A 72,089-nucleotide genomic window follows, 5' to 3' on the forward strand; every position below is an offset into this window, starting at 1 on the left:
ACGTAATATCAACAAATGACGTTCTGACATCCATCATTAAGCATATCAGGAATCTGAAAAATTTGAAGTATGACCATCTTAGACAATTTACACCGTAGACTGACGTTCTTAGGTATATGAGATAATTATCCAGACATAGGATGGAACATTCTGTCTTGGTGTATCCTTTATTGAGTTAAAAATCGGTGGCTTGTTACCGTTTTAACACGACAGTGTGATGTCATATCTGAGTGGTATGCTGTTCGTGAAAACTACGAAGTATAAAATATTTGGTAAGATTTTCTACTAATTTTGAGGCCGTATCCACTAACATTGATAAGTAATTTACCTTCTTCCGTGATACAGGAGGTAATCGCCTTGTGCTGCACCGGCGCATGCTGATCAAGTAGGCGAAGTTTATCTGTTAATATGTGCCGAAGTTGCACGTAACATTTAATGTTTACCTTCCAGAATGTACGAGTACTGATCATTAACTCAAAGTGAATACACGTAGTGTACATTTATTTGCGACCAAATTTAAAATTTCCACTATTGACCGTTAATCGTTAAATATTGTTAATGCGTTTCATTAACGAGTAAGAAAATTTAATGAGTTCGCACACCTAATCACCTTAAACATCGATGCATCGAACCACAACCGTAGCAGGCAGTAAGCTTGAGTGTGCCAGAAAATCATAATATATCACAGCTATTATAGTCTCTTCAACACGGACTGTGGATGGAAGTACGTGTAAATGCACTAAAAACAAAGTGATTACTGTCTTTGTCACCGATAACTGGTAATGAGAGAGTATTATTTATTATTTTAGGGTTTCGGTTATTGTTTGTTCTGCTTTCCCTACAACATTGTAAGTCTTATTGCATAATTATCGTTATTTCTACAGAGATGAAACAATCTTCTTGAATGTAACCTCCGCAACAATTAACTTTATATAAAACATAAGTGATCTTATAACTTAGCTGTATATTTGGAGCAAGAGACGAAATTAAGTTGGGAAAGAGTTTTTCATAAAATTTCCTCTTGAATTACCGATTAATAATTACTAGAGGGTGTAAATATTATTATAATTAATACCATATTCTGCTCTATTTGGCCGTGGCCGGGTGGTTCTCCACAGTAAAACCGAAAGTTCGGTCCCCATCTACGGGGGAAATTTTCAAGGTTGATCCAGCTACTTTGAGTGTGCGATTCATATCCTGGCTCGCTAGTAACTCCAGCAAAATCCCGTTTATGCGTGCCCCCGTGCGGTGGCTGACGTCACATGTTTTGAATATCCGAGCGCAGTTGGCCGTTGTCGGTCGCCGTCGTCCATTGTTGCTGTCACCCTATGGTGGAAAACTGGTACGTATCTTCTCCGGCGCCAGGATTCAGATGTCGTACAAGTCCACGTCATCCCGTTCCTACTGAAATCGTTTGAGAGTTTAGCAATCTCTATGGCCTCTCTATTTCATGGTATCCGCTTGCGGTTGCTAGTACTTGAGTCCTACGGAAGCGAATGTGATTGTCTCCTCGTTCCAAAGCGTATTCCTCAAAAGGTGATCTGTTAACCTTTCTTCTTTTAAAGTTTCTCTCGAGCTCTTCTAGCCGTTCTTCATCTTTCTTACAAAATTCTCGTTATAATTGTGCTGCAGTCAGTAGCAAGCCAGGGTGTGAATCGGACTCTATAAGAAGCTGCGATGCCCCTGAAAATCTCCTCCACAGATAAGGACGACACGTTGGGTTTTAAAGCGAAATCCACCTGACCACGGCATAGTGGCCCTCAGTATTTTATTAATTGTAACATTTCCGCCCATACATTTCGCTTTCCACGTCATTCGGTTCTTTTTTCGCTTATTGTAAACACATCAAAAATAAGATTTTTTTTTCTACTTGCTTGAGGTATTTCTCTTCATCTTTCACGTTAACCTCTTCTCTTTCGTAGATTATTCGTTTAACCGACACAAGTCAGTTTCAGCAGGAAGATCATGAATAATTCGTGGCAAATTAAAAGATGTTTCGACATCTATGTGTCATCTAGGGTGGGTTTCTATCGATTTCCGCATAAAATATGGCGTAAAGTTCACGTTTTTTTTCTATTTTAAACCTAATAACTATAAGGTGTGCTTTCTTTTAAATTTTCTTTCGGTTGTTCACCTGAAACTACTTTAGTTATGAAACTGAATTTGGACAAGCTGGTTTCCATTTATGCCTTTTTTATTGTTCTACTGCATGTCATCCTCAAAGCAGTCGAAAGAGAGTTTTAACGTGTTCCAAGTCTTACAGAATCTCCCCTGAATACATTCATCAATTCATAAATTCTTTCGCGTGGAGTTTAATACCAACAAACAGCGCCAAAATTATTTGGCTTTATGGTTTGTGTTTGATCTTTGCTTTAGAAAGATGATGCACTACTTTCGTATTCGAGGTTTTACATTCTCGCTGTCTGCAGCGTGTGTTGGGGTTTCAGTAACTGATCTTTAGCGGTGTCAACCTATGTGGCGTAAATTATTCGTGATAAGAGTGATGTGTAATGCGCATTTTTCAGTTGGAGTAATAATAAGATACTCTTCCGGTCATTTTCTTCCTTACTTAATAACTCACTGCTGGCGTACCAATAAATATAATTGTGTGCGTTATTACTTTGCACTGATCGCGCTATGTACATTTTTTACATCTTCTTAGGGATACATGAAACATAAAGTACCTTAGGAATACGTGATGCAACGTTCCTCCTCACGTATAGTGCGTTACTGTTTGGCTGAATGTAATCTCTTGGTTCAGACTTCTGAGACGACTGCGTAATCACAGACTGCTTCAGTCTAACAGGTTTCTCTTGCTGTCTGTAAAATATAGTGGAAACAGTGAGGAAACGAGAGCCAAACCTATTACTCCACAAATATTTATTGGACCATGTCTTGGTGGCTCCAACTTTTGCTAAGTCGTATTGGGCATAAGTATCTTGTACATTAAGTCCTTACGAGAACTGGCTATTGTATTTTATGCACCTAACAGTGTTTAGTCTGTCTCTTCCCCTTTTGGTTTTCGCTTCTGAGGCCAGTTGTTCCATTGTGATAAAAGAGAAGACCTATCACTTCTTATTCGCTTGGTGACTAGCAGTACGTGTAAATAGAGAAGTTAAAGTGCAATGCATGCTGAAGCAATGAAAGTACTTCACACTGAAAAATAATGTTCCGCAAGTGTATGTTGTACATCAATTTAACTACATCCGATAAAATATTCATCCGACGATATTTGTTTCTTATCTTCATACTCTATGAGTGTCTTATAGCCACGTTGAAGTACTTTGATTGAAATTAACAATGCAGGTGTAAAAAATCATTAATGAAGAGAAATCTGTAATGTCCTAAATAGAGTTATTCCTTTAGGAGAATGTCTCTTACCACTTTAAATGCTCACTCAACGCAAATAAGAATGACAGTTGTGTGATGCACATTGCCGTTTGCTGTGCCTGAGATATCAACACGACAACGTAAATAATCGCAGTGGTCGTTTTGTGCTTTACGACTGCCCTTTTCTTGAGTAAAGTTTTCCCCAACTCGAACAAAATTACACAATACACGTGTACAAGAACTAGTACAAAATGCTGTTGCTTCCGCTTTCTTTATCGAATGAGAGTGACCTATAATGCAGTTAAGCTTATAACTACCGAGGTGGCAGCACCGTTCGTAGAAATTATTTATCAGCTCCGCGTAGTGCCGATAAACATCAAATGGTGCTAGTGTTCGTACTCCAAACACGAACGCCTGTTGTAACCTACCCGAATGACGTGGCCGCAGCCGCGTTCGTTGTTTCCAGAGGTAGTGGTGGCCGGAGCTGCTGTTGTTACACTGCGCTACGCGTGTCAGCTTGTTGTCCTGCTGTGCGGATGATAATGGATTGGGCAAGGCGCGTGGTGATACATCAGCCTGCTCCGGCATGCCATGACACTGCCTGCCACTGATTCGTGGCTGAGCGCTCTGTCCCACCAGCAACACAAATGGCTAGCTGTTCTGATGTACACGCGTGTCGCCCTGCTTTAGTCACACGCAGATTTCGCACAGTATTTGGCGCCGCTTCGGCCACGTTCTGTTACAGTCGGTAATCTATAAATACACACCTGAGAAACAATGGAACGTCTGTTGATCAAATTTCTGAATAGCTGCAGTATACAGGTTAGACAGAAGCAATTTGATAATAAGATCAGAGAAGGCTGAGAGACATGGAATCGAGTAAAATTCCCTAGGTAATCCTAAGTCGGATATGCACCGTCCTGGAGCTGCGGCCATAAAACGACAGACAATAAGCTACGAGGGCGCTTAAGTATGAGCAGCTAAACTGACTCCCCTTTTCTGCTAAAGAGCGCATTTATTTATTAATTTTGCCGACGATAACGTTCTCAGATGAACAGTCGAAGCTGACAAACTTTAAATCCTATCCATGGCTTATTACGTTAGGCTCGCAATTTCTGTGGCGTTCACTGGTTAAAGCTAGACTACTAAATAAAAAACGCTCAAAGTACCGTAACACCTTTAATTTGTTAAGACAATAAGTTTTAGTGCAAAAGCGATGAGCGTTGAAATGGTCGACCTGTAGGATTGTGAAGTTCCATATTTTAATTTTTGCGGATGTATAGAGAGCACGAATGAACTTCTGTTGGCTCAAGTAGAGTAGGTCGGTAAGTGTGAACAAAGCCAAAGGCGGAAAAGGAAAGAGAAACTTATTTTAAATACCCTTTTTCTCTCACAACTTTTACAGCATATTCCTCCTCCCAGAATTACTACAAGTTGACATTTTCAGTGAAATGAGGGACTGCATCCATTGGACACAACCAGACACGTGCGTTAGCACGACGTACGTCAATGTCCTCGCTGTAGGTTGGTTGTCGTTTTACTCTCGTAACTCCGCAACGGTTCAGTTTTGACCTATTGATAACGTAACACCATTCACGTATTATACCTTACGCCTGTTCCGATATTCCGAATGTTGCCTATGATCTTGCAGTTATTGCCACCGGATGAATCCTGATGATGCCGCTGCTTCTTTATTCATGCAACTCTCGTCTGGCCTCACAAGCGCTGAGTGGACTCCCCACCACACCTCTCTACTTCAGAAAAAATCTGAGGAGGTATCGGTAATCAAAACCTACTACATTACTGTATTATTTATGGTAATAACAAACCAAAAATTTCGATCAATGATAAAGAAATGTTTAGTCGTACACTCATTTTAATTCTCGTTGAGAAATGCTGACAGATACAAGCTCCTTAATATCATTGATAGAAGGTTTCATTGTTTTAATATTTTCTTCTGTTCAAATTTAGTTAACAATCAGTTAAGCAGTTCGGCCTTAGACTGATACATTTTTCAGGTGTTTACTTGTAGGCACATGCAGACATTCTAGTATCAGACAAGAAGATCGATTACGTTCATAGACAGTCCTGCGTAATAGGCAGCTCTAAGATGAAATGTTTTTATTTTTAACAAAACAAGTGATGATGAAGTGGTCGAAGACATAATTAAGGAAAGTGTGTGTGCTATTACCATACCTTTCGATTCCCCGGCCTTCTGCCGGCATCATTGAGAAGTACTCATACTGTAACGGTTCTGCGTTTGCAACAGCTGGAATTTACGACGGAAAAATAACACAGAATCAGATACAATGGCATTGTTGGGTCTCTACTCACTTAAAGTTGTGAAAGCTGATAAGTAAATCGAGGCGATGTATAATATCGGGGAGGCCTATCAGTTTATAATGACCTTTACCAACGAGGATGTGTTCGAAGCGTTCATACTCACGGTATACTAGTCGTACCCCACATGCCGTCGCGCCAGTACGATAGTTCCTAGGATTCGTATATACAGCTTTTGTAATAGTAAGAGAGAAGTACATTTGGCTGTTGTCTTTCCATGCAACTGGCCGTTCATCAGTACTAGGTGTGATCCCAGAAAAGGTGTGATATCCTTCTGACAGTGTCTATGATCAATGTGTGAAATTTCTTTGTGATCGATGATGGTGACACGTAATTCAACGTTCACTCCATGGAGATGCAGGTCAAGAGGTGCACTCATGATCATGGATCAATACTACTAACAAAATGAGAAGTACTTTTTGTAGCATTATTAAAAACAAGTACCAACTCAGGTGCTCGTGCCCTCACTTTTTATTATGCAAAAATAGCACCTAAGAAAATGGCTACTCGAAAGTAGTTATGTATTTGCGGTTACGTTACAGCATAATATCGAAGTGAAACAGAATTACATTTCCTTGTTTGAAATTTAAGGGAAAGTCTATGTCAGCATAACCACTCTTCCAAAAATTACTTCAAACAATAACAGAAATTTCTTTTCCTGTAAAATTCTTTGACATTTTAGGGAGTATAGACTCCTGATGTACAGATATCATTTAACGCGAAGCACGGACGAGTTAGTCTTCTACCTTTTTGCAGAAACGTTTTACCTATTCCTACTATGACATTGAGCATTACGTAAACATTACCATTTCGTCAACTTTAAAACTTTATACAGGTCCAGTTACTTCCGTGGTTTTACATTAACACTTATTAATTTCTCAAGTTTGACGTTTCGTCTAAATATCCTGAGAATCAAGATATAATGGAAGAACTGATGAATATGAACTTAGAGAAGTTAGAGAAATTTTGTGGGTCAGCAGCGTGCAACTTAGTTTCGTGTGGTTCGATAATTAAATCACTATTTTAATATGACGTTTCATTCCTACCCCCTATGTTACCTCAGAAATATTGGTTCATTGTCATTCTTTCAGATTGTGGGGATAGCGTACAATAAGCCATCTGATGGAAGATACGGGGAATATTATTGCCATCATAATTTGCACTACTTTCAAGCAACTTACTGAATACGATGTCCAATTTTACACTCATTCATTTCATTACTTTAAGCAATTCAAACCTTTTTGTATATAATACTTTGACATTGCAGAGCTGGGTATAAAAACAATAATGAAATTATTCGTCTTACATGCTGTCTTTTGTATCATCACACGGTGGTACGTGCCGAAAATTACTTGTTCATGGTATTTGAAACGTCAATACTAATCTTGCAGATGTAGTTAATTTCAAACCCAGTCGATGGATGAATAATGATCACATTTTCACTGTGTAATAACTGATGACAGTTATTTGTGGCTATTTTGACAAGAATATAGGAAGTTGTGTAAGGTAAAATATTCTCCATTTGCTTCAGTTACCGTATTAGATTCAACTATTCTTTTTAGAAAGCAACGAGTAATTTATGTCTGGGTACTAACAGAGTAACAACCCTAACGTACTGCATCTTAATGAACAAGAATTTTTAGACAAAACAAATGGTTCACCCTAAGTAATAAAACTTACATGTTATTCAGATTAACAAATAAATTAATGTCACTCTGATCTGTACTGACGTTAGTTTGCTGTTGTTTTAATTTTGTCGTACGCAAATATTCAGTTATTAATGAAGAAACTGACAAAAATATGTATAAAACTCCGTTACATTTCGCATATTTTCACATTGTGAAATTTTCCTTAAAAGTAGTCATAAACCTGTAGGCATAATAAAGCCTGAACTCATTCCACAATCGCTTCAATCGCCTTCGTGCTCTTCATTTCAGTATTAAGTATGACATTTTCATGCACTTAATGGAGTAACGTTAACATTTCTCCGGCGGCTAAAAGGATCTAGGATTTCTTGCTGCCACAGAACCAGGTACGACTGTCATTTCCTGATAACAATAATGGAGAAGGTCCGAAGCATGTAAGCGTAACCTGGTATGAAAACCAAAAGAATTTAAAGGAATATTGTTTTTGGTTTTCCCTGGTCCTTCACTGTTAATGGTAGACATAGGCATTCATTGAGGCCGGAACATGCGTAACTTGTTTCCTTCAGGTGAACACCTGAAGAAGTGACGCTAGTTTAGTTTCAATGGAATTATGAATAACCTTCCTTATCTTCTGCCGCATGGTGTTGCTTCAAAATAATTCCACATCCCGTAAAAAGTGGTTAAATTACAAACGGTACTGAAAATCTCCCCAATACACAAACTAGATAAAGTATTCTAGCAGGCGTTCATTAAAACCACTACCCAACTCATTTTGCAGAATAAATTATTTTTAACTTCTGGCTCCCTTACTTTGTGAAATCAGAGCTGACTCCAGCAGAAAGGGCTACGTTCCTTTTTGGTATTCGTCAGTACGACACAATGAAGAAATACGCTTAGCCTAAGAGCAAATAAGAAGAACACGCATGCTGACATCGTCAGTGGCCTCATCAGTATGCATGTTAGTAGTATCTGCAGTCAGTTGGAGCAAATGGTTTCTAGAACCAGCTTTCTACCAGCACTGACTGATGTAAGTAACAAGCTGCAACTGTTGGTGAAAGGAATTGTTTTTGTGGCAAGAAGAGAAATAAACTGTTTGATTAAAACCTAAATATGAATTCTATTAAGCAGACACAAGTTGTAAATTGTAATGACTCAAAAGGGAAGAAATTTCACTTACTATAAGTCAGCCTTATAAATACACCAATATTTATAAATAAAATTTGATACGTGAATTCCTTCTCGTGATAAAATTTTCTGTCTGTTCTGTTGCCTTGTGATGAATTGTATGTGTGAATGATGTTTTGATACTTTAACTATGGGAAGTTTGATTCGTTGTTATTAAAATGAGACATGCAAAACTAATTTCTGACAGAATTTATTAAGGATGATAATTAAAGAGTTCCACGAAACATTTCACCATAAATTTATTCACGTAGTACCTAAAACATTATTCCAAGTATTGTTTAAGCAATACCATTCACCACGTGAGTTTCTCCTCACAAAAGCGATGGATGTAAAAAGATCTTCAGTTTATGTGCAAACATCCATTCCGCACCTATAGGAAGAATCGTATGTAGGAGATTCCTTTTACTTAAGAGATTTATATTAGCGTCTGTAATATTTTTGACATAAAACGAAGCATATACGAGCTGCCAGCTGGTATAGCTCGAACAATAGCAATAAAATAAAGTTAAATAAAAATTGTAATATCGTCAGAAACAATTTCATACAAATTATTCTTATTATATAAATAACGACATTATCATCTATGAATTCCAATTATTAATTGTATATATTAACTACTTCACAGATTGTTAATTTGACGGCTCCAGAGCAATGTTGAGAGATATCTGATGACGTGATGTAATAGCAAAAAGTGTACATAATTATGTTACAAACATGTTGTAAAACCAAAGTATGGCTTCAAGTAACCCAGTGGTGTACTCATTTATATATAAATGCATATATCTATATTAGTGTAGTAACCTGTAATGTGTTACTTATGATCAAAGAGGCCGGGAGAATGGCAATACAGTTTATTGGGCCTCCTGTGGCAATGCATTTGTTTAAAGGTTTGGAGACACAGTAAGGTACTTAAGACCTGCTTAAATTATGATCAGTATATATTCACGATTAGCTCATGAAAGCAATAAAGCATATTTTTAATCTGATTTGTTCTTGATTTTTTAGTCTCCAATGGAGAATAAAAGTTTTACCCAATTTTTAAAGTCAACTCCCAATCAGTGAATTTGGTTTCAGCTCCTTAAAACTTTCCAGAGTCGTCTTCATAATTTATACAACAAAAATGGTTCAGCTTGCCTTATCCTCCTTCCGGAAACGTTTCAGACACTTCATCATTTATTGTACAGAATTTAGTGCACTTACGCATATGCACAATTCCTGTAATACAACGTGTCGATCAGTACTAGAAAGAAGTCGAAACTGAAAGTTAGTTGAGATATTCTGCTTCGAATGATGACGGAAAGGCCGGAAATTTTCTGTGATAAAGTCAGGAGCATTTATCATATATTTCAAAAACATTTCCACGTAAGTAAGACACGTATCCACAATTGATGTTTCAGCGATAGCAAATCCAGAGCACATTTTCTGGCAGGCCTTGGTACCAGATGAACGCACTGTCTACATGCATACCGTTAGAGAGGGTGAATGAGGCAGGCTATACAGGACTGGGGGAGAAAATGGATGCGTCCTTGCAGAATTACTTTCCGCGCTAATACTAAAATGAGAAAAGAAAACGATTTTGGAACTCTACTTTCCTTCATTTGAATATGAATCTTCATTTCCTAACACCCGCGCTACCACGCTGTATATGTTAGTACCAAAGGGAAATGTAATGCGTCACAATATACCGCATAATCTCTTTAATCCTCCTGGCTTTCTAAAAACTGTTATGAAGTAGGTAATGCAACTCCTTCGGATGTAATTTTTGTGCAGGCTGAAAGAGTTGAACGTAGACTTCTCTCCTATCTCCCTAACTTGCCAAAATACGTCAGTAGTATCTGCAGTAGCAGCTTCTTTCGTATAGAAAAAGGTCAATTGCAGTGATATTCTCATATACATCCTTTAGAGTTGATTATGGTGGACGTCATGTCGCACACCGATTTTCGAGAAATAGTATTTTCCCAGATTTGTTCTCTTAAGCGGAAGCCTATTATAAACTGAAGGGCCAAAAGAACTGTCACAGCTGCCTAATATCGGGTAGGGCCCCAGCGAGCATGTAGAAGCGTCCAACTCGACGTGGCATGAACTTGACCAATGTCTGAAGTTGTGCTGGAAGGAACTGACACCATGAATCCTGCAGGGTTGTCTGATATGTTCAATAATGTTAATGTCTGTAGATTTTGGTGGCCAGCGGAAGTGTTTAAACTCAGAAGAGTGCTTACGTACGTGTCAACTATCAGAGTCGTATCTACACGTAACAGGGGTCCCGTATCTCTCCAACTGCACACGCCCCACACAGGTACAGAGCCTCCAACAGCTTGAACAGTCCCCTGCTGACATGCAGGGTCCATGGATTGATGAAATTGTCTCAATATCGGTACACGTCCATCCCCTCAATACAGTTTTAAACGACACTCTTACGACCACGCAACATGTTTCCAGTCACCAACAGTCCAATGTAGGTGTTGACGAGCCCAGGCGAGGCTGAAAGCTTTGTGTCGTGCAGTGATTAAGGGTACACGAGTTGATCTTCGGCTCCGAAAGCCAACATTGATGATGTTTCGTTGAGTGGTTCGCATGCTGACACTTGTTGATGGCCCAGCACTGAAATCTGCAACAATTTGCGGAATGGTTGCACTTCTGTTACCTTGAACGATTCTCTTCAATCATCGCTGGTCCCGCTCTTGCAGGATCTTTCTCTGGCCGCAGCGATTTCGGAAATTTGATGTTTTACCGGATTCATGATATTCACGGTATACTCTTGAAATGGCCGTGTGGGAAAAATCTCCACTTCATCACTACCTCGGAGACGCTGTGTCATATCGCTCGTGCGTCGACTATAACAGCACGTTCAAACTCACTTAAAACTAGATAACCTGCCATTGTAACAGCAGTAACCGATCTAAAAACTGTGACAGACACTTGTTGTCTTATATAGGCTTTGCCGATCGCCGCGCCGTATTCTGCCTGTTTACATATCTCTGTATTTAAATACGCATGCCTATACCAGTTTCTCTGGCGCTTCAGTGTATAAAACCAACGTATGGTACGATCCACGTCACCGACGATCGTGCACTCTTATGACCCATAAATTGTTTATTGTGATCCCTCAGGCTATCATTTATAAAACAGTTTAGTAATCAGAACGCTCACGATGTGCGTTTTCACTTAGTCCCTTAAATGTTTGGGTTCAGCGGCGTTTATCTGCCCATAGGGTACATTTGTCACTCCATAGCTCACATTTGACGATACGTCTCGTTCGCTACCAGTTCTTTTGCCCATATAATACATAAAGTACACAGTGGTTTCCTACATTCGTCTAGCAGATACAAACCTTTCAATTGCCTCTCAGTGATCAAGCATCAGTTGAACGTAAATAAGTAGCTCTGTCTTTCTTTGACCATAATCTCTCCGTATACTGGTCATATACGACGAGCAGAATATTCGGTGCAGACTCTATGTAACCGATCATAATTGGAGACTAGTAATTAATGGTGTCATCTATAGAAAGCATTAACGATAATAACCTCAGTACTAATTTCTAACGTCTGTTGCCTAAGGCATTCAGATACGATCCGATGTTATTAAACTCGGAAGTTACCGCTTACGGCTGTCTAATTCCTTTTTATGTTATTGTGCTTACAATTTGAATGTTCCTCCTTTCAAACAAAAATCACGCTTCTGAATACGCACACAGGCATGAACTTGGCCATCTGCAAAGGCCACACGAATACGGACGGTGGTCGGGTAACACAATAAAGAGGTCTGGTATTATGTGTGTACTTACGCTGTCGTCATACATCAAAGACAGCGAGGAAGAGACTTGATTTTACATATTATTTCCGGCAAAAAGTAATTTGAGCTCTCTCTACTAGATACTGTTTCCTACATGAGACTTAAATTTAATGTTGCTTTAGCAAAATGTAATAAAAAAATATCTACGGTCATTTCTTGATTGAGGGACATTTAGCACAATTACTGTAGTGTCTCAGAGGAAAAGAGTATATCGTAAGAAAGAGATACACAGATTTTTCCAGTGGTGTATTCATTTTGGGGAGATATGTTACCTGGAGAAATTGAGCTTTCATCCCTAGTAAGAATGATGAGTGTACAACATTTTAGGAAACATAACAGAATGAGATTACATTTAAAAATACTAGTGGCATTGGGTATTGGGGGCCTCGGAATGAGGGTACTGAACAAACAAAGCCGGCCGCTGTGGCCGAGCGGTTCTAGGCGTTTCAGTCCGGAACCGCGCGACTGCTACGGTCGCAGGTTCGAATCCTGCCTCGGACATAGATGTGTGTGATGTCCTTAGGTTAGTTAGGTTTAAGTAGTTCTACGCTCTAGGGGACTGATGACCTCAGATGTTAAGTCCCATAGTGCTCACAGCCATTTGAACCATTTTGAACATACAAACATGTAACAATAACTATGAAATGAACTGAATGTCGACGAAGAGCATTTGCGCTGCTGTTTAGTGGCAGTACATCAGAGAGAAGGGAGGTGCCATATTTGAAATATACACTCCTGGAAATTGAAATAAGAACACCGTGAATTCATTGTCCCAGGAAGGGGAAACTTTATTGACACATTTCTGGGGTCAGATACATCACATGATCACACTGACAGAACCACAGGCACATAGACACAGGCAACAGAGCATGCACAATGTCGGCACTAGTACAGTGTATATCCACCTTTCGCAGCAATGCAGGCTGCTATTCTCCCATGGAGACGATCGTAGAGATGCTGGATGTAGTCCTGTGGAACGGCTTGCCATGCCATTTCCACCTGGCGCCTCAGTTGGACCAGCGTTCGTGCTGGACGTGCAGACCGCGTGAGACGACGCTTCATCCAGTCCCAAACATGCTCAATGGGGGACAGATCCGGAGATCTTGCTGGCCAGGGTAGTTGACTTACACCTTCTAGAGCACGTTGGGTGGCACGGGATACATGCGGACGTGCATTGTCCTGTTGGAACAGCAAGTTCCCTTGCCGGTCTAGGAATGGTAGAACGATGGGTTCGATGACGGTTTGGATGTACCGTGCACTATTCAGTGTCCCCTCGACGATCACCAGTGGTGTACGGCCAGTGTAGGAGATAGCTCCCCACACCATGATGCCGGGTGTTGGCCCTGTGTGCCTCGGTCGTATGCAGTCCTGATTGTGGCGCTCACCTGCACGGCGCCAAACACGCATACGACCATCATTGGCACCAAGGCAGAAGCGACTCTCATCGCTGAAGACGACACGTCTCCATTCGTCCCTCCATTCACGCCTGTCGCGACACCACTGGAGGCGGGCTGCACGATGTTGGGGCGTGAGCGGAAGACGGCCTAACGGTGTGCGGGACCGTAGCCCAGCTTCATGGAGACGGTTGCGAATGGTCCTCGCCGATACCCCAGGAGCAACAGTGTCCCTAATTTGCTGGGAAGTGGCGGTGCGGTCCCCTACGGCACTGCGTAGGATCCTACGGTCTTGGCGTGCATCCGTGCGTCGCTGCGGTCCGGTCCCAGGTCGACGGGCACGTGCACCTTCCGCCGACCACTGGCGAGAACATCGATGTACTGTGGAGACCTCACGCCCCACGTGTTGAGCAATTCGGCGGTACGTCCACCCGGCCTCCCGCATGCCCACTATACGCCCTCGCTCAAAGTCCGTCAACTGCAAATACGGTTCACGTCCACGCTGTCGCGGCATGCTACCAGTGTTAAAGACTGCGATGGAGCTCCGTATGCCACGGCAAACTGGCTGACACTGACGGCGGCGGTGCACAAATGCTGCGCAGCTAGCGCCATTCGACGGCCAACACCGCGGTTCCTGGTGTGTCCGCTGTGCCGTGCGTGTGATCATTGCTTGTACAGCCCTCTCGCAGTGTCCGGAGCAAGTATGGTGGGTCTGACACACCGGTGTCAATGTGTTCTTTTTTCCATTTCCAGGAGTGTAGATTGTTATAATGAACCCTCAATTAACTTAATAGTTCATTATAAACTTACGTTAAAAGCGACTGGTGGTAATTTGTCAAAGAGTCCGAAAGTAGATGCATTACAAACTTTCTTCTTTGCTGATTTATCTGAGATATATGTAATATCGCTGCTTATCCTTTGTTTAGTGTGTTTCATAGGTATCGTTGTTACAGTTTCCACTGTATCGGGGTCATTATGGATGGTTTTCTATTATTCAATCTGCTGCAAGTTGAGATCCAGGTGGATGTCCGACGATAAGTCACAGCAACAGTACCGTCATTAATTGATATGTACTGCGTGTAACGTGCAGCAGTACTAAAGCTGTCTTGCTGCAGTCAGCGCCAAGGGACGCAGGCTGATGTGAAGTGTGCTTGGCTCAACAAGCGACTTCCGGAGGTGACTCACGCCCCACGTTGCCTCGCCGAGAAGGCAGCAGTAGTGTGGAGTTACGTTGTCAGTGCTTCGGTGAGAGTAGAGCCAGGACAGGGCACAGGTAGGAGGCTAGGAGGCAGTGGCAATGACGACGGCCCCGTGGAAGCCGGTTGGTTGACTGGTTGATTCGGGCGAGGTCAACGGTCCCACCGTATTTGGGAAGAAATTCGACAGTGCCCTTCCAAATGAAGCATCCCGGCAGTTTCCTGAAGTGATTTTAGGGAATTGACGGAAAACCTAAATCAGGATGGTCGGACGCGAGTTTGAACCGTCGTCCTTCCGAATGCGAGTTCAGTGTGTAAGTCGATCATATCGGCTATCGCAGACGTGCGGATCACTGCAAATAACATCCGAGTGCGAGGTGAACCGAGCACCTCAGCACAGGATGTAGTGACGGTGACCAGCTGGTGAAAGCCTGCAGTAGTGGCAGTAGTGAAGCGTAGCTGCACAGGGCAGGCGGTGGCTAGACAGCTTGTTTCTCTCGACCTGACAGCTGTGGTTTCACTAGCGATGTTTTGAAGACCGGAGGGTAAACACCGAACAGTTTCATTCTGTTGACAAATTAGTAGCAGTAGCAGTAGATGTACAGTACAATAATATAAACCAAATAATTTGTGGATAGTTTAAATTCTTACGTATCTTACTAGTAGGTATTTATTTTGTATGCGATTGACATGTAGTTGTGTCCCGTATCTGTGATCTCAGTCAACGTTTTTTAAAGATAGACGCTATCCATTAGGTTGGTGGGTAATTTCGTAGTGTTTTCCCGTAAATTTAATAAACGTGACAAATATATGTAACAGAAACTTTAGTCATTAGTAATATAATCCCCTCCTTATTTACAAACGCTTGCCAGCACTGGGGAAACTTTTCGGTTCCGTTAGTGTAGAAATCATATAATTTTCAAGCTATGAACTCGTTGAGCCACGTTCGGAGAGCAGTTTCATTCGGAAAGGAGGTTCCATGAAGGGTGTTCGGTAGACAGTGGAAAAGTTGTAAATGTGAGGGCACGAGATCAGGTGAATAATTCGGAGCGGAATGACTTCCCAACCCTACTCCCGCAGAGGTTTTTCTCTCTTTTTCGTCTAGCAAAAAGCCCGTGGGCGTTATCATTGAATAGCACCACTTCACGCAGTCTTTCTGGTCGTTGTTGTTGGATCGAGTCTGCTTAAGACGTCTCAGCTGTTGACAATAAAGGTTACACGTCCGGGAAGCAGTTCGTAGTACGCCACATCGTAACTGTCTCACCAGATGCGCAACATTATCTTTTGTGGATGCGCGCTGTCGTTGTAGAGTACCTCTCGCTTTGTTTGCGTTCAACCATTGATCTCATTTTCTTACATTGCCATAAACAAGCCATTTACCCTCACCAGTAGCGATGCAGTAGAGGAATTGTCGATGTTGTCCACGAGCCAGTTGATGAAGGGCAAGCAGAGATAAACATATATCCACACGCTGATTTCTGTGATTTTGGCTTGGAGCATATGGTACCCACACATCCAATTTTTGAACATACCTCATTGCACGTTAATGTCGCACGGTGATCGAATGACAACTGTTCGCCGCATTTGCCTGTTCTGGAATATAGTGACTTAGATGATTGTGGATCCATGCGTTTAAACGATCTTCGACAAATCTCTAAGGTCATCCTGGACATGGAGAATCACTAATGTCAAAATGATCCTCCTTAAAACGAGAAATCCATTTTTCCTGTGTTCTATCCAGCAGCATTACTCCCATAAACGGGGCAAATATTTCTGGCTGCCTTCGCTGAAGTCACCCTTCTACTGAAGTCAAACAATATGTCGGAAATTCTCCAATTTCTCCGCCTCACACTCCATTTTCAACTGTCCACGGTTCACTCACTATCACCAAATGACAAAATGACAATATGTAAATTCAGACCGCAACAGTGAACTATAAATAAAAAGATGGCAATAGACAATCGAATCCATCGCTGCTGAAACACCAACATGCAAAACAAAAGCCCTACAAAAGTTATACACCAACCTACTACCAGACAGTACCAGACACATCACACTCCAGGATAGAAGTAGACTGTCAATGGGCTGGATTAAATTGACAGGCGTGAGGCGCTTTCATCCCAACAGTTTACGAGCTGTTTTGGTGAAGGTTTTTCTACAGAAACCTTACGTGTAACGTGCAGTAAAGCACCTTCAAATTTTACAAGCTATTTGACAAGATAGGGAAAAGCATCAGATGGATATTTACTTGTTGGGTATTGTGTAAAGCATTATAGAACAGACTCGAATGATGGTCCCTGCAACTTTCTCATAAACCGTCTTAACCGAGCAGCAACAGCAAATCAGAATCAGTAAAAGTCAAGAAAAAGATGACAGAATATTTAGGTGGCGATTAAGGGGCGAACGTCTGTGATTTTCATACATAACAGCAGCCCACTGACGAGTTCTACGATGTTCGGATCAGAAGCATTGATATGAGTGGAGTTTAGGCTATTGTTTATGTTTACTTGTGCCCAGGCTAGATTAAAGGACATTAACATTGCTTCTGTTTTAGAAACTAATAGAAAAGTTGTAAGAAATAGTACTGTAGAGTATAAGGAGAAGGCAGTAGAAACAACAGGATGGGACATTGGAGAACCAACTACCAACACCACATAGAAGCAGACACATCGGAAGAAGGAATGTCGCTGTGAGATATGACTGCTAATCCTATACTGAGACAAGTTTATATCATAATGGATGAACTTCTAATATGAAACTAGGCAAAATAGAAATAGGTATTAAGAACCTAGAGAAACAAGACACGCTAGAAACTAAGATAGGAGATTTTCAGACCAATTTAAAAGGAGCTATTTCTGGTATAGAATCAGAATGAAAAGACGAACTGAGAAAAATGCGGTGAGAAGTCTTTGAAAAGCTCAAGGTTAAGAGGTATTGCGAATGGGTTTGAATAGACAAACACCGAGGAAGGCTGCTGAACAAGTGAATCCTGTGAAATAAGGTGATGCCAAAGACAGAGTAGAAACGGTACAGGTACAGGCAAATGCTGTGGCACAGAAAATAGCCCAAATAGATTACCAATTGCGAGAAGAGCCGAAAAATGTTAGCCTATATGTGTGTGGGAAGGGGGCGTGGAAGGGGCCGGGGGGGGGGGGGGGGAGGGGGACATGGTACCAGGAGAGTGCTTCGAGCATTAGGTAGAGAAAGAGAAACTCAGCAACTTAGAACTTAAAAAAGAACGAATAACACATAGAGAAGAATTTATAGCTGGATTGAGGATAAATAAACCAACTTATTGGAATGAGGATGAGCAAATACGTAGATGAGGCATGTAGCCCAATGAACAATGATGCTATGTGCTAGGCTTACAGCGCACGGAAATCAAAGCGTGGAGGAACTTCTTGAGAAATTTATGGAGATACTTTGGTCATCAGCGATTCACAACAATGTAGAGAATATATTTCAATGCGGACTAGTGGAGGAAGTGTGTTCTCGTAATGTGAAAGGATTCACGGAAAACTTTGTTATACAAATCAATTAGGAGATTATACACTAAAATATAAGGCATTATGAAAGAAATTACCAAAACGGGACAGCAAGTAGTGGGAGGACGTCATTGAACGGAAGAAGAACGTTTTACGAGAAAGTGCTAAATAGAGGGGAAGAAAATGACATGGAAAAGGGAGGAGGAGTTCTTGGCATAGAATACGAAGAGAAAATGACGGAGGAGATAGAGGGAGATGATGGAAGGGAGATTAATGTAGGAGACGACAAGAATCGGCAAAATCGCAGTTCAATAATTATTTGCACAGATCACCTGAAGAGCGTCTGAACTACATGACTGGGCCTACTCGAGAATGTAATAGTGTATCGCGATGTGGAAGTGGTAGCAATGATTAAGGAAGACACAAGAACGGAAGAAACGATGGCAGTGAAGGAGGGGAGAAGAAAGCGGGAGAGATCGGGATGAGCACCAGCAGGAAAACTGAGGAACGCGTATGTGGAGGTCCACACACACGTAAGACAGAAGCCAGGGCCAACAAATGATTACGAAATTGCAAGCGGAAGTAGACACCCGTAATGACTGGTAATACAATCGACTGTTTACCAAAATTAACGGCAACACGAACGACGTGCTGGTCAAAGCAGGCATAGCAATGAGTACCATCCTTGTGGCGTCAGTGGTCGAGGCGACGGGATAAAAAGTGAGCAGAGAAGGTGTCTTTTTCACTGAAGCTGATGTCACGCCCGGATATCGAACAGATGAATGTAGCAGCTGGCAAGAGAGTTTTGGGGCCAGTAGGACTGACTTCACTCGACTCAACAGAGAACGAGTAGCATATGGACGGAACTATCACAGAGAGAGAGAGAGAGACGATGTAGACTGTACACGTATTGAAGAAAAGGGGAAACAGTGCGAAATGGAGGAGAAAAAATGTAATGGGAAAGGGAGAGGGTTTTCGCGGCATAGAAGACGAGGGAAAATGGCGGAGGAGATAGAGGGAGATGCTGGAAGGGAGATTAAGGAAGGAGACGACAAGAAAGAAGTCCTGGATCGAGAGTTTAGGTAGGCATGGTGATTTGACAGGTATTAACGAAGAGGGATTTGAACATGCAGTAGAACTGATAGTGAATTACATTAATTGGAAGATAGAAGGGATCTTCAAAATTCAGCAAACCAAGCTGATGGGAAACGAAGACTTGTGGTTATTCGCTGTACGCACAGGATGGACGGATAACACTGATGAAGGCAAAGAAGAAACTGGTTGTGGGGCCATCTACATACAGACAAAGCTCCAGTAGATATACCAAACCTACCTGTCAGGGAACCGCCAGACAAGAATAGTGTCACCAGTCGACGAAAAATTTCGATGATGTACTCAAGTGAAGATGTGGAACAATGTGTATTAGAAGATGAAGGGAACAACAGAAAAGCTGAAGATAGCCTTCTGTCCTCAGCAGAATTGAGGATAAGTGATGTATAGAGAGTAGCACTAGTTGAGGGTGACAGTAGAGTCACGGTTACCTCTGACAGCCTTTTCAACACCTGGTGAAGAATTATCAGACTGCAATAACGCCACTGACCAAGCTCAGAATCGAGAGGGCCACAGGAAATTTAAGCTTGATATCTCCCGACCTGTTAGCCGTGCGGTCTAACGCACTGCTTTTCGAGCAGGAAGGTGTGCCGGTTCCCAGCATGAATCCGCCCGGCGGATTATTGTCGAGGTCCGGTGTGCCAGCCAATCTGTGGACGGTTTTAAGGCGGTTTTCCATCTGCCTTGGCGAATGCGGGCTGGTTCCCCTTATTCCGCCTCAGTTACACTATGTCAGCGATTGCTGTGCAGACACTTTCTCCATGTACGTGTACACCATAATAACTCTACCACACAAACATTTAGGGTTTCACTCGTCTGGTGTGAGACGTTCCCGGGCGGGGTCCACTGGGGGCCGAACCACACAATTATCCTGGGTTCGGTGCGCGGCGGCGATGGGGTGAGTGGACTGCTGTAGCCTGTTGTGGGGTTGTGAACCACTGCGGGCTACGGCGGGGACGAAGCCTCCCCTTTCTTTCTAGATCCCCAGTTCAATACAATGCAAGCTTTACATCAAATCGAATACACGACAATCCATTCAGGAAACACTGAGATGGACCAAGTTATTTCTAGTTGCATCAAAGCTGAATTCTGATGTTTTCTTATGATTGGACATTCTGTGTAAGTGAAAGGATAAGACATACAGTGAATGGAGAGGTGTGAAGTTCACAAAGGATAACCGGGCAGAAGGTAGACCATTTCAACGACTCCTGTCAAGGTAAGAAGTACTAGTACGTCTGTTAAAACTAATGGCGTGAAATGACCCAACAGAGAGAAGCACGAAAAGAGATACAATAATCCGGATACCACTGGCAACAAGAGAGTAAAAAAGATCGTATTGCAGATGGTAAATCATGCATTTAACACCACTGGGGATCGGTGCAATGCTTTAAGAGGTTTGTTACTATAACTCAACCAAGTATTTTCAGATCAACCAGTAGTGATACAAAATTATCAGTTAAAAATCAAACCTCATTAACCTTTTTGCCATGAAGTCTTGTTCAGTACCACTAGCTAAAAGAGCTCCTGTGGGGGAAGAACTTAGAAAGATGAGCCGTGTGTGTGTGTTTGTGTGTGGGCGGGGGAAGGTGGGGCGTGACTGACGAACCAATTCACCTTATAGCAATCTGCTGGTAATAGTAAGCAACCAATACGGTTCTGTACATGTGGTTCTGCATCCCAACGCATTGATAAGATCGCTGAGCTGGAACAGACAGACCAAAAAACGTGTGAGAAATTTTACAAAAATTTAGAGGAGTGAGATGCTCTTCAAGTTGCCGTATAATGTGTGGGCACTGGCAGGTACCATTGGCAGAAGATAGTAGAAAATCAATGAAAGTTCCTACCAGTACAAAGTGGTGCCCTTTGGTATTAATCTATCTTTTTCGCTGTAAATCTGGATTCTAGGTGCTGTTTCGAGACCTCAGCTGAGTTCTAGATTAACCATCTATCTTGATTACCTGATAGTCACAGAACAATGGGAGAAACGTTACCAAGTCCTAGAAGAGTTATTCAAGGCACTTACAAAGGGCGGAATGACACTGAAAACAGCCAAGTCCGAATTTATAAAAGACTAAATTACATTTTAGGGCATTATTTTACAGCGGCAGCAGAAAATGCCTGATCTAGAAAGAATGAAGCATTTCTAGAGAAGCACCTCCAAAGAATAAGACGCAATTAAAACCACTATTTGGCCTAAGGGAATTCTGTCTCAAATATATTCCAGATCCGATCCTTCAATAATCCACACTTACCGAGGCAATATAAGAAGAATAGCATTTGTTTGTGAACCACGGAATGTTATCTAGAATTTGAGAAGATGAAGAGAACTTTTGCTAATTCAATAACGCTGAGCTTCCTCGACCTGAAAATGGCTCTGAGCACTATGGGACTTAACTTCTAAGGTCATCAGTCCCCTAGAACTTAGAACTACATAAACCTAACTAACCTAAGGACATCACACACATCCATGCCCGAGGCAGGATTCGAACCTGCGACCGTAGCGGCCGCGCGGTTCCAGACTGTAGCGCCTTTAACCGCTTGGCCACCCCGGCCGGCCCTCGACCTGAGATTGTCGTTTTGTCTAGCAATGGATACCACCGGTTACAGAATGAGATGGTATCTTTTCAAGAAACTGAAGAGAAGGGAGTAAATCAGCAGGAAGCAATAGTATTTGCCAACTGTAGCCTAACCAGTTGCGAGAAGAATTACACTATCAGTGAAAAAACAGGTTTGCCGTTGTCTCGAGCGCGAGTAAATTTATTTATTATATTTGGAGACATCAAGGCATTGTGGTTACACATCACTAGGCTTTAACACACTTAAATGAATGCAGATTGGAGGTTGATTAGATGGTATGTATTCCTACCACATTTTGATTTGCAGAAAAAAATACGTGAAAGGGGATCATACCGTAGTACCAGATGCCCTCACTCGAATTCCCTTTTGTAACGATCAAAAAGATAACATGGCAGAATAATACAGGACGTTTAGAATCATGTAAATCAAAGGGATCCCATTAGAAACGCAGTCAAAAGAATTAGTAAGAAATTAGCCCAGTTACAAAAGAAGGAACCTAATATAAGGATGATACTGAATCAAGTTCGACGTGATGGCGATTAACTGCCTAAGCCTTATCTTATCTACGGTCATGGTTTATTTCAAAGCAGTAACGGGAGGATTCGGGTTGGAAAAACTGTTGGCCTGGTAAGTTGGTAGAATACTCGAGAGCATATATGCCGTAGACCTGGCACTTTGGCACTCAGAAATATTTAGAAATACTAAGGGAGGAGCTTAACTTAAGAAATATGAGAATAACAATTAAGCAGATGATCACAGCCTGCGATCGAAGTCAGAAAATTAAGGTTCAGAATAAAATAGAACAAGGTAGTGCTTTGTCTTCCGTACAAGACAGAGGCAGGCCAAAAGCACCACAGGCGCAATGGTGTGAGCTGGTGCCAGTGCCATAGGACCAGGGCCGTGGGGGGGGGGGGGGGGGGGGGGGTGCTGAGGCGCTGAGGATGAAGATATCAGGCCGAGTACAATCCGTCAATGACAGTACGACCGTACGACAATGGACAGAAGCCTACTCGGAAGATAGAAGAGCAGCTCTCGCCCACTTGGTTGTATATCATCGTCCATGGCTGACTTGGTCAGATAACGTCGTTTAATGAACTCTTAGAATTGAACAGGCAGTTGTTTCAGTTGAATTTGCTATGTACTGTGAAGTTAACATACGATTATTTTTGTGTTATATTACATGCACTGCTGCAGACTTAAACATGCAACAGGTCACAGTGACAAGTAAATCTTTTTAACTAAGTTCTGTGGCTTTTTTATTAATGTGTTGGAGAGTTATAGGTACTTCGTTCTCCTATCCTGTTACCTGACACTGTGGCTTAGCTGTGTAATAGTGGCATGTACAAATTGTCTTAGCGGTGTACTCCACCAGAGCCGTTTCACGAATCCACATACTCGTCCTATCGTAACAGTGGCAACTTGGCCGCCACAGCAGCAGCGACGAGGCCTTTACAAAACCGGCGACTAGAAGATACAAAAGGTAGTATGCAGATTATTCCAGCTCAGAATGATGTATGATTAGTTTACGTACATTTATTCGGCACACGTCCGGAAATTGTAAGAAGTGTTCGGTATTTTCTAGTAATGTACGATATATATTCCAAATTCGTAACATTATGCACAATTACTAGTGCTAATGGTAAAACAGTAGCACTCCTAATTCGATTATAGCCGTCAATGGTCCCCAATTACATCAAGAGAGTGAAGGAACAAGCTGGCATCACATAATGCTTAACTGCTGCACACCATACCATACCCAGTAGTGACCCGGTGGAACGTTGCATGACAAAGAGACAGCGTAATTAGCCACATCGTATTGCTCCAGGAGACACAAGTCTTAGGAGAGGTATTTGAGGACGTTATTAATTACTCTACTCATGAAAGCATCGGCCAGATGCCATACTTCGTAAAGAAAGGAGAACATACATACGATCTGATAGAGCCTGAGCAAGGAAATATCAGCGTCGAAGGACTGAAGAGCGCATTCAGACACAGGTGTGGGAAGGAAGGATTAAGAAGGAAAATCCGCCATGATGAAAATGCTAACCCTGTAGAATTTCAGATAGGGCAGCGGACTTTTGCAAGTTGTCACAAATATTGAAACGAAGACGCAATAGAAACGGAGAAGTTCTTTGATTTATTCGAGGGACCGCTTCTGTAATGAGGATACTAGCAACGAATGTGTGGAAACTGAGAAGCAACATTCAAATCAAAAGTATAGTAACAGAAACACCACTGCGTTAAGAAAATATTATAGAAGAGAGGAATGCTAATGTACGGGAAAAATCTTAGTTCACAAAACTAAGATGTTGTCACATTTTAACCAAGGAATATGTGTTGCTGTGTCCTCAAGCATATTGTCGCAGAAGCATCTGAGTAGCACCGTGTCGTAGTGTTTCTGATACTAAACTGTTGCCTGGAGGGTCGTGAGTTCAAAACTCATGTAGGGCTGAACAATTTTAAATTCTACATTCTGTTCGAGTATATTCTAGAAGTATCCATAAATGTCGAGAATCATTGTGCTGGAATGTTCTTTAGCCGTATATATAGTGTATGTGATCTGGTAGGAGGCAGTTCACTCCGAGCTTTTGTATGTGCAGATGCTTAATAAATCTTTGTCAAGTAAAGTTAGTGTTCGTCATTCATCTAATTACACATTCTTCTACGTGACATTATTCTGGTGCAGGCGCCGGGTATTGGAACTTATGATAGCGCACGCTGCTGACGACACAGTGGCTCCCATCAGGCCGTAAGAGAGCCGCCGTTTACGTGGCGAGAAACCGGAGGTCGAGCCATAATCAACAGATCGCAATCTATCGGAGACAAAAGAAGAAGAGGACGTTACGATGACAGCAACTGCGTGCCACCACATGAGACATCCTTCCGGGTTCTCTGGTGACGATGGCCAAGCCCCAAGCAAGAGGCTGAAGGTTTATGAGCGTATAGCCAAATTTAACAAGTGTTTAGCTAACGTATTTTTATACTTGGACGGCACTGCCAAGCAACGGTATGAGAACAACGAGGAGAATTTCACAAGCTGGGAAGTATTCCAGACGGAACTGGTCAAGTATTTCGGCGACACACAACTACAGAATAACATCGTATCGATTTCCGTGAGGGAGGAAGCAACTGATTCCACAAGTGTTCTTCGTCAGGTAGTGAGAGAGGGAGTTCGGAAGGCACTTGGATTGAACGGCGAGCACTAAACTGAGACGCTTCAAGAGGTGATAAGGAAGAGAGTGGTACAGACACTGAAACCAAACTCTCGTCCTTCATTTCCCTTTAAAACGGTGAAAATGTCGAGACACAAGTGGACTTACGTTCCTACAATGCCTTCTGGAGGACCCAGGATAACCAACCAGTATGTTTCCACTGTGGACGGCCGGGACATGTGGTGCGCTATTGTCGAGAAAGGTGGCGGATATTTGATGACGCCCGAACCAGAAGACAGCAGACCGATCTTAGCCGACGCCAACTCCGGGACGACGAAGATGAACAAGAAGATGTGGGTGCAGGACGACGTAGCCCACCATCGCCGCAAGCTAGCCGCTGGAGAGGACGCTCCCCAAATATCGGTCAAGGTCTCCATCACCGTTTCGAAGCTGCAGCCGATCACCTAGACGCCGCAATCTGGAAAACTAAAGGGTGCGACCTTCCTTTGAGGTAAGGCCGCCGAAGAGAAAATTCCTCCGCCGTCGATCACTACAAAAATTATGTAAGAGGAGCATACCACTGAAGAATAACTTGGTCAACCCAGCCTCTGTCGTCTCATTTAAGAACGGATTCGATAAATTGTGGATAGTTAACTGTCGCCGAGAACCGTAGATCCTTCCAAGACGCCTGTGCGTAACAAACGCTGAGCCGTTAATTGAAGAACAGCTGACCGTCATAGAAACCTCCCATGCCATGTCTGTAGGCGAAACTAGCGCTGCCATTACGAGACAAGATCTTCTAGCTCGACTATCACGAGATCTCACTAAGGAACAACAGAAGAAGCTACTTGCCATTCTTCAGGTGTTCTCCGAATGCTTCAATCCACAGGTGAAGAGCAAATTAGACAAATCGATGGTGAAGCACCGGGTTAGCACTGGAGACCATCAACCAATAAGCCAGAGAGCATACCGTGTGTCAGCAACGGAACGTCGACTAATTCGCGACGAGGTAGAGAAAATGATGAAGAATGACATCATTAAGCCTTCGCAGAGCCCATGGTCGTTACCAGTTGTAATCGGCAGGAAGAAGGATGGCAGTTGGCGCTTTTGTGTCCATTGCAGGGAACTTAATACGATAACTAAAAAGGACGTTTACCTTCTTCCATGAATTGACGATAAACTAGATTGCCTGAAGGGGACTAAGTTTTTCTCAACCATGGACATGTACTGGGGATACTGGAAAATCTAAGTAGATGAGGCTGATCGTGAGAAAACTGCGTTCATTACCCCTATCACCCTTGAGGGCCTGTATGAGTTAAGGTAATTCCATTTCGTTTGTGTAATGCACCAGCAACTTTTGAACGGATGATGGATAATCTTCTAAGGAACCTGGAGTGGACGATGTGTCTTTGTTATTTAGATGACGTTATAGTGTTCTCAGAGACATTTGATGAACATACAGAAAGACTGAGGGCCGTTCTTAACAGTCTCCAACAAGGCGGACTGAAACTTAATCCAAGAAAGTATCTCTTTAGAGCAAAAGAAATCAAAATAATTGCACACTTTGTGTCAAACGATGGTGTGCGGCTAGACCTAGTAAAGGTGTGATCTATAACGAAATTTCCTATTCCTAAAACTATTAGAGAGAAGCTTCTTCGGATTATGTTCTTATTACCGTCGTTTTATCAAAGATTTTTAATCAATGCCAGGCCACTCCAAGAGTTGCTAAAAGCTGATGCTAAATTTATCTTGGATGGTACTCAACAAGATTCTTCCGATGTGCTGCGAAAAGCTCTGACGACTGACCCTGTACTTGGTCTGTATGATGAGAGAGCACCTACAGGGCTACACACACATGCCAGCGGGTATGGGATCGGCGCTGTCTTGGTGCAAATTTCGGATGGAAATGAGATGGATATAGCCTATGCCCTTAGGACACTTACAAAAGCCGAGAGAAACTACTCGACTACAGAAAGAGAATGTCTTTCTGTGATCTGGTCCACGTGCAGATTACGATAGTATCTTTATGGGAGGCCATTAACCGTTGTTAAGACCATCATTCACTTGGTTGGTTGACAGGTGTTAAGGACCCAACAGGACGGCTCCCCAGGTTGGCATTACGTCTTCAAGAGTATGACATTACCATAGAGTACAGAAGTGGAAGAAAACATCAAGATGCCGACTGCTATCAAGAAACCCTTTGCAAGGCCATCAAGGCTTTGATGAAGATATTGACTGTCTCGCTGACCTCCCGGATCTCTCTGCTGAGCAGAAGAAGGACGCCGAGATATCTTAATTTATGCTTGCCTTAAATCGGTCAGAGAATGTCAAAGGAAAATTTAACGTACTTGATGCATTACTTTGCTAGAAAAACTTTGATCCGTTTGGAAAGATGTTCTACAGAAATTCCATGACACACATGAGACTGGACATTTAGGATTTATTAAAACGTAAGATACAATTTACAAGAGATTTTTCTGTCCAGGATTATTTAGGAGTATACGTTACTATGTGTCGCACTGACGAGAGTGGCAGAGGAGAAAGGCAGTTCCTCAGAAACCACCTGGTTGACTCATACCAATTCCACCAGCCAAAACGCCTTTCCAGAGTGTTGGGATTGACCTTCTCGGACGATTTCCAACGTCTGCTAGTGCAATAGATGGATTATTTTTTGCACTGATTATCTGACACGCTATGCCATTTCAAAAGCCGTGAAAACAGCCGACGCATTCGAGGTAGCCAAATTCATGGTGTAAGACAATGTATTAAAACACGGTGCCCCAAAGTCGTTAATTACGGATCGAGGGAAAGTTTTCCAATCGAATCTTGTGACAGAGATAAACCGTCGGTGCAAGTATACTCATCACATGACGACGGCCTACCACCAGCAAACTCAGAGGCTTACTGAACGCCTTAATAATACCTTGGCCAACATGCTATCAATGTTCGTCAGTGTTGAGCAGAGCAACTGGGATGACGTTTGCCTACAACACCGCCAAACAAGACACCACAGGATTTACGCCATTTTTCCTGGTGCATGGGCGTCAGGCGACGATGACGATGAACACTGTGTTTCCGTCACATCCTGATGACGTGGATGACGACTGCATCGGCTAGGTGTTAACCAGAGCTGAGGAAGCGCGGCAGTTAGCTCGACTCCGCACGCTGCAGGCTCGAGGAAACGATCGCCGAAGGTATGACGCGAACGGCCGCCCCGTTGTCTACCAGCCTGGTGACCTCGTCTGGATCCTCGCTCCTGTTAGAAAGGTTATTCTCTCTTAGAAGCTCCTCAGGCGCGACTTTGCCCTTATAAGGTTGTAAGACAGTTATCTGATGTTACTTATGAAGATAAAGATTTCCACCCCACCACAAGAAGATCAGAGATACGGTTCACGTACTTCGAATGAGGCCCTATAAGGATCTTGCAACCCAGGGTAAATTCGAAGCTCCAGCGACAGGCAACAAGCGGAAAGGTGACTAGGAGCGTAGCGGCAAAAGAAGTTCTAAGGAGATCACCGCCAGGGCGAGAATCAGTCATCGGGAGTCGGAGTGTGCAGGACCGATGATTCGTAACCGGACCAGGACGCCGTAACACCGAGACGCTGTTCTCTTAAGGAGGTAGCAATGTCGCAGAAGAACCTGAGTAGCACCGTGGTGTAGTGATTATGATACTAAACTGTTGCCTGGAGGGTAGTGAGCTCAAACCTCAAATGGATTATACAATTTTAATTTCTATATTCGGTTCGAGTACATTCTAGAAGTATCCACATATGTCAAGAATCATTCTACTGGAATGTTCTGTAGCTGTATATATATACTCTATGTGTTCTGGCCAGGGGCAGTTCGCTCCGTGCTCTTGTATGTGCAAGTGCTGAATAAGCGTTCGTTAAGTGAAGTTAGTGTTTGTCATACATCTAATTACACCTTCTTCAGCCCGCATCTCGTGGTCGTGCGGTAGCGTTCTCGCTTCCCACGCCCGGGTTCCCGGGTTCGATTCCCGGCGGGGTCAGGGATTTTCTCTGCCTCGTGATGGCTGGGTGTTGTGTGCTGTCCTTAGGTTAGTTAGGTTTAAGTAGTTCTAAGTTCTAGGGGACTTATGACCACAGCAGTTGAGTCCCATAGTGCTCAGAGCCATTTGAACCATTTGAACACCTTCTTCTACGTGGCAATATGAAGCTATCTGGTGCAGTTGAGAGTCTGTGCGACTCCGCACGCTGCAGGCTCGAGGAAACGATCGCCGAAGGTATGACGCGGACGGCCGCGCTGTTGTCTACCAGCCTGGTGACCTCGTCTGGAACTTCGCTCCTGTTCGAAACCTATGCGAAGATTTATTTTAAGGGGCAAATTTTGACTGTCCAAGAGATGAAGTGGTTTATCTCCGCGCTAAAGAGCTGACAGATACTGCAGCCCTGGCCGTAGTGGCCGAGCGGTTCTAGGCGCTACAGTCTGGAACCGCGCGACCGCTACGGTCGCAGGCTCGAATCCTGCCTCGGGCATGGATGTGTGTGATGTCCATAGGTTAGTTAGGTTTAATTAGTTCTAAGTTATAGGGGACTGATAACCTCAGAAGTTAAGTCTCATAGTGCTCAGAGCCATTTGAACCATTTGATGCTGCAGCGGAATATATGTCATCAAGGGGCATGGTAAGTGCAATCATATTGCTGCACAGAGTGCTGGTACAATAGAAAACCTGCCATGTCAATATCCTATTTCTAAATAGTGCAGGGTGCAGCTGATTTAAAGTGGGAGTAGCCTATTGAATTACATCACGGCAGGGACGACTGGACAGATGGTTAATGTTGGTGAGTGTATATTATATTAAAACTTGTTAATATAATCTTATTCTCAATGATTAAGGATTGTGGAAATTCTATTTGATACTTCATTGCAAGCAAACTTTATCACTTTGTACCATTAAGAACAGAGTCTGAAACGAGGAATATGCAGTCCCCAAATACACGTAAGAAGTCACACCAACTAGTCGTGACTGCAAGCTGGCTCAACAAACTTTTACTTGAAAAACGAACTACAAATGACTGCCACTATTGGTACTAACACAGGGCTTAACAACTGGCCGGTTTTGAGCGCGAGTACTCGCGTCTGCTCAGGCACGTGCTCGCGAGCAGGTGCAAGGTCGCGGAGTATGGAGGGAGGGGAGGGAGGGGAAATGCGCGCGCACGTTTGAATGTGATCTCGCGTTCTTAGCAGATTTAACTAGCCATCTGAATGCTTTGAACATTTTACTACAAGGTAAAGATCTGCTAATTACTCATTTCATAGATCGAATACGAGCTTTTAAAATTAAATTGACACTTTGGGTGAGTCAGCTGGAAACAGGAAATCTAGCTCATTTTCCTAAATTATCATCCATGCAAGATGTTCACAAAGACTGTGAACGTTATTAAAATAGTTTAGTTGCCCTTAAGGAAGAATTTGATCAAGGCTTTCAAGATCCGACAGCACTAGACAGTGATTTTGATCTGTTCTCCTCTCCATATTCAGCGAATATTGAAGAGATTCGTCCTGAGCTGGAACTAGAAATTATTGACCTGAAGTGTGACAGAGAATAGAGAGACAAATTTCAGAACAAGAAAAAAATTTGGAATTCTACAGACACTTCCCTCAGGATAGATTTCCTCGTTTGCACAAACTGGCGGCTACAATAATATCAATGTTCGGTTTCACGTATGTTTCTGAACAACTGTTCTCTGCAATGAAATGTAACAAGACGCGCCTGAGAAACGCATTGCCTGATCGAAATTTAAACTGCACGCTGCGCCTAGAATGGACAATAACAATTACTCCGAACGCAGACGCAATTGTAAAGGGCAAAAAGTACAAGATAACCGAGAATCCCACACTTCAGTGACACCTTTTATTGTGTAACAAAATCAAATGGTTCAAATGGCTCTGAGCACTATGGGACTCAACTGCTGAGGTCATAAGTCCCCTAGAACTTAGAACTACTTAAACCTAACTAACCTTAGGACAACACACATCCATGCCCGAGGCAGGATTCGCACCTGCGACCGTAGCGGTCGTGCGGTTCCAGACTGTAGCGCCAGAACCGCTCGGCCACCAGCGGCCGTCTATTGTGTAACAGTTCACAAATTAATACGAATGCAGAGGTATACACTAAGCTAATAAAATTATGTGTCACGTGTACATTCTCCTTTATTTGTTTCATTAGCCGCAGTAATAATTCGTGAGTGATATCCCCGCAGGTGGCCGCGGATTTACATTGACTGGCGGCAGCTGCTGTGTGCCCCACGTGACTCTCCCCACTCTCCGCTCTGGTCAGGTAGTGGGGGTAGCGTGCTCGCCCTGCTCCGTGCTCGCGCCTTGCTGCTCACAACTTGCTCCGCGTGCACGTATGTTGTGAAGACCTGTACTAACAAATGGTTCAAATGGCTCTGAGCACTATGGGACTCAACTGCTGAGGTCATTAGTCCCATAGAACTTAGTGTTGTGTCGATTCCCTAAGGTCTCGACACAATGAGTGGCTAGGTGCACGCGAAACTAACGCAGACGGGCGTAAATTCTGAAACAGGAGACTGGATGAAAACTATAAAGAAAAGAAGAGAGATTTTAATATACTTAACTTTAATGTAGTCTTGTTCTTGTTGAAATACATCTCTTGCATAGTAGTAAGCAATTAGCAATGATACACATGGCGCCTTGCTAGGTAGTAGCGATGGACTAGCTGAAGGCTATTTAATCTGTCTCTCGGCAAATGAGAGGAATACTTGGTAGGTCTAGTCGCAAGCTATGTCGTCCGTACAACTGGGGCGAGGTCATGTCCGTGTCTTGTGACCTGCCATGTGGTGGCGCTAGGATTGCGAGTACACAGTGGCGACACGCGGGTCCGACATGTACTACAGGACCGCGGCCGATTTAAGTTACCACCTAGCAAGTGTGGTGTCTAGCGGTGACACCACATTCCTCCCCCGCAAATCGGCGAACGGTCGTGAGATAAGGCTTCCGCCCGCCGTGGGGAGGACCCCATGTTGACGTAGGCGATGAGGTGGGGAGCCTAACAACAGGCGAGGCTGTGCCACCCGCACCCGGCCATTCGGTCCGAGGGGAGCTAGGAAACGCCTGCAAACCTAGTCCAGGGTGCACGTCAACATGAGGTGTATGCGCACGTAATGAGACAGAAGGGTCGACCTCCATGTGGTCGGAGCACCCGACGGGCGAAGACGACATCTGGTCCGGAGCGGGCAAGAGGTCCATGGCGGAGGACGGCTGGTCACGGGAAGCAAGCGGCGGCGCGTGACCCAGAGAGGCGCGTGGCGGCTGCAGCGAAGCGTCCGCTGCTGGCGGCGCCGGCGGCGGCTGCGGCGGCGCGACGCCATGAGGCAAAATGGAAGGCATCGTCGGTAACACCTGGGGATGAGGCGAGCCAGTAGATGGGTCCCCAAGGCGCTGACCTGACGGCTCCGTCGCTGAAAGCAGACGGGGAGCGGCAGAACCCAGGCGACGACAGAGGCGCAGCTGATTGAGATGCCGACGCACCTCACCAGAGGCCCCCAAAACCAAATACATCGCGCGGCCGAGGCAGCGAAGAATGCGCCCTGCGAGCCAACGCTGTGAACCGCGATAGTTGCGATAATAGACAACGTCGCCAGGAGCAAAAGCAGGAGTCTGCCGCTGCACAGGAACCTGATGTGGCGGATGCAACAAAGACATCAGAGTTCGATGAGGACGACCATGGAGCAATTCAGCCGGCGAGCGACCATCGCGAGGCTGAGAGCGATATGAGGACAAAAAGAGCAACAAAGCGTCCTCCCGAGAATGCGACTCTTTCAACTTCAACATCTGTGACTTGAAAGTCCGGACCAATCGTTCAGCGGCACCGTTTGACTGAGGCGAAAACGGCGCGGATGTCAGATGTTGAATACCATTGGCCTTGCAGAACGACTGAAATTCTGCGGACATGAATCGTGGGCCATTGTCGGAAACAATAGTCTGCGGAAGACCTTCAATGCAAAAGATAGCAGACAAGGCTTGGATGGTGGCCGAAGACGTCGTGGAAGACATCCGGACAACAAAAGGAAAATTACTGAAAGCATCGACCACAACCAACCATCGAGCATTCCAGAATGGACCAGCAAAATCGATGTGCAAGCGTTGCCAAGGGGAAGTGGCTTTCGGCCATGCAAAGAATTTCCGCGGCGGTGCGGATTGTTGTTCTGCACACGCCACGCAAGAGGAGCACATATTCGTAATCGCAGCATCGATTCCGAACCAAGTACAGTGCTGTCGAGCAAGTTGTTTCGTTCGCACTATACCCCAATGTCCTTGGTGAAGAAGCCGTAAGACAGAGGACTGTAACGAACGTGGGACCACGACTCGGGATTGATCATTATCGGAACGCAACAACAAAACACCACGTCGGACAAAAAGTCTCTCCTTGTGAGCAAACAAACGGCGAACCAAAGGATCCTCGATCCGTGACTTTGACAAGGGCCATTGCGTAGCAACAAAACGCAAAACGGGAGCAAGGACAGGGTCAGCAGCTGTGGCTGTAGCTACACGACGAAAATCAATCGGAAACGATGCGACCACGTCATCGGCTTCCGAATCAATGAACATGCAAGCAAGTTCGGAAGAATCGAATGCTTTATCCTCAGCAACAGGCAAACGGGACAACGCATCAGCGTTGCCGTGCTTAGCAGTGGACCGATACAAGATATCGTAGCGGTACTGCGAGAGAAAAAGTGACCAGCGAATGAATTTCTGCGCTGTACGTGGAGGTACAGGCTTGTTCGGATGAAAAAGCGATGTCAAAGGCTTGTGGTCCGTGATGATGGTAAAGTGACGACCATACAAGAAATCGTGAAACTTTGTTACACCAAACACAAGAGCCAAAGCTTCCTTCTCTATTTGTGAATAATTTCTTTGCGCAGATGAGAGCAATTTGGACGCAAAGGCAATAGGGCGATCATGCGAGCCATCCTTGTGCGCAAGCACAGCACCGATCCCGAAATCCGATGCATCTACCATCAACAAAAGGGGTTTTCGGGGATCGAATGGCGTAAGGCAAGTATTTGAAAGTAACGCCGATTTCAACTGGCGAAAGGCGCGTTCGCATTCCGTCGTCCAGACGAACGGAACACCTTTACGGCGTAAGCGATGAAGCGGAGCTGAAATGGAAGAAGCATTGCGCACAAATCGGTGATAATAATTTACCTTACCCAGCACACTCTGTAGCTGTTTTAAGTTCTGCGGTGACGGCAAGTCCTGAATGGCACGAAGGTGCTCTGGACTCGGATGTATACCTTGGGCATTTATGACATGCCCCAGGTACGGTAAGTCACGAGCAAAAAACACACATTTGTCCTTCCTCAAGCGAAGACCATTCTGACGCAATACCTGAAATAATGTTCGGAGATTCTGCAAATGTTCGGCTTCTGTCTTTCCTGAGATCACAATATCGTCCAGATAGTTCGCAGCCGTAGGGACCGACGCACAAATAGTTTGTAAATATTGCTGAAACAAAGCAGGGGCGGATGCACACCCGAATGGCAGTCTTTTGAAGCGATACAAGCCAAGATGCGTGTTTACCACTAAGACGCGCTGGGATTCTTCGTCCACAGGTATTTGCAAGTACGCATCTGCTAGGTCCAATTTTGAAAAATATTTTCCCGGGCACAGTTTGTCAAAAAGATCTTCCGGGCGGGGCAAAGGAAAAGTAGCAGTCACAAGTTGCGGATTCACAGTTGCCTTGAAGTCCACGCAAAGTCTCAGTTTTCCGGAAGGTTTTGGCAAAATGACTAAGGGTGAGGCCCAGAGAGAAGCCTGCACACGTTCAATGACACCTTGAGATTCTAATTCGGCTAATGTTCTTGCGACCTCATCACGCAATGCGTGGGGAACATTGCGCGCTCTGAAAAATTTCGGTTGCGCGTTGTCTTTCAGTTCCAAATGCGCTTCATAGTTCTTAGCGCAACCAAGGCCCGGTGCAAAAATGTCTGCAAATTCGTCACAAAGACTAGAAACACTGGCGGAAGGCTCAGTCTGATTCACGGATAGGACCTGATTTACAATAGACAAATTAAACAATTGAAACAAATCTAAACCAAACAAGTTCACTGCACTAGAGGAACGAAGAACATAAAATGACACAAGTTTTGTCTGTCCCTTGTATGTGGCAAGAAGGCTGCACTGTCCTAACACAGGTATATGCTGTCCTGAGTAACTAGTTAACGTAACATTTGCGGCACGCAATGGCGGGGCGCCCAGTTGTTTGTACGTGTCGTGATTGAGCAATGAAACTGCAGCTCCGGTATCGAGCTGGAAAGGTATCACTTTTCCTGCAAAGTCTAAGTCCACAAAAAGTTTATTGTCTTGTTGACGACAAGAGCGACTGTCTCGTGCAATTTGAACTGATACAGGTACAGAAGCACTTGCAACTTTACGGGATTTCCGGCGACGTCGACGCACACTTTGGGTGGGACGAACACAGTCACTGTTAGCTAAAGTGTCACTGGACGGGTGGGCATGAACTACATGAATGTCCATGGGCGAAGGTCCACGAGCCTGATTGTCCTGGGTGCGATTCCGGCGCGAAGCAAAGGGCCTGGAATTTGTGTGATTGTCTGATCTTAACTTTTTCTGGCAAACACTTTGTACATGTCCTTTCTTTTGGCAGTAAAAGCAAATAGCTTGGCGTGACGGGCAATTTTCACGCGAATGTCTAGTTGCACACCGCGGGCAAGATTTCACTGCATTTGCTTGCTTACGCGGCGCACGTGGTTGCAAGCTAGGCGGCCGCAGCGAAGTCGGGCGCGAGGGCCGCTTAGCGTCCCGTGCCGCAGGCCGGGCGGGCCGATTAATGTGACACACTGCTGGCGAAGTTTCAAATGATTCCTGAGCAAAGTCAAGTGTGTCTTGCCTGTCCAATATGTCTATCACTTGTTGCAGGGAGGGATTAACTAGCTTCAAAATCTGTTCCCTTATGCGAACATCAGAAACGTTCTGTGCAATTGCATCACGCACCATAGTATCTGAATATGGGAGGCCACATTCACAGGCAAACGCGCAGTCTCTAGTAAGGCCTTGCAAAGTTGCTACCCACTCCCTGTTAGTCTGACCGGCCGTACGTTTTGTACGAAAAAACGTATACCGTTTTGCAACTACATTAACTGTTTCTTTGAAATAGGCATCTAAAGCCGACAAAATTTCCTCGTAGGTCAGAGTTGCTACGTCGCGTCGGGGAAACAATTTCACTATCACCCGGTAGGTAGACACACCGACACAAGAAAGCAAAAACGGCTGCCGCTCTTTACCTTGAATTCCATAAGCAGTGAGGTGGAAGTTGAACTGATCGGCCCACTCAGTCCAGCTTTCGGTTGTGGCCTCAAAGGGCCTAAATGGCGGTGCGACAGCGTTGTGTGGCTGCGGTAGCGAAGAAGCGGCTGCCGCCGCATCGGTTTGCAGCGCACGTTGACCCTGGACGAGCTGTCCAAGGGCTTCCAATAACGCCTGCGTCTGCTGATTCTGCAAGCGAAAAAATTCGGACAGTACATCTGGAGAATGCGGCGAAGCCATGACACAAGCAAATTAGAGCAAGTATAACACAAAGACTGCAACGTGGGCGCGGCATCACTCCTCGGCGCCAAAATATTGTTGTGTCGATTCCCTAAGGTCTCGACACAATGAGTGGCTAGGTGCACGCGAAACTAACGCAGACGGGCGTAAATTCTGAAACAGGAGACTGGATGAAAACTATAAAGAAAAGAAGAGAGATTTTAATATACTTAACTTTAATGTAGTCTTGTTCTTGTTGAAATACATCTCTTGCATAGTAGTAAGCAATTAGCAATGATACACATGGCGCCTTGCTAGGTAGTAGCGATGGACTAGCTGAAGGCTATTTAATCTGTCTCTCGGCAAATGAGAGGAATACTTGGTAGGTCTAGTCGCAAGCTATGTCGTCCGTACAACTGGGGCGAGGTCATGTCCGTGTCTTGTGACCTGCCATGTGGTGGCGCTAGGATTGCGAGTACACAGTGGCGACACGCGGGTCCGACATGTACTACAGGACCGCGGCCGATTTAAGTTACCACCTAGCAAGTGTGGTGTCTAGCGGTGACACCACACTTAGAACTAGTTAAACCTAACTAACCTAAGGACATCACAAACATCCATGCCCGAGGCAGGATTCGAACCTGCGACCATAGCGGTCTAGCGGTTCCAGACTGCAGCGCCTTTAACCGCACGGCCACTTCGGCCGGCTAGGTACTAACAATTAACAGGTGTGGATAACACATGAAACAAATAGACAACTCCCCCCACCCCCCAGAAAAATACAGAAAACTGGTAGAAGCTGACCTCGGGGAATGTCAGTTTCGACTCCGGGGAAATGTAGGAATACACGAGCGAATACTGATCCGGCCACTTAATTTAGAAGATGGGTTAGGGAATGGGAAAACCACGGTGATAACATTTGTAGACTTAAAGAAAGCTTTTGAAAATGTTGACTGGAATACTCTCTCTGAAATTCTGAAGGTAGCAGGGGTAAAACACAGGGAGCGAAAGACTATTAACGGTTATGAGGGTTGAGGGGCATGAAAGAAAATCAGTGGTTGAGAAGAGAGTGAGACAGGGCTGTAGCCTATCCTCGATGTTTTTCGGTCTGTACATTGAACAAGCGGTTAAAGGAAACTAAAGAAAATTTAGAGTAGGAACTAAAGTTCAGGGAGAGGAAATAAGAACGGTGAGGTCTGCCGATGACATTGTAATTCTATCAGATATAGCAAAGGACCTGGAAGAACAGCTGAATTGAATGGACAGTGTCTTAAAGAAGGATATGAGATGACCATCAGCAAAAGAAAGTCAAGGATAATGGAATGTAGTGGAATTAAACCGTGTCATGCTATGGGGATCATATTAGAAAACGAATCACTTAAAGTAGTCAACGAGTTTTGCTGTTTTGGTAGTAAAAATACTGATGATGGCCTAAGATTATGGGATGTAAAAGGTAGACTCACGATGGCAAGGAAAGCTTTTCCGAAGAAGAAATATTTGTTAACATGGGTCTTAGACTTAAGCGTTCGAAAGTTTCTCAGATGAAATTTGTCTGAAGTGCAGCCATCTAAGGCTGTGTAACGTAGACAATAAACAATTTAGACAAGAATAGAATAGAAGCTTTTGATATTTGATGCTGTAGAAGAATGCTGAAGATTAGATGGGTAGATCACGTAACTAACGAGGAGGTAATAGAACCTGGGAGACAAGAGACATGTGGCACAATGTAACTGAAAGGAGAGATCGATTGACAAGAGACAGTGAGAGGCATCAAGGGATAACCAATTTAGTACTGGAGGGAAGTATGTGGTATAAACATCTTAAAGGCAGACCAAGGAATGAATACAGTAAGTAATTGAAGAAGGATTTAAGTTGCAGTAGTCATTCGGGGATGAAGAAGCTTGCAGAGAATACAGCAGCATGGAGAGCTGCTTCAAAACGGTGTCGGACTGAAGACTGCGACAACGAAAATAGCAACCTTTTTTCATTTTTTATAGGACTTAAACAGGACGTACAGACTTGTGTTACTGGGATTCCTGACGGATACTTCAAGAGAAAATATCTGGGGACTCAGTTTTGTCTAGCAATTGCGGGCACCCCCTGGCGCAGGTGCACGAGGTTTTAATGGTCGACCTTTAGCACACAATCTCTCAGAATGTGAGTGTTCTTTTATCAGAGTGGTTCCATATACACCATCCGATTAGTAGTATCCGCACAGCCCTACGTAATGATACGGCGACTACCAGTATAAAAGGGGGTGGGGAGTGTTATGTTGTCAGTGAAGTATGAGCAACAGCAGAATGGGTCGGTAAGTAGAGCTCAGTGACTTCGAACGTGGACCAGTCACTGGATGCCATTTGAGTAACAAGACTAGGCACACCTCATGTACTGACGGACAAATCCAGTCAAACAGTGGGTAGCTGGTTCACAGGAATCACATGAAATCAGAGGAAGGAATCACTTGTGAATTACAAAGTGTTACCAGCAATTTATCTAGCCCAGTGACGGTGCGAGAGGAGTTGAAAAGAAAGAGTTACAATGTTCGAGCATCTGCTCACGAGTGACAAATTTCTGTAGTCCTTGCTAAGTGACGCTTGAGATCGGGTAAAAGTCGACGCCAATCGAATGTTTGGAAACGAGTATTTTGGAATGATAAGTCACGCCGTGGTCTGTGGCGATCTAATAGATGATGAGTTTGGGTTTGACGAATGCCTGAAGAACGTTGGGAGGCACTCCGCTTCTCGACCCGCTGCCGTTCACTTCGTTATCGTCACTCGCCTACGTCCCCAGCCGAAGGCGACGTCCGTACGCGCAGACGGAGGCAAAGTCAAGGGAAAGTGAAGATCCCGTCTTCTCGCCGTCCTACTGGAGCACCTGGCCGAAGAAGTGCGAAGCGGAAAGAAAAGCGAGAAGAAGAAGACGCGGTAGCGCTATAAGTGCCAATAGCTTGGCCATGTAGAAAAGTTGTGTGGCAATACGGTTGTGTGCATGAAGTGTGCAAAGGAGAGGGCGGCCCTGAGGGAGGAAATGGAAGAGGCTCGCCGTCAGGTATGGCAACTGTCGGAAGCCTTGACCGTCACGTCTCGTAAGGAACAGGAGCCGATCCCCACCAGGAAGGGGATAGATGCGGAGACCCACACGACCGTCCCCATGGAAGACGCGGAAACGCAGGCTGCTGGAGAGGTGGTCGAGGAGACGAAGGAGGCGGCACAGCAGCTGGAAGGAAAGGAGGAAGAAGCAGCACAAGTCGCTGCTAAAGTGGCAGAAGGGGCTGCCGACCACTACCACTATGACTACCTCCCGCTGCCGGACAACCTGAAAGCCGCGAAGATTTTGATGGGCATGTTAGCGGGATCACTGCGAGATGGTTCGTACCCGCACCAATACCACCCATATCCCTTAACCCCCCACGAGACTCCTAAACCCTCCCTTCCTCACGAACCATACGATTTCGGTCAGGCAGCCATAACCCTGCACAACATCATTTCCAAGAAAGATATAGCCCTCATCAAGTCTTAGCCCATTCACGCCTCGGGATTGGCAGCACTTCGTAGATGTGGTGAAAAGAGCGAGGACTAAGAAGAAAAACCGCTAATCCAACTATCACAACCAGTTATCTAGTTCTGTCTCGCTCAGGCAAGTTCAGTCTTTTCCTTAGTCTCAGCAAATAATCCTCACCCCATCTCTTTTGGAGTTAATGTCTAACGACAAAGATTCCACATCTAGGTAACCTCTGAGAGACTGTCAGTCGTAGAGAGCAAGGAGGTGAATGTTGCCTTCCCTCACATGCAGTAAAGAACGGCCAAGCCGATCTTACTGTAAATGTGTGCTTTTCGTGATTATAGTGTGGTCCCCTTACTGCGTTTCAGAAAACGCTAACTATGGAAGGATATGAAAAAAATATTTTATACTACTGGGTATTACATACAGTAGAGGAGCAGTTCTGAATTGACGATTGTTTGTATCAGATGAGAATGCACTCTGTTACACAGCGGCAACTGCGAGACATTGGTTTGTTGACAATAACATTCTTGAAACGGACTATGCTGAGTCCCAACCTAAAGACAATGGAATACCTTTCGGATGAGTCTGAGCGTCGACGTCGCTCCAGCCCTCACCATCCGTTATCGCTACTTTCTCTGGTTTCGGTTTTTGCGGAAGACAGGGCCGCCATTCCCTCACAGTCTTTTGGACGCCTCTGCAAGAGCTAAGCTCGAGCCGTCATAAATGCGAAAGATGAACGCTCCCCATTTTAATGTCCACTAAGAAGCGCCCGGATACGTTTGATCAGATAGGGTATCTCGGCTTCGCTGAGTGCTGTGATACAGAATATCAAAGGGAATTATGAACCTCAACACGTTTTTCAATCTTTTGCAACACAGAACTTTTGTCACACACTATTTCCACTCACTGCGTCTATAATATCTGCGTAGTACCCATCAATATTACTGTATCACGTACAAAGGCATCAAATGAACAGGTTGCTTCCAGATTCTCGAAAACACTGGCAATAACTATTACAGCAGATGAAATAAAGCTCCAGAATGAGATTTTCACTCTGCAGCGGAGTGTGCGCTGATATGAAACTTCCTAGCAGATTAAAACTGTGTGCCCGACCGAGACTCGAACTCGGGACCTTTGCCTTTCGCGGGCAAGTGCTCTACCATCTGAGCTACTGAAGCACGACTCACGCCCGGTCCTCACAGCTTTACTTCTGCCAGTATCTCGTCTCCTACCTTCCAAAAATAAAGCTCGTTTAATTTGACGCATGCTCATGAGCTGCTACTTTTATAGTCGAGCCAACGAAGGAAAATTAGGGAAAAAATCGTGTAGTCACAAATTTTTGTGCAGTGATAGGAAGAAGTGTCATGAATACCCTACAAAAAAATCCCCAAAGGTGGGTTGTGAGCGTGAGAGTGTGGGCCGTTTAAAGGCAAATTTTTAAAGTTTTTGTTGATTAGCTCGAAAACAGCAGCTTATAACGAAAATCTTTCCCAGTATCACATTAGAACACATTACATTTCCTGCAGAAAATGTCCCATTCATTGACGTAGAAAAGTTCAACAGCTAGAGCTGTAAAATGTCTACTACATTGAGGAGCCTATCGAAAGTGTAACATGCTGTCAGTATGTATTCGACAATGTCGCTTTCGTTGTTTTCCATGTCGCTGACTAAAATACTTTTCACAGAATGAGGTGTAATAAATACATTAGCCCAGCCTCAGCTCTCTCAACATCTCAACAAACACAAAGGCGTAAATTGTGTCACTCTGCAAGAAGTAGGTCACCTATTTGTATAGCCGAGCGGTTCTAGGCGCTACAGTCTGGAACCGCGCTACCGCTACGGTCGCAGTTTGGAATCCTTCCTCGGGCATGGATGTGTGTGATGTCCTTAGGTTAGTTAGGTTTAAGTAGTTCTAAGCTCTAGGGGACTGATGACCTCAGAAATTAAGTCCCATAGTGCTCAGAGCCACCTACGTGTAATGGAACTCCTGTGCATTACAGGAGATTACTGTTCTAGACATGAACATCATCAGGGTGATCCCATGAGATATACTGAAATCCACCTTGGATGTGGTGCCAATCAGTGCATTCCTCTCTAAAAGTGTCAGCAATTCCTGAATGAAAGAGATTAATGCTCTACCTTTATGACCTACCAGTAAGACAATTAAAGGTGAGACAAGTAAAGAACATTCCTAGTCACTCAATAATTAGCACCAAGTGACTACAACACCATCACATGGCTTAAGAATATACTGTCAACAATGGAATGCAGCACAGTTCCACATTTACCAATCCATACTTTCCCACCAACTTAATAAATGTCGTTGACAACTTTCAGCCATTGTTCGTGGGACCGCTTACTACATAAAGGCTCACTTAACAACTGCAAATAAGTAGTCATTTAATAAAATGAAAATAGCTGCACTATACAAACACGAGCTCAAGGAAGTTATTTTGTCAGCTCAAACGAGATAACGCGACAGGAAATGCTTCGGACGTACAGTCTCCGCGTGAACTGAAAAGCGATCAGGGCTCGTGGTGGGGGAAATTGCCATCCCCGGATGGACGTTTCTGCTGCAGTATGGGATGACTAAGAGTCAATTTCCGTTACAGTAGTATAGAACAGTGTGCAGAGACTTATGCAGACTCTGTCCACATGCATTTCTGGCGTTATAATTATTAGTAACTCGTATCAGATTTCCATGTAGAGGTAATCCACTTTGTGGAAAATAACTCCCCCTGTCCCATCGGGCATGTATGCGCTCTGCGTCGCCACTGATTCATAAGGCTCACTGTGCAGGGTCGGTACAACTTTGTGAAACAACCTATTTCTTGTGATGCAGTGGTATAGAAAGAGTGCAGAATGACCTAGTCAGTATTAAGTTTACAGAACTGTGAAGGAACGAAGTGCGTAATCACACTCCGGCAACTACCTCCTCTCGCTCCGCTACTCCCCACCCGTTCTCCATCCACGCTGTAACACGCCCAGAACACAATTTGTCCCTTAATACAGTTCTACTGCACTTAGAGGCTGTACACACAGTTAATACTTGTTCTTAATCCACGCAGTTCAGTAATAAAAATGGTTTTATACGATTGAAACACTGAATCAAATTTATTATTGTGGGCATCCACAGCTGTAGAATTGAACCATGATGAATAAGACCGATTCAGCTGTACGATAAATCTTTACTTTTGGTCCAGCCAGTTTTGCGGCGGTAGGCCACATCTTCACGGATACAGCTCTATGGAAACAAGATGAAAAACCAATGAAGATCCTGTTCCAGTTCAAATGTATTCTACTATACACGAAGTTACATAGGAAAAATCACATACTCATATTTACAGTTCATTCCAAATTATAAGCACTAGATGACTCACCATTCTTTGTCCCATTATGATAAGACTTTTTAACCGTCAATAAGACGGTAGTACAATTTGAAATGAAGCAGAATGCAAGCAACATTGGGACGTAGCACACCACTCTTTCACTTTAACAACATTGTCAGTCAGCTTAACGTTCATATTTTATGATATGATCTCGGTGTTCCCCAGTATTTCTTTTGGTGTATGTAGCTTATGACTTGCTTATGGGGAAACTCTAGGTAGAATGTTCTCATAACAGTATGTGTAACATGTACAGCCATAGTGGAGGCGATAGAGAACGGACAGATGAATTGGGGGGTTATAAATGCTGGCTACGGTGACCTGGATGTGTCAGCGTTTCTGAGAAGCAGAGGGGCTTCTGGCCGTAGCCCTCTTCGTTTTCTGTTTAGGGTCAGACAGAAAGACGATGGTTCGCAAAACATTTTACCTGGGCCAGGTAGCAGTCCATCATGAAGGCAGCCAGCTGGCAGACAGTGGATGGAGGAAGCCATGTAAGAGAGGGTGCTGTAAGTTGAGCTCCTGTGCAGACGGTGGGAAGGTCATAAGACTCCATAGGTTCTCAGAAGCTTGGGCGATGCAGACAGATCAGCTGGTGTCTGTGTTTGGTGGAGGACGACTGGAACACCCCAACCCGCTCTCCCACTGATGCGAGGGAGTTGCCAGGTTCATTTAGCGAGCGATAAAAGCATATATTTCACAGACACGACTGTCGTGGAGGCTTAACAACCTTCTTTCAGAAATTGGATGTGATCGACCCGGAAATATTAGATCTCTCCATAAAAGAGAGACTGTAGTCCCGTTTTGTAGAACATTTTTGCGAAAAACATGCCTCTGCTTACTGCGCGAACGACACCTTCCGAGTCTAAAATCTCCTTTTTACAGACAAGAGAGATCTGGGGTCACTGAAGGGCTCCTCTCAAAGCATGCAAAGTGGAGGCGTGCTCCTCCAGTGCTGTGTCTGGATTGGCTACCAGGCCAACAGAGCAGTCAAGAGTGGAGATGAAGTGAGTAGAGGATAATTCGATTCGCTTGTGCGATACAGGGGCGGTTTTGTATTTGCTAATATGAAGGACCAGAAGTTGCATCAGGCAAATAATCACAACCACTTTCCACCAGGTGTCGGTATGGGACCGCTACGGTCGCAGGTTCGAATCCTGCCTCGGGCATGGACGTGTTTGCTGTCCTTAGGTTAGTTCGGTTTAAGTAGTTCTAATTTCTAGGGGAATGATGACCTCAGATTTTAATTCCCATAGTGCTCAGTGCCATTTGAAACCTTTTTGGAAGATTTATCAAATAGATGTTGCTGCAAAAGGATTAATAGAACTTAAATACGCCACTGTTCTCATTTATACTCCTTCAACTATTCATGTTTTTATTTTAATGTTATGGTACATGGGTACACAAAGAAACATTCAATCATTTAACTTAAATAACTTGGTTATTAATTTGATTGACCACAGGCATAGGCAACGAAAGTGCCATGAGTAAATTTACTTATTCATATATAAAAATTAACGTTGTAGCTCAAGATTTGAAGATTATTGACAAGATCATGTTTAACTTTTGGTAAAAATAATAGGCGGTGAAAGCAGCATTCTTCGTCTGCTTGAACAGAATAACGTAGTGCATATTTCCTAATTTAAATCATTTTTAAATGCACTTACTTGACAGTCTACACTCAAATCACACTTATCAACTGCGCTGTTCCATGCTTGACGTCTCGAACTGTTAGGCGTTATGAGATTCATACATCCTTGTGTATGCATTTGCGATTCATAAGCAAGTTTATTAATAAAGTCTTACAAAATTCCTTTTATTTTATAATGGTATTCCACTATACACGGTTGCCCCTAGCTTTTAAAAATAAAAATATTGCAACGATTCTATTTAGGTACTCCCACATTTCACATGTAAAGTTCCTTTTAAAGATGTTACCCAACTTCCTCTGCCACCTGTTTACAATTCTCTTCCCACGTCACGGTCCGTTGCGTACGTTCTTAAGTGCGTGCGCCCGTTTCCCATACAGGCGCGGGGGTGGCATGAACTCAGTTCGCCTAGGCGGCGATGTCAAGCCTTAAGTATATCTATACAAGATTTTTGTACTTTCCTTCCTCCAGTCCTTTTATGTAAGATGACGGTCCATCTTTTATGCAGCATTTTATCTAATCTCGACTTATCGTCCTATCATAGAAGCTCTGATTTTAGATTTACATTAATACCAGTGTGACTATAACTTTCCCCACGTACACACACAATTTTCTTCGTCTTTGACATTCATTTGGCGTACTACTTTATTCTTATTACAGTTTTCCTGTTTCTGGACGATGTTCCCCGCATTCTGTTTTATTTTACACTGAAGCGCAAAAGAAACTGGTATAGGCATACGTATTCAAATACAGAGATATGCAAACAGACAGAATGCGACGCTCCGGTCGGCAACACCTATATGAAACAACAAGTGTTTGCCGCAGTCGTCAGATTGGTTGTAGCTGCTACAGTGGCAGGTTATCAAGATTAAAATGAGTTTAAACGTGGTGTTACAGTCAGCGCACGAGCGATGGCACACAGCATCTTCAAGGTACCGATGAAGTGGAGATTTCCCCGTACGACCATTTCACGAGTGTACCGTGAATATCAGAAATCCGGGAAAACGTCAAATCTCCGACATCGCTACGCCCGGAAAGAGATCCTGCAAGAACGGGACCAACGACAACTGAAGAGAATCGTTCAACGTAACGGAAGTGCAATCTTTCCGCAAATTGCTAGAGATTTCAGTGCCGAGCCATCAACAAATGATAGCATGCGAACATTTCATCGAAACATCATCGATATGGGCTTTCGGAGCCGAAGGCCCGCTCTTGTACTCTTGATGAGTGCACAACACAAAGCTCTACGCCTCGCCTGGACCAGTCAACACCGACATTGGGCTGTTGTTGACTGGAAATGTATTGCCTGCTAAGATGAGTCTCGTTTCAAATTGTATCGAGTGGATGGACGTGTACAGGTATGGAGACAACCTCATGAATTCAGAGACCTTGCATGTCAGCAGGGAACTGTTCAAGTTGGTGCAAACTCTGTAATGGAATGGGGCGTGTGCAGTTGGACTTATGTGAGACCCTTGATATGTCTAGATGCGACTCTGACAGGTGAAACGTACGTAAGCATCCTATCTGATCACCTGCATCCATTCATGTCCATTGTACATTGCGATGGACTTGTGCAATTCCAGCAGGACCATGCGACACCCCACACGTCCTGAATTGGTACAGAGTGGTTCCAGGAACACTCTTCTGCTTTGGTAACAGTTCCGTCAGTCACCAAACTCTCCAGACATGAACGTTATTGAGCCTTTCTGGATGACTTGCTACGTACTGTTCAGAAGAATTTCCACCCCTTCGTACTCTTACGGATTTATGGACAGCCCTGCAGGATTCGTGGTGTCAGTTCCCTCCAGCACTACTTCCGACATTAGACGAGTCCATGCCATGTCGTGTTGCGGCACTTCTGCATGCTCACTGGGGTCCTACACGATATTAGGCATGTGTACCAGTTTCTTTGGCTCTTCAGTGTATACGGAACTACCGACTCTTGAAGATTAAACAGAGTTATCGCAATGGGACAACGAATGTTGGGTCGTCTATTGCTTTTCATATGAAACAAGTTATAAATGTGACGATGTGTTGTCTCCTGTATGGCTTCATGTATAGTAAAATTACAGTTTAACAGGAACAGAATCTTTATTCGTCTTTACATACAGCTGTATCCTTGAATATGTAGTTCTAACGCCGCTTATTTAATTGGTTCTAAATAAAGATTGTCATGAATCGGTCTTATTCATCATGGTTCATTGAATCACTATTTTTAATGATTAGTGATTTCTCCCTTCCCTGCACCGAAGAAACTATTAGTCCTAGAGAGGAAATGGACACTACTTTTTTATAGGAAATCGTCCCTCTTCTAAGCTGAGTGGCCTCTGCGACTGACTGCCATGCAGCCGGATTGGAGCGTTTCTCCGCCTGGGGACTGGGTGTTGTGTTGTACTGATCACCATTATCTCATCATTGACACGCAAGTCGCCCACTGTGGCGTCAACTGAAAAGACTTGCAACTCAATGACCGAATTTACCCAGGAAGGGTCTCCCGGCCATCAATGCCATACGATCATTCCATTTGTATAGTAAATTTAACGCAGTTTAAGTTTGTCCTGGGAAAACTTTTCGCTAGAAATCCGTTTTTCGGGATATTCATGAGAACCGTATAAATTTGGCCTTAAAACGACCCCTCAGCTCCAAGCTCACACCCCTTCGGTGGGGATTTTTAATATCTTGTTTATAACACTCCCTACTCTCACTGTGAAAATACTTACAACTACCCGCATTTTTCCTTATTCGATTGGTTTTGATCTCCGTTGACTGGGCTAACAGGTTTGCTTCGTGTTTTGATCCTTTCATAAAATGGTGAACCAACGCCTCTTCCATAGCAAAACATTACCCATAATACTGATGTTCTGTTTAGAGTAGTTTATAGCTACATTCCGACAAATTAACTTTTTGTTATTGCTCTTGCTCAACATTCGAGACGAATGAATCTATATTGCACATTGCATTCTCATTTTTAATTCGTCACAAATAGCGTACCATAGTCTTCATTCTGATATAATTATTTCCACAGCTATTTGATAAACCTTTCAACAGCGATCGCCCAATTCCATATTGTCATATTTTAAACGATATCGGCGTTTCTTTTGTGGCTACAATATAAAACATCTGAAGCGTCCCCAAGAGGACTGGTGACCAGCCACATATTTCATAGCTATTGAAAATGAATTAGTGAACCTGTTACAAACAGTAGGTAAACGAAATGAGATTCTCTTGCCAAAAAAATAACGAAAGGAAAGAATTTCGCAATAGGATACTCTAGTTTACCAGCTTTAAGTAACATACATGAAACGATCACGTAATAAAGACTCATACGGTAGAGTAGGTAGTTGAATTACGTTAGCGCCTCCGCTACGTGTATAAGCGTGAAACCGACTCGGGACATTTGGATGAGAAGGCACTTACAACGGTCGACTAACTCTGCTATTCCACTCCACCGTATGTAATATTCAGCCGAGAACCCCAGACAAGCTCCCTGTCCGTACCTCGATCCCTACCACTCAGCTGAGTCACCTCCACCCTTGTGTGATGGAGGGTTGATCTTAATGTTGTGTCCATGTATAATTAGTCGTTATACCCTCGCAGTCGTTATACCCTCGTAGCATCACTAATATTCGCACTGCTAGGGTCTCACGAAGACCCGGAGAGATCACTTCAGTTATTGCGAATAACCAGTGCGTCGTGGTACCATTTAGCAGAAGTAGCTCTGGCGGGATAACACGAAGACACGCGAATTTAAATACCAACTCAGGACGAGATCGCCAGACTAAAGAACAGATGTGTTCGACGTGGAGATGCTGAATGCGTACAATGTTCGTTTCGTACACAGTATTCGAGACATATAGAAGCATAACGACATATTGAACATTTGTGGATGATATTTGTGTTGCTAGTTTAATGACAGATGATAGTTCAAAAAAAATGGCTCTGAGCGCTATGGGACTCAACTGCTGTGGTTATCAGTCCCCTAGAACTTAGAACAACTTAAACCTAACTAACCTAAGGACATCACACACATCCATGCCCGAGGCAGGATTCGAACCTGCGACCGTATGATAGTTCAGTTCCAGTCAGTTCGTGGCGGCTATGACTTAAACGCCTTCCACAACGTCATAGCTTCGATTTTGTAGCAGAATCCGGGGTGAAGGTAACTAGAACAGTTTTAGCGCAAGGCAGACAACATACAATGAGGCAGAAGCAGGATCGTCGTTGTGCGACGCACAGGCAGCGTAGTGGCTACAGACCCTACGGTAGCCTCCAGTCACAGATCTCCCATCCACCAGTCGATTTCGAGATTGTGCTACACATTCGGCGATCCGTAAAACTTATTTCCCTCACTCTAAGGCGAAACAGTGACTGTAGAATGCTTTGACTGTCCTGACAGGCGTGATTAGACCCAAAAAGAATGCGTAATGACAGCTCACTATTTAGTGCTGAGAAATTTTCAACAACCGTTCAGCTAACATGCAGCTGGGACACGTTACAACTCTTCCAATATTGTGGGTGTGACCCAACTCGCAAGGCTAGCATCCACTTTTTCTTCTTAGACAAGGCAGAAGCACACGAGATACTGCTTGTGTCCCCTAGTGGTATTCTCACAGCTACAGTTTGCAATGACGATTTATCGCCCAATTTTTTCGCCTTCATATGATGGATGGTTATGATCGTTGACACAGAGGTGACTGCTGACTGAGTGTTAGCAACATGAAGACGCCACATGTTTGCAGTGGTCAGCAGCCCCTTTGGACGTAAATAAGTTTTCGGATACATAATATGTACTAGGACGAAGTACCTCAGCCAAAACACAGCCATCACGAGACATTCCTGTCTTCTAGATGACGGTAAGTTTTACCTAATGTTGACAGCCTGATACATAACATGTGGAGACGTTGCACATCCTGCATTGCCGTATGAGGCCGTTACACTAGATTCTGATTTGCTATATTCTCAGATCGGAAGTACTTCACACACAGTATCATTTTCACCCAATATCTTGCATCCATGTCACCGTACCATGGATTTCAATTTTGCAACGAAACATAGTGTTAACGCCAATTTAGTTTTGCCGCTTATGCAAAACAAAAATACACATCATGAACAGGGGAATATTAGTATTTGTTTGAAACCGAAGTCGGCATCTAGGCATTCGTCTATTCGTATAGTGGCGTCATATAGCTGGCCCATCCATTAACATCATTACAGTCTGCTTGCTCGTAGAGTTGTATTTCGACATATGACGAAATATCATACAAAATATGGTGCCCATTCTCCGATTTCCGCATTATTACGATAGGCAAACTATTAACATATATCTGACACACAAACACACACACACACACACACACACACACACACACACACACACATACAGTGAGAGAGAGAGAGAGAGAGAGCGAGAGAGAGAGAGAGAGAGAGACATACACAACCACATAGAAAGCTTGTATATTTCTCGTGTGACACAAACTTCTCAGTACGAAAGTAAAACACCTCCAGTCCCCCGATTCTGCGAAGGATACTGGAAAATTTCCCTTGATTGTTAACGCCGTAGCGGTAATTTCCTACCAAATATTTCCGACTGGAATCCCATGTCTCCAGTTCGCTCGTACAAATCCCTCAATGAAGAGCCGACGTCTACTGCGGTCAGTACTGTCCACTAATGTTGGAAATGAGAGATGGAAGAAAGAAATGAAGAGTTGTAATGTAGTCGATCGTTCGTGAGGAAGAAAGGCTACAGTGTAACGTTCACTCTGTGCTTTAAATCATAACAGAACTAGTTCCGGTGGACAAAGCTTCAGAAGGAAATCAGTCATGGCCATGACTAATCAACATTGTATTTACACGGTATGAAGTGATTTAGCGGTACCTGAGCTAAACAGTTATGTGGTTGGGCATGCGGAGACTCAACCGCTACTTGTTCCTATTGCAAGACCGTCGTCTTCATTGTTACTCCACCTTGCGGAGTCTTGCGTTTCAGAGAAAACCGTAAATATTCAGATCTTGTTGTTTTCTTCGTGAAACTGAACTAAAATAAAACCGTCTGTAATCAATCCGAATGAGTTCCTCGAAAAGGCGAGATGTTTCGATGAGCGTCACTTGCATCGTCTTCAGACGAAGTGTCGCAAGGACGTCTCGTTAGTGTTTATGTTGCTGTCTTTCCTTTCGTTTTGACACTTTACCAGAAGATTAAGAGAGGGTAACGTATACTAATGTTGGGCCTTGTTGACAAACTCACTTGGCTTGTAGCCCGAAAGTTTCATATTATGTAAATAATACAGCTTGATTAAATGATGATTATGTGTAAGTATTAAGAGATGAAGTATCAGTAAATCTGTTTGAAAATTGTGAATAGTTTTTGATTGTGGGGATATACGAAAACTTTGGTGTGTGCAAGCAGCACTAATGATGTACAGGCACTAGAAGAACACGTTACCAATGCGTACTGACACATCCGTGACGAAACTAGAATTTCTCAGAAAGTGAGAGATTCCCTAACACGTCGAACAAAAGCATACCTTACTGCAAGCGGACATAACATTCAGCACCTCCATCATCGATGACTCATAGCTGAAGATGGTATACAATAGCAAACACATTACGTAAGAAGCCCTGCTTTTTCACAGCAACAGAGTAACGTGTTCTTATTTATTGACAAATTTGTTTGCTGCATTCTTAATGTGTTCGTATTTGTTTACGCACTTGTTTATTGTATTCTCTAGGCAGTTGACAATAGCAAAGTCCTTGCAGTATAAGAGACGTGTTCCTCAGTAGCAAAGATGGGTAAGTGCTCATAGCTCGTAAGTATGCATTTTAGAGCACATTTCTATCTGAACATTATTTTTCTCGTTTTGATCCATACTACCATCTCTCTAAATATGAAATACGGCTTTCTAACACCACACATTATCGCTACAACCTGTAGATCTTTGACAAGTGTGTCGACAGAAAGCTCTAAATATTAAATACCTCTGCTTCGTTTTGGGCCAACTATATTCCATCACGTAATCATACAATTAAACCCGAAAGGTTGCCCAGATTATGACTGAGATGATGAAACCCCACAGACAGTCTTACATGGGTGATAACTAGTTACCAGACGCTGATAGTATTAGCAACATAAGGCAGAACGGCATGTTCTGGTCTCTCCATTTTCTTTTTGTGACTGAAAAGGTTATGCAGCAGTTTTTCCCTTTGATGAACTCCGTGCTTATAAAATTAGTATCTGAATAGGACAAAGAACGTGAAGTTTATATAATTGTGGCACTTCGTGTAAGCAAGGAAACTACTTCACAAAAATGGTTCAAATGGCTCTGAGCACTATGGGACTTAACATCAGTGGTCATCAGTCCCCTAGAACTTAGAACTACTTAAACCTAACTAACCTAAGGACATCACACACATCCATGCCCGAGGAAGGATTCGAACCTGCGACCGTAGCTGTCGCGCAGCTCCGGACTGAGCGCCTAGAAACGCGAGACTACCGCGGCCGGCTAAACTACTTCACATTACACTCATACATTGTAGAATGGCGAGAATATAAGCCAAAACCTGTCACTTTTGCGTCGAAGATAACAGTGAGAGACATTTACCTGTGTGCTGGTGCCATTCGTTACCGATGACTGGTCATAGCAAATAAGCGGTCAGTGCTCCACAGAAAAATTAGTATCTGTGAGTCAGAAGAACACATCTTCCAGTTGGAATACTGTTCGCGTACGACAAAATTAAAAGATCATTTGCTATCTTGCAATAAGTTTCCAAAACAATGAACAGCTTTTGTTAGTGACAAGTTTAAAACTAAATAATTACTCAAAACAAACTTCCGCAATTTTTTTCGGTCCATAAACAACAAATATGGTTAATGTGGAATTTTTCCTTTAGAACTAAAGTATTTATAAGTTACAGCATCATTTAACGAATTAATGGAAACAGAAACATTCCACGGCACTTTTTCTGACTTTAACTTCTTCTACAGCTTTCATGCTAAACACTTAAAAGTTGAAACAAACGACGCGATTTGTTGGTGACGACGCTTGGCAACATTATTGAAGTTTACGCTAGGTTGTACTTGTACGTAACGATAAGTTAATAAAGATGTGTTTACAGCCTAAAGCGACGCCATGCGCATCTGATGAAATAAAAGAATTTTTTTTATTACAAACGTGCTGGAGTTGAAAACTGTTTACCTGCCTACTGGCTAAAATATCCTCATGTCGATTTACAGAAGACTTCCTTACAATTATAACAACAGCAGTTTCTACTGGTGTGTTTCTTATCCATTTGCGAACTTCAAAACGATGAAATTAAAATCTCATACAAAAGAAGTCTAAGCCATCTGCCATGCCGATTGTGCACATCTTTATCATTATCAAATGGTCTGACAACGGTAGGTATGATTTTTATAGCTGTAACGGGAAGATGAGGCGGACAGACGCAGTAACATAGGGGACAGACATCTTGGTAAATGATATTCTATTGAACTTACTTCAGTAGGGCCAACAGTCAAAAGACGTTGCTGTGTACATGACGTCATGTCATTATGTTTCACAGATGACCAATGGGAACAATTCTGGTTTTCGGATAGCCAGAAGAATCGATGAACATAGTGCGGAGCTTGCAAGTTAATGCGAACGGGCACCGTTTTGCTGAAAAACTTCATATACAATGTTCATTGTGCAAGTGTTGCAAACTCGCCCCAAATGTAGGCTATGGATCCAATATCTGAACCAAGAAGCAACTTTTGGTGGAGCCGGCAGTGGAGGTGAGTATTATGCAAAAAAACCATGGTAATAGGAAGTACAGGTGCGGTCGAAACTTCGCCTGGTGACGGTATATTAATAATAATGGGGACCTGCCATAATGACTTAATTGTCCGTCAAAGAGCAACGATTTACTGGCTAAAGAAGCAGCACTCTAAGTAAGATGCAAGAAATCGAGGGTAGGAAGTGTGTTAATACGAGAGGCATAAAAAATTTTACAACCGAAAAGTGACAGAGATCATTGGATGATTCTAAAACAGTTACACGTGATGACCTCTGTTCTCCCGGTACAATGCACAGACTAATGCTAAAACATTTTCAGCTAGCAAAAGGTTTAAAACATTGCGTCAAAAAGAGGTCGTCCAACGAATGTGGCCTTAGTAAAGTAATGGGGCCAGTGGAGCACACCGCGTTCGAGTGTCCTGACTACTCATGAGTTAACCTGGGTGGACAGACAGTTGCTTCGGATACAGAACATACCTGAGCTTCTTCGAGAGCCAATTCAACGGAACATATTTGCCAGGCTGGAAGACAATACACCTGAATCTGCTCATCTTACATACGAGTGTAAGACGTAAGTATGGATATTCGTAACAGACAAGTGTGGAGGCGTCATCATCGGCGCTAAACACCGATAAGACTGGGCGTTCGGGCCGCCACATCAAGACAGGCTGAAATGGTGACCCGCCTATCTATTGCATTAGTTATGAGAGCTTGTCAAACATTGTTCTAAGTAAACCCGCCTCCCTCCTCCGATACCATACAGCGAATTTGTTACGGTTCGAAAACATAGCAAGTCACAGTCAGTCATTAGGTATAATGTAACTGAGCGTCGTTAACACTGATAACAGACAAAGCTGCCGCTAGTTTAAAGTAGTTATGACACAGAATAACGACTATTTCCTAGGTAGTAAGGTCAGCCCACTTTATCATGGTGGGGAAGGAAACATACTAGTGCGAACTACAAATGTGCACGGTCTTCAGACGATTCTATCGTTATTCACGTCATGAGACTCAAAGTTTATCCCTACCTGACTGTCACTGTAAACAGGCACATCACATCGAACGAAATGCTGTTCTATTGTAGCAGTTCTTTGAGACGACTGTCCAGTCTCCTGCGCAACCACATTAAACAACGGGAAACTGGCATGTCCAAGCTGTGTATAACTCATTTCCATTTCATTACTACTCTGTACTTTCAGTTCAGTTCAGCTGAAGTTGTGATCTTTGTATGTTCCCTTTCAGTGATTGCTTTCCATTTGACGCACAATGTGACTGCATAAAGTATTAGCTCAAGCGACGTCTATCGTTGGGACCATTGCTTTTCACAATATTTATAAATGACTTAGTAGATAGTGTCGGAATTTCCATGCGACTTTTCGCGGATTATGCTGTAGTATACAGAGAAGTTGTAGCATTAGAAAATTGCAGTGAAATGCAGGAAGATCTGCAGCGGATGGGCACTTGGCACAGGGAGTGGCAACTGACCCTTAACATAGACAAATGTAATATATTGCGAATACATAGAAAGAAGGATCATTTATTGTATGATTATATGATAGCAGAGCAAACATTGGTAGCAGTTACTTCTGTAAAATATCTGGGAGTATGCGTACGGAACCATTTGAAATGGAATGATCATATTAAATTAATTGTTGGTAAGGCGGGTGCCAGGTTGAGATTCATTGGGAGAGTCCTTAGAAAATGTAGTCCATCAACAAAGGAGGTGGCTTACAAAACACTCGTTCGACCTGTACTTGAGTATTGCTCATCAGTTTGGGATCCGTACCAGGTCGGGTTGATGGAGGAGATAGAGAAGATCCAAAGAAGAGCGGCGCGTTTCGTCACAGGGTAAGCGTGGTAGCGTTATGGATATGTTTAGCAAACTCAAGTGACAGACTCTGCAAGACAGGCGCTGTGCATCGCGGTGTAGCTTGCTGTCCAGGTTTCGAGAGGGTGCGTTTCTGGATGAGGTATCGAATATATTGCTTCCCCCTACTTATACCTCCCGAGGAGATCACGAATGCAAAATTAGAGAGATTCGAGCGCGCACGTAGGCTTTCCGACCGTCGTTCTTCCCGTGAACTATACGCGACTGGAACAGGAAAGGGAGGTAATGACAGTGGCACGTGAAGTGCTCTCCGCCACACACCGCTGGGTGGCTTGCAGAGTATAAATGTAGATGTAGTTGAAGATGAATATGATGTTTTTACGTCAGGTATTTCGAGCTGTTTATTTTCCTCTTTCTCTAGCGACTGTCGGATTCTCCTCAAACAACTGATCCAGAATGAAGAACAAGTGCGTTATTGAAACACGGCAGCGGTACACAGTGGGGCAGCGGGTGGGACTGGATCGAACACGGAGCCGGCCACGTGCCGTCGCCGCCGCAGTCGCCTGCTGAGGTGCGAGACAAGACGCTATCGCAGCTGTATCGACACTCCCACTACAAGGTGTATATCAGCCATCATCATTGGGGGCCGGCTAATTTCCATGCAAATCATGAGGCGGGGGTGTGCCGGCGATAAAGCCGGGGCTCGGGGTCGGGGCAGGGTGGGGCCGCGCCATTATCTTGATCCGGCGCGCTCGCCTCGCCGGACACGGCACTCCATCTGGCGGTCGTCGCCGCAACCACAACCATGGGCGTCCGTGGACGTGGCCGTTGGCTATGGACTTCACCATCGGCGTCTCGCCGCATCTCTGTCGGAAGTCCTTGAATTTATGATATTTTAACCCATGCCTACGAAGTACTGCTGCGGTTGTAGTTCCACGTACGCAAGTAAAACGGTGCGTTAAGAGTATTGTGACGAATTTCCCGAGGAAAGAAAACGATATTCTGCAAAACTTACATCCCTCTCTAAAAGTTCGACACGTTCTTCAGTAAAAAGTCGTACGAATGTTTATACACCGCAGGCCATTAAAATTGCTACACCACGAATATGACGTGCTACAGACGCGAAATTTAACCGACAGGAAGAACATGCTGTGATATGCAAATGATAGCTTTTCAGAGCATTCACACAGGATTGGCGCCGGTGACAACACCTACAACGTGCTGACATTAGGAAAGTTTCCAACCGATTTCTCATACACAAAAAGCAGTTGACCGGCGTTGCCTGGTGAAACGTTGCTGTGATGCCGCGTGTAAGGAGGAGAAATGCGTACCATCACGTTTACGACTTTGAGAAAGGTCGGATTGTAGCCTATCCCGATTGCGGTTTATCGTATCGTGACATTGCTGCTCGCGTTGGTCGAGATCCAATGACTGTTAGCAGAATATGGAATCGGTGGGTTCAGGAGGGTAATACGGAACGCCATGCTGGATCCCAACGGCCTCGTATCACTAGTAGTCGAGATGACCGGAATCTTATCCGCATGGCTGTAACGGATCGTGCAGCCACGTCTCAATCCCAGAGTCAACAGATGGGGACGTTTGCAAGACAACAACCATCTGAACGAACAGTTCGACGATGTTTGCAGCAGCATGGACTATCAGCTCGGAGACCATGGCTGCTGTTACCCTTGACGCTGCATCACAGACAGAAGCGGCTTCTGTGGTGTACTCAACGATGAACCTGGGTGCACGAATGGCAAAACGTCATTTTTTTGGATGAATCCAGGTTCTGTTTACAGCATCATGATGGTCGCATCCGTGTTTGGCAACATCGCGGTGAACGTACATTCGAAGCGTGTATTCGTCATCGCCATACTGGCGTATCATCCGGCGTGATGGTATGAGGTGACATTGGTTACATGTCTCGGTCACCTCTTGTTCGCATTGACGGCACTTTGAACAGTGGACGTTACATTCCAGATGTGTTACGACCTGTGGTTCTACCCTTCATTAGATCCCTGCGAAACCCTATATCTCAGTAGGATAATGCACGACCGCATGTTGCAGGTCCAGTACGGGCCTTTTTGGATACAGAAAATGTTCTACTGCCGCCCTGGCCAGCACATTCTCTAGATCTCTCACCAATTGGAAACGTCTGGTCAATGGTGGCCGAGCAACTGGCTCGTCAAAATACGCCAGTCACTACTCTTGATGAATTGTGGTATCGTGTTGAAGCTGCATGGGCAGGTGTACCTGTACACGCCATCCAAGCTCCGTTTGACTCAATGCCCAGGCGTATCAAGGCCGTTATTACGGCCCGAGGTGGTTGATCTGGGTACTGATTTCTCAGGATCATCACATGTCAGTTCTGGTATAATATATTTGTTCAATGAATATCCGTTTATCATCTGCATTTCTTCTAGGTGTAGCAGTTTTAATGGTAAGAAGTGTATTATCCTGAGCTACAGACAGTTGAGAATTATAGAAAACAGCGAATCATCAAGAAATACCGTCACTTCTTTACTGGGAAAGGAGTAGACCGTCCGGACAGGTCTTGAAGGTACAACGGCACCGACCGGCCACCGTGTCAACCTCGGCCCTCGGGCGTCAACGGATGCATATACTTAGGCCATGTGGTCAGCATCCCGACCTCAGTTTTCATCAAGGGTGTCGCCACTTTTCAATCAATTATCGCCTCAATTGGCCTAACAAGGGTTGAGTGCACCCCTTTTGCCAACAGTACTCAGTAGACCCGGAGCATGAGCCATCCATGTACTCGCCAAGCTCGACAGTGCTTAACCTTGGTGATCTGAGGGGAACTGGTGTTACCACCGCGCCAGGCTGTTAGCTTGTGAAAGAAAAAAAAAGAATATTTTTCTACACGGATCATAAATAAATATCTCACCTGATCTGCAACTAGCTTTCATCATTACTCAAGAAACTGACTGGCAATCCAAAACAACGTATCTGCCAATAACAAGGACAAATAAATTTAATAATGTAAATGTGGACGCAGTCCGTTACTCACGACGATTTTACCCATAACTTTCGCTTCCTTCCAAGTATATTGTGTCATTACTATATTTCCATTGTGGAGTCACTCCGTCTTCAGGCCACAAGTGGCCCATCGGGACCATCCGACCGCCGTGTCATCGTCAGCTGAGGATGTGGATAGGAGGGGCGTGTGATCAGCATACCGCTCTCCCGGTCGTTATGATGGTTTTCTTTGACGGGAGCCGCTACTATTCGGTCGAGTAGCTCCGCAGTTGGCATCACGAAGCTGAGTGCATTCCAAAAAATGGCAACAGCGCATGGCGGCCCGGATGGTTACCCATCCAACTGCAGGCCACGCCAGACAGTGCATAACTTCGGTGATCTGGCGGGAACCGGTGTACCCACTGCGCCAAGGCCGTTGCCCATTATGGATTCATGCAAGCTAATTATTAGAATTTGGTGGATTCAAACGTAATAAAGTCTTTGTCATCACAACGGAGGGAGTGAGAGTATAAGTGGCACAAGTGTTTTCAAAACCAAACTGAGTAACTGACTACCAAAGATAAATGGCTGTATACAAATTATGTGTGTGACTATCGAAACGTCAGAGTTTTTAAATGGTAATAAATTCCCTGTAGTGCTGTAAGTATGGTTCGAGACGGTAGTGCATCTGCTTTATTTTTTACAATATTTTAACATTTCCGTTACATATTGAGCGTTAAAACCTTTTGTATAGTAAAACCGATACACGTATAAAACTATTTTCCTTACTTTTTTCCACAAAACTCATAATACTCACAGTAAAATACATGTTTATTATGAAACTAGAATATGTGTATAATAAACACAAACAGTTTAACAATCCGAAAAAAACAGTTAAATAGCGAATAAAAAAATACTAAAACTAAAATATATTTATGTGGTACCAAACACATACCGTACGAGATATTATTTATCTTTACTTTCTATAATCCCCTCACAGAACGTGCCTCAACCCTTTTAAATACTCTGGCTACAAATGTGTACATTAACTTTTACTGTGTCTTAGCTGCGACAGAAGTATTTTTCCCAATCGAAACCTGACGTACACATTGGTGAATGTTCAACTTTTCATCGCGCCCGAGTGTTGCCAAATACTGGGTATTGCTATGAAAATATTAGAAAGTCAATGTAGCAGCGTGCAGCAGCACGTGACCACCAGAGAGCACGGATGTCGTTGATTCGCTATATCCCACCCTATAATAGAATATTGTGACAGTTATTATGCATGGTCATTATAGAATGATGATTTTACTGCTCATTACAATACAGAATATTGCGTAATGAGTTATGTTAGTCCATAAGATGAAGGAAAGTAAACAAAGTATGTTTTGAAAATAGTAAAAATTTTTGTATAAATCGTGCATCTAAAGTCATTAAAAATCACCTAAGAGCAATCCCACGTTTTAGTGAATGCTTGAACTATAAGTTAGAGGATTTTCTTTGCTGATTCCGATTCTGCTAATATTCCTCCCTCGTAGTTTGTTTCATTTAGTCTCCACCTGTAGTCTGAAGCGAAGAAGGGAAGGCAGGAAGGTGGATGGAGCATGTAGAGGGTCTATACAATGGGGATGTACTTTAGGGCAATATTACAGAAATGGAAGAGGACGTAGATGAAGATGAGTTGGGAGATACGATACTGTGAGAAGCATTTAAGAGAACACTCAAAGACCTGATTCTAAACATGGCCCCGGGAGTAGACAAAATTCCGTTAGAACTACTGGATGCCTTGGGAGAGCCAGCCATGACAAAACTCTACCATCAGGTGAACAAGATGTATGAGACTGTCGAAATACCGTCAGACATCAAGAAGAATATAATAATTCCAGTTCCCAAGAAATCAGGTGCTTCCAGGTGTGAAAACTACTGAACTATCAGTTTAATAAATCACGATTGCAAAATACTAACACGAATTCCTATAGTAGAATGGAAAAACTGATAGAAGCTGACATCGGGAAAGATCGGTTTGGATTCTGTAGAAAAGTAGAAGCACGCAAGACAGTACTGATGCCACGATTTATCTCAGAAGAAAGGTTAAGGAAAGGCATTTGTAGACTTAGAGAAAGCGTTTGACAATGTTGACTGGAATACTCTGCTTCAAATTATGAAGGTGGCAGGGGTAAAATACAGGTAGCGAAAGGCTATTTACAATTTGTACAGAAACCAGTTGGTAGTTATAAGAGTCGAAGGGCGAGAAAGGGAAGCAGTGGTTGAGAATCTAATGAGACAGGTTTGTTGCCTATCCCCAAAGTTATTCAGTCTGTATATTGAGCAAGCAGCAAAAGAAATAAAAGAAAAAATCGGAGTATGAATTAAAATCCAAGGAGAAGAAATAAAAACCTTGAGGTTTTCCATTGACATTGTAATTCTGCCAGACAGAAAAGGAGACGTTTAACGGAATGGATAGTGTCTTGAGAGGGGAATATGAGATGAATATCAACAAAGCGAAACGAGGATGCTGAAATGTAGTCGAATTAAACCAGATGATACTGAGAAACGGAATATGGAAATGAGACACTTAAAGTAGTAGTGAGTTTTGCTTCTTGAGCAGCAAAGTAACTGATGATGATCGAAGTAGAGAAGATATAAAATGTAGACTGGCAGTGGCAAGGAAAACATTTCTGGTGACGAGAAATTTTTTAACATGGAGTACACATTTAGGCGTCAGGAAATATTTTCTGAATGTATTTGTATGGTGTGCAGCCAGGCATGGAAGTGAACACGGACAATAAACAGGTTAGACAAGAAGACCATAGAAGATTTCAAAATGTGGTGCTACAGAAGAGTGTTGAAGATTAGACGGGTGGATCACGTAACTAATGAGGAGCCGGCCGCGGTGGTCTAGCGGTTCTGGCGCTGCAGTCCGGAACCGCGGGACTGCTACGGTCGCAGGTTCGAATCCTGCCTCGGGCATGGGTGTGTGTGATGTCCTTAGGTTAGTTAGGTTTAAGTAGTTCTAAGTTCTAGGGGACTTATGACCTAAGATGTTGAGTCCCATAGTGCTCAGAGCCATTTGAACCATTTGAACTAATGAGGAGGCACCAAACAGAACTGGGGAGAAGAGGAATGTTTGGCACAACTTGAGTAGAAGAAAGGTAGGACACATTCTGTTGCATCGATGGATCGCCGATATAGTACGGAGGGTAGCTGGGGGGGGGGGGGGGATCGTGGAGAGAGACTAAGAGATCAATACACTAAGCAGACTCTGAAGGATGTAGGTTGCAGTAGTTACTCAGAGATGAATAGCCCTGCACAGGATAGAGCAGCATGGAGAACTTCATCAAACCCGTCTTTGGACTGAAGACCGCAACAACAACGAGTGTCTTTGTAACTTCATCCTTTGCCTAGGTATCCAAGGCTTTAAATGATCGAAAGTTTTCGGTTTTCAGTTCCACTACAGAAAACTTTACACTGGCCTTCTTCACTGTTTCCGTCCTGTGTTGGGGAGCAAGTGCGTATCTCAAGCGTTTCTTTGCATTATCATATTCCATGTACAGATGACCATGTTCAAGAAACCTATGATCTGTTGTATCTATTTGCTGATTTTGCCTCAAGATGTATTTCCATTATTTCAAAACAAGACCTCTTTAAAATGCATTAAATATCACCACAAGTAATCTTATAAGGACACACACTAAGATATTGTACTACAGTCAAACGATAATCATCTCTGAAGCTACTGAGCCGGGCGTGGCTCGTGTTCCCGCCTGACCGTGAGCAGCGTTAACTGCGCGTATCGATATATCCCCTATTGTAGTATCTTAACTCGACTGTTATTGCATCCCGGTCGTTGTTGTCGTACGCGAGTTCGGGTCGGAGTTCGGGCTGCCAGTCAGTTGGAACGTGTCGGGAGCGCAATCCGGAAATGCCAGTCGGGGATTTGCAATGCGTCACTAGTGCAGTTGGGTTGGTGCAGTGAGGCCAGTGTCGACATATCTTGCGCGTATCGATATATCCCCTATCGTAGTATCTTAACTCGACTGTTATTGCATCCCGGTCGTTGTTGTCGTACGCGAGTTCGGGTCGGAGTTCGGGCTGCCAGTCAGTTGGAACGTGTCGGGAGCGCAATCCGGAAATGCCAGTCGGGGATTTGCAATGCGTCACTAGTGCAGTTGGGTTGGTGCAGTGAGGCCAGTGTCGACATATCTTGCGCGTATCGATATATCCCCTATCGTAGTATCTTAACTCGACTGTTATTGCATCCCGGTCGTTGTTGTCGTACGCGAGTTCGGGTCGGAGTTCGGGCTGCCAGTCAGTTGGAACGTGTCGGGAGCGCAATCCGGAAATGCCAGTCGGGGATTTGCAATGCGTCACTAGTGCAGTTGGGTTGGTGCAGTGAGGCCAGTGTCGACATATCTTGCGCGTATCGATATATCCCCTATCGTAGTATCTTAACTCGACTGTTATTGCATCCCGGTCGTTGTTGTCGTACGCGAGTTCGGGTCGGAGTTCGGGCTGCCAGTCAGTTGGAACGTGTCGGGAGCGCAATCCGGAAATGCCAGTCGGGGATTTGCAATGCGTCACTAGTGCAGTTGGGTTGGTGCAGTGAGGCCAGTGTCGACATATCTTGCGCGTATCGATATATCCCCTATCGTAGTATCTTAACTCGACTGTTATTGCATCCCGGTCGTTGTTGTCGTACGCGAGTTCGGGTCGGAGTTCGGGCTGCCAGTCAGTTGGAACGTGTCGGGAGCGCAATCCGGAAATGCCAGTCGGGGATTTGCAATGCGTCACTAGTGCAGTTGGGTTGGTGCAGTGAGGCCAGTGTCGACATATCTTGCGCGTATCGATATATCCCCTATCGTAGTATCTTAACTCGACTGTTATTGCATCCCGGTCGTTGTTGTCGTACGCGAGTTCGGGTCGGAGTTCGGGCTGCCAGTCAGTTGGAACGTGTCGGGAGCGCAATCCGGAAATGCCAGTCGGGGATTTGCAATGCGTCACTAGTGCAGTCGGGTTGGTGCAGTGAGGCCAGTGTCGACATATCTTGCGCGTATCGATATATCCCCTATCGTAGTATCTTAACTCGACTGTTATTGCATCCCGGTCGTTGTTGTCGTACGCGAGTTCGGGTCGGAGTTCGGGCTGCCAGTCAGTTGGAACGTGTCGGGAGCGCAATCCGGAAATGCCAGTCGGGGATTTGCAATGCGTCACTAGTGCAGTTGGGTTGGTGCAGTGAGGCCAGTGTCGACATATCTTGCGCGTATCGATATATCCCCTATCGTAGTATCTTAACTCGACTGTTATTGCATCCCGGTCGTTGTTGTCGTACGCGAGTTCGGGTCGGAGTTCGGGCTACCAGTCAGTTGGAACGTGTCGGGAGCGCAATCCGGAAATGCCAGTCGGGGATTTGCAATGCGTCACTAGTGCAGTTGGGTTGGTGCAGTGAGGCCAGTGTCGACATATCTTGCGCGTATCGATATATCCCCTATCGTAGTATCTTAACTCGACTGTTATTGCATCCCGGTCGTTGTTGTCGTACGCGAGTTCGGGTCGGAGTTCGGGCTACCAGTCAGTTGGAACGTGTCGGGAGCGCAATCCGGAAATGCCAGTCGGGGATTTGCAATGCGTCACTAGTGCAGTTGGGTTGGTGCAGTGAGGCCAGTGTCGACATATCTTGCGCGTATCGATATATCCCCTATCGTAGTATCTTAACTCGACTGTTATTGCATCCCGGTCGTTGTTGTCGTACGCGAGTTCGGGTCGGAGTTCGGGCTGCCAGTCAGTTGGAACGTGTCGGGAGCGCAATCCGGAAATGCCAGTCGGGGATTTGCAATGCGTCACTAGTGCAGTTGGGTTGGTGCAGTGAGGCCAGTGTCGACATATCTTGCGCGTATCGATATATCCCCTATCGTAGTATCTTAACTCGACTGTTATTGCATCCCGGTCGTTGTTGTCGTACGCGAGTTCGGGTCGGAGTTCGGGCTGCCAGTCAGTTGGAACGTGTCGGGAGCGCAATCCGGAAATGCCAGTCGGGGATTTGCAATGCGTCACTAGTGCAGTTGGGTTGGTGCAGTGAGGCCTGTGTCGACATATCTTGCGCGTATCGATATATCCCCTATCGTAGTATCTTAACTCGACTGTTATTGCATCCCGGTCGTTGTTGTCGTACGCGAGTTCGGGTCGGAGTTCGGGCTGCCAGTCAGTTGGAACGTGTCGGGAGCGCAATCCGGAAATGCCAGTCGGGGATTTGCAATGCGTCACTAGTGCAGTTGGGTTGGTGCAGTGAGGCCAGTGTCGACATATCTTGCGCGTATCGATATATCCCCTATCGTAGTATCTTAACTCGACTGTTATTGCATCCCGGTCGTTGTTGTCGTACGCGAGTTCGGGTCGGAGTTCGGGCTGCCAGTCAGTTGGAACGTGTCGGGAGCGCAATCCGGAAATGCCAGTCGGGGATTTGCAATGCGTCACTAGTGCAGTTGGGTTGGTGCAGTGAGGCCAGTGTCGACATATCTTGCGCGTATCGATATATCCCCTATCGTAGTATCTTAACTCGACTGTTATTGCATCCCGGTCGTTGTTGTCGTACGCGAGTTCGGGTCGGAGTTCGGGCTGCCAGTCAGTTGGAACGTGTCGGGAGCGCAATCCGGAAATGCCAGTCGGGGATTTGCAATGCATCACTAGTGCAGTTGGGTTGGTGCAGTGAGGCCAGTGTCGACATATCTTGCGCGTATCGATATATCCCCTATCGTAGTATCTTAACTCGACTGTTATTGCATCCCGGTCGTTGTTGTCGTACGCGAGTTCGGGTCGGAGTTCGGGCTGCCAGTCAGTTGGAACGTGTCGGGAGCGCAATCCGGAAATGCCAGTCGGGGATTTGCAATGCGTCACTAGTGCAGTTGGGTTGGTGCAGTGAGGCCAGTGTCGACATATCTTGCGCGTATCGATATATCCCCTATCGTAGTATCTTAACTCGACTGTTATTGCATCCCGGTCGTTGTTGTCGTACGCGAGTTCGGGTCGGAGTTCGGGCTGCCAGTCAGTTGGAACGTGTCGGGAGCGCAATCCGGAAATGCCAGTCGGGGATTTGCAATGCGTCACTAGTGCAGTCGGGTTGGTGCAGTGAGGCCAGTGTCGACATATCTTGCGCGTATCGATATATCCCCTATCGTAGTATCTTAACTCGACTGTTATTGCATCCCGGTCGTTGTTGTCGTACGCGAGTTCGGGTCGGAGTTCGGGCTGCCAGTCAGTTGGAACGTGTCGGGAGCGCAATCCGGAAATGCCAGTCGGGGATTTGCAATGCGTCACTAGTGCAGTTGGGTTGGTGCAGTGAGGCCAGTGTCGACATATCTTGCGCGTATCGATATATCCCCTATCGTAGTATCTTAACTCGACTGTTATTGCATCCCGGTCGTTGTTGTCGTACGCGAGTTCGGGTCGGAGTTCGGGCTACCAGTCAGTTGGAACGTGTCGGGAGCGCAATCCGGAAATGCCAGTCGGGGATTTGCAATGCGTCACTAGTGCAGTTGGGTTGGTGCAGTGAGGCCAGTGTCGACATATCTTGCGCGTATCGATATATCCCCTATCGTAGTATCTTAACTCGACTGTTATTGCATCCCGGTCGTTGTTGTCGTACGCGAGTTCGGGTCGGAGTTCGGGCTACCAGTCAGTTGGAACGTGTCGGGAGCGCAATCCGGAAATGCCAGTCGGGGATTTGCAATGCGTCACTAGTGCAGTTGGGTTGGTGCAGTGAGGCCAGTGTCGACATATCTTGCGCGTATCGATATATCCCCTATCGTAGTATCTTAACTCGACTGTTATTGCATCCCGGTCGTTGTTGTCGTACGCGAGTTCGGGTCGGAGTTCGGGCTGCCAGTCAGTTGGAACGTGTCGGGAGCGCAATCCGGAAATGCCAGTCGGGGATTTGCAATGCGTCACTAGTGCAGTTGGGTTGGTGCAGTGAGGCCAGTGTCGACATATCTTGCGCGTATCGATATATCCCCTATCGTAGTATCTTAACTCGACTGTTATTGCATCCCGGTCGTTGTTGTCGTACGCGAGTTCGGGTCGGAGTTCGGGCTGCCAGTCAGTTGGAACGTGTCGGGAGCGCAATCCGGAAATGCCAGTCGGGGATTTGCAATGCGTCACTAGTGCAGTTGGGTTGGTGCAGTGAGGCCTGTGTCGACATATCTTGCGCGTATCGATATATCCCCTATCGTAGTATCTTAACTCGACTGTTATTGCATCCCGGTCGTTGTTGTCGTACGCGAGTTCGGGTCGGAGTTCGGGCTGCCAGTCAGTTGGAACGTGTCGGGAGCGCAATCCGGAAATGCCAGTCGGGGATTTGCAATGCGTCACTAGTGCAGTTGGGTTGGTGCAGTGAGGCCAGTGTCGACATATCTTGCGCGTATCGATATATCCCCTATCGTAGTATCTTAACTCGACTGTTATTGCATCCCGGTCGTTGTTGTCGTACGCGAGTTCGGGTCGGAGTTCGGGCTGCCAGTCAGTTGGAACGTGTCGGGAGCGCAATCCGGAAATGCCAGTCGGGGATTTGCAATGCGTCACTAGTGCAGTTGGGTTGGTGCAGTGAGGCCAGTGTCGACATATCTTGCGCGTATCGATATATCCCCTATCGTAGTATCTTAACTCGACTGTTATTGCATCCCGGTCGTTGTTGTCGTACGCGAGTTCGGGTCGGAGTTCGGGCTACCAGTCAGTTGGAACGTGTCGGGAGCGCAATCCGGAAATGCCAGTCGGGGATTTGCAATGCGTCACTAGTGCAGTTGGGTTGGTGCAGTGAGGCCAGTGTCGACATATCTTGCGCGTATCGATATATCCCCTATCGTAGTATCTTAACTCGACTGTTATTGCATCCCGGTCGTTGTTGTCGTACGCGAGTTCGGGTCGGAGTTCGGGCTACCAGTCAGTTGGAACGTGTCGGGAGCGCAATCCGGAAATGCCAGTCGGGGATTTGCAATGCGTCACTAGTGCAGTTGGGTTGGTGCAGTGAGGCCAGTGTCGACATATCTTGCGCGTATCGATATATCCCCTATCATAGTATCTTAACTCGACTGTTATTGCATCCCGGTCGTTGTTGTCGTACGCGAGTTCGGGTCGGAGTTCGGGCTACCAGTCAGTTGGAACGTGTCGGGAGCGCAATCCGGAAATGCCAGTCGGGGATTTGCAATGCGTCACTAGTGCAGTTGGGTTGGTGCAGTGAGGCCAGTGTCGACATATCTTGCGCGTATCGATATATCCCCTATCGTAGTATCTTAACTCGACTGTTATTGCATCCCGGTCGTTGTTGTCGTACGCGAGTTCGGGTCGGAGTTCGGGCTGCCAGTCAGTTGGAACGTGTCGGGAGCGCAATCCGGAAATGCCAGTCGGGGATTTGCAATGCGTCACTAGTGCAGTTGGGTTGGTGCAGTGAGGCCAGTGTCGACATATCTTGCGCGTATCGATATATCCCCTATCGTAGTATCTTAACTCGACTGTTATTGCATCCCGGTCGTTGTTGTCGTACGCGAGTTCGGGTCGGAGTTCGGGCTGCCAGTCAGTTGGAACGTGTCGGGAGCGCAATCCGGAAATGCCAGTCGGGGATTTGCAATGCGTCACTAGTGCAGTTGGGTTGGTGCAGTGAGGCCAGTGTCGACATATCTTGCGCGTATCGATATATCCCCTATCGTAGTATCTTAACTCGACTGTTATTGCATCCCGGTCGTTGTTGTCGTACGCGAGTTCGGGTCGGAGTTCGGGCTACCAGTCAGTTGGAACGTGTCGGGAGCGCAATCCGGAAATGCCAGTCGGGGATTTGCAATGCGTCACTAGTGCAGTTGGGTTGGTGCAGTGAGGCCAGTGTCGACATATCTTGCGCGTATCGATATATCCCCTATCGTAGTATCTTAACTCGACTGTTATTGCATGCCGGTCGTTGTTGTCGTACGCGAGTTCGGGTCGGAGTTCGGGCTACCAGTCAGTTGGAACGTGTCGGGAGCGCAATCCGGAAATGCCAGTCGGGGATTTGCAATGCGTCACTAGTGCAGTTGGGTTGGTGCAGTGAGGCCAGTGTCGACATATCTTGCGCGTATCGATATATCCCCTATCGTAGTATCTTAACTCGACTGTTATTGCATCCCGGTCGTTGTTGTCGTACGCGAGTTCGGGTCGGAGTTCGGGCTGCCAGTCAGTTGGAACGTGTCGGGAGCGCAATCCGGAAATGCCAGTCGGGGATTTGCAATGCGTCACTAGTGCAGTTGGGTTGGTGCAGTGAGGCCAGTGTCGACATATCTTGCGCGTATCGATATATCCCCTATCGTAGTATCTTAACTCGACTGTTATTGCATCCCGGTCGTTGTTGTCGTACGCGAGTTCGGGTCGGAGTTCGGGCTGCCAGTCAGTTGGAACGTGTCGGGAGCGCAATCCGGAAATGCCAGTCGGGGATTTGCAATGCGTCACTAGTGCAGTTGGGTTGGTGCAGTGAGGCCTGTGTCGACATATCTTGCGCGTATCGATATATCCCCTATCGTAGTATCTTAACTCGACTGTTATTGCATCCCGGTCGTTGCTGTCGTACGCGAGTTCGGGTCGGAGTTCGGGCTACCAGTCAGTTGGAACGTGTCGGGAGCGCAATCCGGAAATGCCAGTCGGGGATTTGCAATGCGTCACTAGTGCAGTTGGGTTGGTGCAGTGAGGCCTGTGTCGACATATCATGCGCGTATCGATATATCCCCTATCGTAGTATCTTAACTCGCCTGTTATTGCATCCCGGTCGTTGTTGTACGCGAGTTCGGGTCGGAGTTCGGGCTACCAGTCAGTTGGAACGTGTCGGGAGCGCAGTCCGGAAATGCCAGTCGGGGATTTGCAATGCGTCACTAGTGCAGTTGGGTTGGTGCAGTGAGGCCTGTGTCGACATATCTCGCCTGACCATTGCCGCCACGCATCACTTGAACCAGGCCACGGTCTTGGTGAATCATTGGTCGGTCGTCCAACCGGACGACGCGTTTTGTCTCGCCGATCGTTCATGATTTGGCTGTGTGTGTGGGCATCGACTCCCGATTTTTGTTCGTGCGTGCTCAGTTACTGTTGGGTTCCGCTCAGATCTTCATGCAAGTGTTTGTCAGGTTGTGTGTGCAGTTGGCGTATGTCCACTGAAGACTATTTTAGATGTTGTCGTCATTCTGAGGGAGTCGGTCTGTTGCTGCGGACCAGGGAAGTTAACTCCGCGCGGTTCAGTCGGTTGGGTCCGCTGGCGGTCCTTGCACAGTGTCGGAGCATGTGTGGAGTTGACCGATCGCTACAAGCTTCGTGGTTCATCGACCCAGGACGTCAAAGTTGAGTAGGTGTTTCAACCACCCAAACCGCGTACATTAATGTTATCGTGGTTCGTTTCGATGGCTTGCTGTTGGGAAGGTTTTCCTGTGAGCAACACCGGGTGTTCTATTGCTGAAATTTAGCCACCATGTGTTGCAATTAACTATATTGGCTGATTACAATGCAATTGCACCAGCGGAATTTTCTGCCTTGTGGCCGTTAGTGTTCTGGTTACCTGCCCTGACCATTGACGTAAATTCAGGCAGTGTTCCTTTTGGGTGAAGTTAACTACATTACCGTATTTCTAATTCAAAGGTACCAGCGGAATTTCCTGCCTTGTGGCCGTTAGTGTTCCGCTTACCTCCCTGGCCACTAAAGTAATTTCAGGCAGCGTCCTTTCCTTACCTGTTGTCGCTGTCCAACATGGTGTGTAGTTTTGACAGCTAATACATACTTCATTGTGGATTATCACGTTCGTAAACTTTTGTGTTTGGCTTCTCATGTAGTGATTAGTGGCAAGCAAGTCGTTGTGTCGGTCGGTCCGTGGCTGTCCCCTAGTGGGATTCTGACAGAACAATTGTAGTTGGGCCCACCACCTGTCTCACCTAAGTGAACGAAGGCAAACCGACCTCCCTGAAGGCTTCTGAGTGCCGTTTTTGCATTGTCCTTCTCATCGGTGTTTAATACCCTGTTAATAATCCATCAGAGCCAGTGATTTAATAATTCTTGTTCTTACTGGACTTTATGTATGTTGAATTTAGAAAAATCAATAGTGTACCTTAAGCCGCTTAAAACCTTATTCTTGAAATTACAATTCAAGCAAAAACATTGCGGCCTTCTGCCTTAAATGATTATGGTAATATATTTTAAAATGTTCAAATTTAATTGTGGCCCTCAGCCGCTTCTATTGCACCTTGCATATGTTTGTTCTATCTACTTTTGCCTTGAGACTTTCCAGTCTAGCTGTGATACCGTATATACTTTAATTATTGTATTTGCTATTTTAACTGCTATTTTAACTACAAGAAAGATTAAGAAAAGGCAAACCTACGTTTCTAGCATTTGTAGACTTAGAGAAAGCTTTTGACAACGTTAACTGGAATACTCTCTTTCAAATTCTGAAGGTGGCAGGGGTAAAATACAAGGAGCGGAAGGCTATTTACAATTTGTACAGAAACCAGATGGCAGTTATAAGAGTCGAGGGGCATGAAAGGGAAGCAGTGGTTGGGAAAGGAGTGAGACAGGGTTGTAGCCTCTCCCCGATGTTATTCAAATTGTTCAAGTGGCTCTGAGCACTATGGAACTCAACTGCTGAGGTCATTAGTCCCCTAGAACGTAGAACTAGTTAAACCTAACTAACCTAAAGACATCACACACATCCATGCCCGAGGAAGGATTCGAACCTGCGACCGTAGCGGTCTCGCGGTTCCAGACTGCAGCGCCAGAACCGCGCGGCCACTTCGGCCGGCTCGATGTTATTCAATCTGTATATTGAGCAAGCAGTAAAGGAAACAAAAGAAAAATTCGGAGTAGGTATTAAAATTCATGGAGAAGAAGTAAAAACTTTGAGGTTCGCCGATGACATTGTAATTCTGTCAGAGACAGCAAAGGACTTGGAAGAGCAGTTGAACGGAATGGACAGTGTCTTGAAAGGAGGATATAAGATGAACATCAACAAAAGCAAAACGAGGATAATGGAATGCAGTCAAATTAAATCGGGTGATGCTGAGGGGATTAGATTAGGAAATGAGACACTTAAAGTAGTAAAGGAGTTTTGCTATTTAGGGAGTAAAATAACTGATGATGGTCGAAGTAGAGAAGATATAAAATGTAGACTGGCAATGGCAAGGAAATCGTTTCTGAAGAAGAGAAATTTGTTAACATCGAGTATAGATTTAAGTGTCAGGAAGTCGTTTCTGAAAGTAT

This window comes from Schistocerca nitens, chromosome 1 (assembly GCF_023898315.1).
Source record: "Schistocerca nitens isolate TAMUIC-IGC-003100 chromosome 1, iqSchNite1.1, whole genome shotgun sequence".
In the NCBI taxonomy this organism is placed as follows: domain Eukaryota; kingdom Metazoa; phylum Arthropoda; class Insecta; order Orthoptera; family Acrididae; genus Schistocerca; species Schistocerca nitens.